The 71,645-nt window shown below is 47.6% G+C and overlaps 1 protein-coding gene across 1 annotated transcript; it reads right to left on the reverse strand.

Annotated features, from left to right (window-relative positions):
- Positions 1-10,347: 10,347 nt before the first annotated feature.
- Positions 10,348-48,439, reverse strand: LOC128948607 (serine/threonine-protein kinase pim-1-like; the record flags this gene model as incomplete). Its single annotated transcript, XM_054293378.1, has 5 exons — positions 48,197-48,439; positions 11,841-11,921; positions 11,667-11,717; positions 11,103-11,469; positions 10,348-10,460 (listed from the first exon to the last, which is right to left on the reverse strand). Coding segments are annotated over exons 1-5 (855 nt in total), but the record flags the coding sequence as incomplete, so codon positions are not given.
- Positions 48,440-71,645: the final 23,206 nt, after the last annotated feature.

A 71,645-nucleotide genomic window follows, 5' to 3' on the forward strand; every position in this document is an offset into this window, starting at 1 on the left:
AAGTGGTTACCTTTAATATAAGTTTTATGTTAAGTTCAATATTGTTAAATGTTATACCTCTGTTAAATTGCGAAGTCATAGGTTTAAGTTAGGTTACATGCTGTTACGCTCTGCTCTTTTGCTAAATTGTGAAGTTGAAAGTTTCAGTTAAGGTTAATGTATAAGTAATGTCCGGTTAAGTTTGAGCTCTGTTAAGCTTTCAGGCCGTGTTCCTTTTATCCTTGCCCTTGCTGTCCTTGTGTCACACACACACACACAGAGGGACAGTTCTCAGTTAATTTCTGATTTGATTGCCTGGGTTCTGTTTGGTTTTGTTGTTGCTTTGTTTCCCTGGTGTGCCTGAAGAGTCCAGTCAGGAGCAGAGTGACTCTTGCCAAGGAACTTTGTGCTGCTGTTGGTTAATATTAAATCTGGTTTTTGCTGCTCCCTTGCTGGGGATTTTTTCAGCGCTCTCAAGCCCTCGTTCGTAACAGGGTGAAGGAGCCCTGGCCCAGGCTCTGGCCCTGGGGGACACGGGGACGCTGCCGTGGGTCCCTGTCCCCCTGTGCCACCCCCAGGGCTCCGACCCCCATCCCCGTGTCAGGCTCTGGGGTCGATCTCGTGGAACATCCTCTGGGGGACGCTGCGGGGCCAGGGGTGGGGGGACCCGGGAGGACAGGGGACCCCGCTGTGCACGAGCAGGGTTGGACTGCTCTGGGGGGAGCTGTGAGGAGAGCCGGGGCAGAGTGACCTTCCCAGTGACCTCACACAGCTCCCGTGATGTCACACAGCCCCCGTGATGTCACACTGCCCCTGTGATGTCACAGAGCCCCTGTTATGTCACACAGCCTTCTCTGTGATGTGACACTGCCCCTTTGATGTCACAGAGCCAACTCGATGTCACCTTGTGATGTCATACAGCAGTGCTGTGATGCCACAGAAGACTGATGTCACAAAGTCACCCTCTGATGTCACAATCTGTTCTGTGATGTCACAGCCTGCTCTATGATGTTCCACAGCCACCAGGTGATGTCACAACCCACTCTCTGATGCCACAGAGCCACCCTCTATGATGGCAGACTGTGTTCTATGGCCTCAGACCCTACTCTGTGATGTCACAGCCAGTTCTGGGATGTCACAGAACCTTCAAGAACCCTCAAGAACTCAGTTCTATTGAAACACTGAAGTTTCTTGTACTTTGAAGAGATCCCTGTAAGGGACACGACAGGGAAAGTGTCCCCAGGCCTCAGGCAGAGCAGAGAACTGCAGGCACTGATGGCAGCTGCGGACAAAGAGAAGCCAAGTCTTGGTGCCCTGGGGCACAGCAGGTTCTGTGCCACCAAGGGCTGTGAGGAGACACCTTGTCCTGAGGCCCTGGGGCCTCCTGGCACAGCCCCAGCCAGGCTGGGCACTGTCACCCCCTTGTCCTGTCCTCAGCATCTCCCCCTAGCCCACATCCCAGTGGCCTCAAGGATCTGCTGGAAGGAGTCCCTGGGGAGCCTTGCTCAGCAATGGCCCTGGGGGCTCCTGAATGCTCCCTGCAGGGACTTCAGGTTTTTCAAAGGACTTGGAGTTTTGCTTTTGCTTTGGAGTCTCTGAGAGCTTTGTGCAGTCATGGCCTCCAATTATGTGTTGTAGTTAGTTCTTAGAGAGGCTTTGTCAGTAACACCACTCAGTGGGGCTCATTAATGCTTCAAGGTACTTCAGTTCTTTTAAGGTACTTGGTGTTTCCCTTTGGATAGATTCTGGGAGATATTTGTCCAATCATGGCCCCAATTATCTGCGTTAATTAGTCCCTGGAGAGCTTTGTACTGACACTCAGTGGGGCTCATTAATGCTTTGAGACACTCAAGGTGCTGAAGGTGCTTTGGATTTTCCTTTCCACACTGAGTGTCTGAGAGGTTTTTGTGCCATCCTGGTCACCAATTCTCTCCTGCAAGGAGTGCATGAGGAGCCTGTGTTGGAGAGGGACCTCAGCGGGAGCCATGAATGCCTGGAGAAACTTGGGGTGTTTCCTCTGCCTTTGACTCCTGGCAAGGTTTGTGCAATCTCCTGCCAGGCCCTGATGTTCAAGGGCTCAGCTCCAAATGCACAGTGAGGCTCATGAGGATCAAGCAAGTCCTGACAAACCCTGGCTCTGCCTTGATTTCCCTCTGCTCCAGTGCAGTTCATTAGGACGGTTTCCTTTGACAGTTATGGAGAAATAGTTCAAAGAGCTTCCAGGAAATATGTAGTCCTATTTTAAAGGGTGTCTTTTATTGCTGTTCCTATTACACAAGAGGTGATTGCAGCATTCAGTGACTGATATTGATCCAGGGACTCTCCTAAGGAGCCCTGGCCTGCTCAGAGAAGCTGTGCCTTGAGCTCTGAGCCAGTGTAGACAACCTTGCTCCACATTCCCCAAGCCCATTGTGTCTCTCCTCACTCACCTGGAACCTGCTTTGCTTGAAGAACTGGCTGCACACAGCCAAAGAGGGATTTTCCTTCTTTGATTTTTGAAGCAATCTAAAACTCCTGAGTTTCCCCATTGCAAACAGACATCCTCCTCAAGTGTGTGCCAAGCCCAAGATGCCACCAGGAGCACTCCAGACCTGCCCTGGGCCAGCTGTGAGGGTGGATCACCATCCCAACATGCAGTGGTGCCATTGCAAGGGACTGTTGCCATGGACACTGCAATGACCCCACTGCTGGGTTTGGGTGCCATGGCAACCCCCATCAGTTCAGGTTTCCTTGGAAACCAGCCCAAGGAGCCATTTCTGCAGCCAGGTTCCATGGCCACTTGCCTGCAGAGCTGTTGCTGTCCTCAGCGGCCATGGCAACCCTGGGACAAAGCAGTGCCAGGGCTGTTCCAGGTACAATTGCAGTGACACTCGTTGGTGCCACCAGATGCCATGGCAATGGCCACTGGGACCCATTCCTTGGTTTGGTGTCATGGCAGCCAATGCCCGGAGCCCTTGTGATGGTTGGTGGCCATGGAAAGCTGCCCTGGGCCCTTGCTCAGGGCTGGTGTCAGTGCCCAGAGCCAGAGGGGATCCCTTGCTGGGGGCTGTGCCATGGCCACCTGTCCTGTGCCGCGCTGGCCGCTCAGGCACCAGGAACCAGCAGCCAACGGCACTGCCAGGGCCAAAGGCCAGGTCAGCCAGACAGAAAGGGGCAGGGCTGGGCACTGTTTCCATGGCAACCGGCACTGCAGGGACACCTGGGTCACCTGGCCTGGCAGTTGCCATGGAAACCCCTGGCAGGGACTGAGGGCACAGCCCCTGGCACTGAGACACTGCTGGGCCGGGTGCTGAGCACAGGGCTGAGCACGCAGAGATGGTTTTGTTCTTGCTGAGCTGCAGCACAGCCAAGGCCTGTCCTGCCCCTTGTCCAGCCACGCTGGGGAGGGGCTGGGGCTGCGGGGGAGCTGGGCAGGGGACACAGCCAGGACAGGGGACCCCAACTGACCCCGGGCATACCCCAGACCAGAGCACATCATGCTCAGGGTATGAAGGGGGGAACAGGGAGGAAGGGGGGAATTTTGGAGGGAGGGCTTTTGCCTTCCCAGGGAACACTTAGGCAAGAGGGGGCCCTGTTTCACCAGTGGGCAGGGTCACTACCAAAGACACAGACACCAACTGAAGGAATTGTGTCATTTATATCATGCACAGCTGCAAAGATTTACAAAAGGATAAGCTCAGCAAAGCACATCATCATTAGCAATGAATTACAAAAGAAGCTCAGCAATCCATCATAACCCATCATTACATTTTGATGACCAATCCCTTGGTGAAACACCAGAGGTGTTTGTGGCAGACAAAGATTCTGGCTGACTATCAAGGTACACCTTACAGACATCAGCAGTACTTTAGTGACACCGTTCTTCATTCTTTTTTCTCAATCTCATTCCAATTAGGAACAAGAATTCTGTTGTGCATGGAGCTGGCACCTTTTTAATTCCAGAATAATGCCCCCAGGCCCTTTGCTGTTCAGCTTTACCATGCTGTCTGTGGCTAACAAGGCTTGGGGGGAGCCCTTTCCCCTCTGGCTGGAAGGGGCCGGGTCCCAGTCCCTGAGGGGCACCCAGGCTCCTGGATGGAATTCCTGTGCAAGTCCCTCAGTGTCACAGCAGCCTTCACATGGAGCCCTGTGGATCAGAGCATTTTCCAAAGGGGCCCTTGGGGCATACAGGGAGATCTGGTCTGGTAGGATGTGTAAAACCATATCCTGTCAGATCTCCTTGTTCTCACACAGAATCCTTGGATGCAGGGACACATTCCCATTGTTCCTGCCCAGGTTTCAGGACTCAGAGTTGTCTTTCCCAGGAGTTGCTCCTTCAGCTGCCTTGGGAGGGCCTTTTGGCCTTGGGACCCACACTCTGGCTCCATTATTAGGACTGCTGCACCCAAACCCTTTATTTGCACAAACAGTGGTGATTGGAGGTGGATCTCCTTTTTTCACAATCATTCCTAAAAATGCAGTCTCAATAATTGTACTACCCTGTCACAGGGTTGACTAATCCAATCCTGGTCACTATTGTTTACAGAATTACTGTAATTTCTCCTTGATATTCTGCATCATTTCCTCCTGCCATGACAGGAACACTTTGCAAGGCCAAGCTCCAAGGGAGCAGTTACCAAAGCAAAGTGTCCTGGAGGAATCTGAATTCCTGTTTCAGAATTGATAGCTGTCATTGGCTTTGAATTTCTCCTAATGAATTCCAGTGCATGAAGGCCCAGCCCTGCAGCCTCTGGGCTGGCCCTGCCAGGGGCCATCACAGCCAGAACAATTTCCCAGGCAGCCCAAGTCTCACTGCCCATGGTTGGATTTGCAAATTGGGGGCAGCCGTGCACAGCCAGGGGGTTCCATTTCCCCAGTGGGCCATTGTGAAGGGCATGGAGCACATCTGGGAGATGGGTTCTCCATGGACAAAGATTCCCATCTCCTTATTTTTCCAACTGCTCTTTTAACAACCCCTTCACCCGCGCACCCAATCCTGCAGCTTGTGCATAATCTGGTACATGAAAAACCCTGCAGGCAAAATCACTGTATTTTTCACAGGAACAGACAAAGCACCCTGCACCACAGTATCAGCAACCCCTGCAAAAATAGCCAATTTTCTCCCTTTCTCCCTTTTTCATTGTATACAATCTCAAAAAGTTGACCACTGACATTAGGGTCCTGGCCAGTCCTGTTCTGTAGGGTATTTAGTGTTACATCCCTGAGCAGCCAAAGCTACCAAATTACTATTGTCAGCACTATTTCACATTATTATATAATTTCATAGATGGATAGTGATATAGAAATATAGATAGATACAGACATAAATAAATTTATCTAAATAGATATATTGAGGTCTTATTATACTATAAATACATATATAATTATTATGTATATAGATATTTCACTTGCACAAATGCATATCAGTTCAAGATTAAAACCTTCTTCTCTTGCTCCATGTGGGAGCATTCCAACAATCATTGTTCCTTCTGAAGGTGCTGTTTCCTATGTACTCTCAACAAATTCATCTTTGTCTGCCCAAACCCACACGGTCTTTTCCTTTTCCATGTGCAATTTTTGGATGCATTTGAAGACATCCAGGGGTGCAGCTTCTTTTACCCAACTGCCCCACTGCACCCACGGGGCTCCAACCTCAGCCCACTCCAGAGCCAGGGAACTCCAGGAAAGGGCTTCCCAGCTGGGAATTTCTGATGGCACTGATTCCTCACATTTACCCTGAACAAGAGACATTTTGTTGGCATCTGGCCAGACTGTGCCAGTTTTGTTTTGCCAGTGGGCAGGGTCAGCACCAAAGCCACAGACTCCAGCTGAAGGAATCAGTGTCATTTCCTGCAGTTCAGAGCAGCAAAGAATCGCAACAGGAGCAGCTCAGCAATGCACCCAACCATCCCCACCAAAGATTGCAGCAGTGATTAAGAAAGATCCAGCAGCATTTACCCTCAGCCTTTACCATCCCCCAGACCCACACAGCAGCTGGGGAAGCTGTCACAGCCAACGGCTGCAGAGCCACTCCTGGGCACTGGGCATTCCTGCAGGTGCCTCCAGCCCCAGGTGAGGCTCCAACTCCGCTGGGAGAGGGCCCAGCTCTGACAGTGCTGAATGAACAAACTGACAGCACTGCTAGTGTGGCAACATCTGCTTTCATCCTCCTCTTGGGTTCCTCCCAAAGCCTGGCCAGGGCTCAAGGAGGAACCAAGGGAGCTGACTTTGACCATACAGCCCCAAACAAGGCCAGATGTCAGATTTCATGGCCTTGTCTGGCTTCTAAATACACAAAGGTCAATCCGTGTTTCCCTAATGAGTGGCTACATCTATCTCAGTGCTAATGACCATGCATATTTCATCAGGGAGCAGATACAAAGATAACCTTTGCTTGGAAGGTTCATCCAGGGGCCATCTTTGGCTCAGGGCCTGCTGTTCAGGCCTCACTCAGGGCTGGTGTCCAGACCTTGGCACTTCAGGGACGTGGTTTAGTGCTGGGCTTGGCACTGCTGGCTGAGTGGCTGCACTGGGTGAGCTCAGAGGGCTTTTCCAACAGAAAGGATTCTGTGGTTCCATGCTAATATCCACTGCATTCAGCTGGGGCTATTTTAGCAGCATTACTTTGCTCAGAAAGTCTCCTCTTGCCCAGCTCTTGTGGCCTGAGGCTTCAGCTCCTTCAGCTCCTGGTGCTGAGGTGCTCATGCTGAACGAGACGAATCGGAGAGAAGAGCACAGTCCATGCAATTCCTTCTGGGACACGGAGAGGGGAGGCTGTGCAAACAGGAGCATTGTTTGCTGTGGCCTCCTCTCTGCCCTTCACGTCTTTCAGCGCTTTGAACCAGCCAAGAGCTTTCTCCAAGAGTGCAATGGAGCAGCTGTTCCTGCTCCCAGGCCTGGCTCTCTCCAGTCTCTGCCCTTGCCTGGTTCTGTCCCTCGTGCTGTGCCCTCTGTTCCCCCAGGGCTTGCTGGCTGCTGCCCAGGACTGTGGCACTGGCACAGATCCAGTGCTCCAGAGCCTCCTTTCTGTGCCCTTGGAGCTGCCTGGGCACAGCCGCCTTTTCCATCTGGAAGCTCCCCATGGACAGGGAGTGCCCAGCTCTGTTCCTTGCACAGCCTCCAGGAGTCCAGGGCTGCCATCTCCAGTCCCTGCTGGCACTGGGGGCTCCCAGGTGCCTCAGGCTGCTGTGACACCGCTGCACACGGGAGGGAAGAGGGGCAGGGGCTGTGCTCAAAGTCAGCTCCATGTGCTGCTGTGGCTGCTGCTGCTGCTGCTACTGCTGCTGCTGCTGCTGCTGCTGCCGTGGGGTCATTTGTGCAGCCCTGGCCCAGAGTCAGGGATCAGATCCTGCCAGTCTCTTCCAGCCCTGGCTGCTCAGAGTTTGGGCCTTGGAGCCTCAGGTGGCCAAAGGCAGCTGCTGCTGGTCCCTCTGTGTGCCCGTGTTCAGCAGTGCTGCTCCATCAGTCTGTGCCCAGCAACGGGGAAAAGCCTCAGCCCTGCAGGGCCAGGAGCTGCCGGGCTCTGCCAGAGCAGCTCAGCCAGCAGAAAGGGAGCTGCTCCACACAGGAACCAGGAGCAAAGGACATTTCTTCTGTAGGACATGTTTTCTATTTAGAAGGAAAAAAAGGAAAAAGGAAAAAACTAGGTAAATTGTAAAAGATAAGAATAAAATCCAAGTGTTAGTGAAAAAACATAACACAATGTTAGTGAAAAAAACAAAACATAAAGGCAAAGACACATTCTTTGCATTAAGAGGTAAATGATCTTTTTCAAAAGAGAACTCAGTTCTTTACATTGTAAATGTGCTGATGGCATGGATCCATCTTACTGACCTCAGCAGCCTCTTAAAAGATTTTGGGCTTTGTTCCCAACACTGGTATTTGAAATTGTGCTCGAAGCAAGAGGAAATTGCTTTGTGCCCTTCCAGCTCCAAGCAGGACTGGGAATGGAAACTCTGTCAAACCCCAAATCCTTTAGAAGATCACCTTCCTTCTCACCCTGCAAATGAGCTGCACATTCCTGTTGTAACTGCCAGGAGTTTCTTAGAGACACGAACTCCCACTGACAGCTTTTTGCTCTGGTTTGGCAGTGCAGAAGGGCAATTCTCCATCCATCAGCTCCAGACTGCAGTACCTCAGGAACACGGCCCACTCGCCAGCTTTGGCCCACTCGTGGCACTTCTAGAGGAGGAAGAAAGTGCAATTGCACAATTCCAGCCAATCAAGAAGGAAGAACGGGACACACAAAACACCCTGTATAGATCCAGGCGTTCAGCTGGGACTGTGGAGAATTTGGGTCCTTGCCAGTTGCATGTGTGTCCCCAGCTGCAATCTCTGGGCCTGCAGCAGAGTCTCACTCACCTGCCAAAGCAGAAAGCTCAGGCACTGTGCTCGCAATGGGCTCGTCTGATGCAGAGCTGTCAGAGCAATGTGAGGGCAGAGCCAGCCCAGCTGGGCCCAGGGCTGAGCCCAGAAGAGCCCTGGCAGAGCCCAGAGCAGCCTCAGCACCCGCAGAGCCCGGCTGCAAGGAGAGAAAGCAGAAAGTGCCCATCAGCTGAGGGCTCCTGTGCCCTTGTGCCAAGGCCTGCGGTGCCCAGGCCATGCTGGCTGCACCCAGAGCTGTGCCCAGAGCTGCCCATCCCTGCTGCCAAAGGCACAGAGCAGGAGGGCAGCACATGTGCCCAGCCTGCAGCCAGCCACGGCACTTCCAGCCCTCAGCAGCTGCCCGGAGCAGGATGCTCCTGTGCTCGCTGCCATCTCCCAAAAGCTCTGATCCCACCCTGCCAAGCACACAGGGAACCCACCTCACACCACCCATGGCTGGAAGAAAAGCTGCTCCCAAACCATGGCCTCAGCCTTCTCCAGGGGCACGGCCCATCCACACCACAGCTGCTCCCAAGCACTTCCCCATCCACACTGGACCACCTGGAACGCTTCCTCTGGAATAACAAACAACACATTATTGAAAAGAGTTTAGAGACAAAATGGGAAAACAAGAAAATTGGTAAAAAGTCTTATCTCTGTCAGGGTCTTGAGGAAGGCCCAACCCCTGCATGCCAGGGAAAAACCCAGCCATGGCTGTGGGAAACCCACACTTTCTCTCTTCCCCTCTGCACTGCCCCCCAAAATCACGGTGACCCCAAAGCAAACAAGGGCAGTGGAGCAGCCCAAGCCCTTCCTTGCCTGCACAGCAAAGCAGCTCTGCACAGGTTCTGGAGTCCCACCTCTGCTCCCACCATGGGGCTTTGTGTCGGGCTGGCTGCCCCAGCCCCAGCCCCAGCCCGGGGCACGGTGGGTGCTGGGGGCTGTTGACAGGGCCAGGAGCCCAATCCCATTTCGTACCCACCCCAGCCCATGCCCCACCCTGCCAAAAGCAGCTGGGCAGCCACTGAAGAATGAGTTGCATCTGCCCCAGCAAAGGGGGAGCCTTTGGTTCCCCGCCACGCTGGGTTATGCCCAGATCTGGCAGAATTTCCCGGGTGGGACTCATCTGCAAATTCCCTGTGGAGTTTGGCTTTGAAGAAGGTGCCAGAATTAAAGTGCACCACCTTCAGCCTCCAGTGGCCAGGCTGAGGAAGAGCTTGTCATCCTTGATGTCACCCTCGCTGTCTCCAGCAGCAGCAGCAGCAGCAGCAGCAGCAGCAGCAGCAGCATCCCCACCCGGTACAGCTTCTCCAGGGGCTCCTTCTCCTTCCCTGGGGGCAGACCAGCCTCTCAGGGCTCTGCCCAGGGCCCCAGCTGTCAGGGAACCAGGACAAGCAAAACCAGCTGGGATGGCGGCCACCAGTGCTGGGCAGAGCAGCTCAGCTCCAGCACAAGGGCTGTGTGTTCCCATCCCATGACCCCGGTGCAGTGACACAGGCAGCACAAAAAGCTCTGGGTTCCTTTGCTTCTCATTGCCAAGGCATATGTGGAGCAGGAACTTACCAGGGCCATGGATCAAAGTGTGCCTGTGGCTCTCTCCCTTCTTTTATGGCAGAGGAATATCCCACATCCAAGGATCACAGAACAGGTCTTCCAGTGTGGGTCTGTCCAAGGAGTTCACGGATAAACACCACCTGATCAGGTCTTTGCACTCTGGGAAGAGAAAGCAGAAACTGCCGGTCAGCCAGAGAAGGCTCCTGTCTGCTTTGCCCCCCTATTCCCACGCCCAGGCCATGCTGGATGTGCTCAGAGCTGGGCCTAAACTTTCCCATCAATTCCCTGTTTTGGAGGAGAGCAGGACATGTGCCACCTCCTCAGCAGCTGCCAGAGCAGGATGCCCACTAGCCCGCTGCTGGCTCCCAGCACTGGGATTCCCCCCATGCCCAGAGAAGAGGATCCACCTTGAGAGAGCCCTTGTGGCAGCGGGAGCTGGCCCCAGCTGAGGTTCTGGCCCCTTCTGAAAGGGTGCTCCCCGCAGACCATCTGGTGCAGTAGGATGCCCAGGGACCAGACTGTTGCTGCCTCGCCATGGTACCAGCCAAAGTCGTTCCATTCCGGGGGGCTGTAGGACAGTGTTCCTATGGAATACAGATGGAGTTCATCAGGGGGATGCTGCTGCTCCCAGAGCCTGGCCCCAGCATCCCTGGGTGTGCGGGGGCTGCATCAGGGGCACACAGCGTGACCACTGCCCTCTCGCCAGCATCTGGGACTTGTGCACAAAGTTAGGGTTGGAAAAGAAGCCTCTGGTGTTGGAAGAGGGCAGCCCTGGCTAGGCCTGACCATGACATGCAAAGGAAAAACCCACTCCATGCTGGGGAAAAAACATGCCCTTATCCTCCCTGCCTGCATTTCCCCAAAAATAATATGAAGCCAAGGGAAACAGGGCGAGTGAAGCAGCCCAAGCCCTTCCTGTCATCTGCATACCAAAGTGGCTGGGGCAAAGGTTCCGCCCTCCCTCTCTGCTACCCCAACCCACGGGGCTTTTGGTTGGGCTGGCTGCCCCGGCCCAGCCCTAGTCCTGGGCAGAGTGGCTGGCAAAGGCTGCCAGCAGGGCTGGAAGATGGCTGCCCACCCAGCCCTGCTCTAAAGCAACCCAGCTGAAGATTCAGTGTCCTGACTGGCAGCAAAAGGGAGAATCCCCACTGCCACAGCCAGCTTGGGCTGGGAGATGTTGGGCCATGAGATGTCAGCAGCGGGAGCACAGCCCTCTGCAGGCTCACCTGCAAAGTGAGTGTAGACTGTGTCCTGCAGGTAGGTGCCACAGCCAAAGTCAATCAGTTTGGCCTGCCCGGTGTCCAGGTCAACCAGGATGTTCTCTGGTTTGATGTCGCGGTGCAGGACCCCGCAGCTGGTGCAGTGCCGCACGGCCTCCAGCACCTGGCGGAACAGCTCCCGTGCCACCTCCTCAGGCAGGAACCGCCGTGCCCGAATGAAATGATGCAGGTCCTGACACTGCTCTGGCCGCTCCAGCACCATCACGATGCAGTTGGGGAGCTCGAGCCACTCCAGCAGCTGGACCACACCGGGGAAGCCAGTGGACACCCTGGCCAGCAGAACAATCTCCAGCGGGGCACTGGTGCCGTCGGGCTGCGGGAGGAGCACGATGCCGTCAGTGGGGCCGATGCCGTGCCAGGCCTGGGGAAGCCCTCAGCCAGCCCGGGATGCTCTGCGCCCTGCGCTGGCCCCACGCCCGCTCTCTCTCGGGGCGTCCTGGTGGCTCCCACCGTGCCGGGCGCCGGCTCATCCCCGGCCGGCAGCCCCGGCTGCTGGCCCCGCTCACTCACCAGCTCGCCCCAGTGCCGGACGCGGTTCCGTGGCACCCTTTTGATGGCCACCTGCAAGCCAAGGGCAGCAGCGGGGTGAGCTCGCCGCCCGCACTGCGAGCCCCATCCTCCGCCCTCCGCCCTCCTCCTCCTCCATCCCCTCCTCCTGCGCCCGCCGCCGGCCCCGCCGCTCACCGGGGCGCCGTCCGAGAGCCGCGTGGCCGCGAAGACTCTGCCGAATCCGCCGCGCCCCAGCAGCGATCCCAGCCTGTACCGCTCCTGCAGGGCCTCCTGCGCCGTCCCTGCGGGCGGGACGCGGCTGTCAGCGCTCGGCCCGGGGCCAGCAACGGCCCCCGAGCGCTCCTCACCCGCCCCGGGCCGGCCATGCCCAGGCGTTCCATCTTCGGAACGCGGCACGGGAGGCTCGGGGCTGGCGGCCGCGCTGCCGAGCGGCGGAGCTCGGGCCGGGGAAGCCGCAGCGGAGGCGGCGGGAGCGGCCGCGCCGCCTGTGTCCTCCGCGGGCCGCGGGAGGAGCCGGGGCCGGGGCCGGGGCCGGGGCCGGGGCCGGGGCCGGGGCCGGGGCCGGGGCCGAGGGCGGGGCCGGGGGCGGGGCCGGGGGCGGGGCTGGGGCTGGGGCCGGGGCCGGGGTCGGGACTTGACCCTGCGTCGGGTCCGGGGCCGGGCTCGGGCCAGGCGGAGGCAAAGGGCGGCGATGCCGCCCCGGCCCCAGGCACTGATGCCCGCCCAGCAGCGCCACCGCCAGTACAGCCTGAGCCGGGCGGAGGCGAGACCGCGGCGGGACGGCCGGGGCCGGGCACGGGGCAGCCCCGCCCGGGGCCGGGGGCGGGCCGGGGCCATGGCCGAGCCCGGCAGGGGAGAGGGAGGCGGGGAGAGGAGAGGGACGCTGGGCAAGGGACCCCGAGAGTAGGGTGCCCAACAGCGGGAAAGGGAGAGAAAGAGAGAGAGAGAGAGAGAGAGAGAGAGAGAAAGACTATTCAAAACTATCTGTTTTGCTGCTGCTGCCGCTACTGCTGCCGCCGCTGCTGCTGCCGCCGCTGCTGCCGCTGCTGCAACTGAAGCACCGGGGCCGTTCGTCCCCGTGTCTGTTCCCCATTCGCCCCACGAGCCCCACGTTCGAGCCCCGCGCGCCCCGGGGACAGCCCCTCCGTCTGTCCAAACACGGGAACTTTGCAGCCTTGAGCCCAGATGCAGAGCCCTGACTCCTGCACACTGGCACAGCGATCCCCTCGCTTGCTGCTGAGCATTGTCCTTGCTGAGGGTCAGACACTGTCGGGGCACCTTCCCTTGGGGTAGGATTCCTACCTGACCCAAACACTGCACTTACACCTCCAGTGTTGCTTTCCTGTGTGGAAAGGAAAACTGTGTGTAGCTCATGGGATTTTAGAGTGTCTAAAACTTGCCAAGTCACAGATTTTAGAGGTGAGGTGCATTTGGAATGAATGGGATGGAGAAGCAGTGCAACATGGAAAAGAGGAGCATAGAATAAATAGAGGAAAACATCTTGGATTGTTTCTTTCATTTTCATTTCCCTTCTGGAAAGCTGTTTCAGTTTTCCAGGAATCATCTTCTGTCTGCTCTTCTCTAGAATCTCTCATGGAGAACAAGGTTGAGCCTCTGTCACAAGATTTGCCACCAGCTGCAGCTTCTCTTAGCTTTCCACAGTGCACAGTGTGTGCAGCAGGACTTTTGCAGCAAAGCAGAACAAATGTTAGGAGAACTTTACATGTCCGTTCTTTTCCTGCTGGGCTGGGGAGTTGTGCCACTGGTGAAGTTTTCATTGTGACTGTTTGTGCTGGTTTCAGGCAAATTTTGGAAGGAAACCTCCAAAAGGGGTCAGTCTAGAAAGCAAGTTCCAGCGGCCCCTCCCCCTACTAGCTGAGGAAAAGACTTCCCTCCAGAGCGGGTTTAAACAATTCCAAGAAAAAGGAAAGTCACAGTCCGAGGAACTTCTCTGCCCCAGCTAGCTAAAACCAAATTGCTAGACCTGGGCTGTGAAGGCATCAGGAAATTTCCAAGTCTGGGCACTGGCGGTCCCAGCAAACACCAGATCTGGATGATGCTGGTGCCAGAACCTGGAAATACCCAAAGTTTGGCTTTCTGTGCCAGCAAATCCCTGGACTTGGGCTGTGCCAGCACCAGGAAGTTTTCAGATCTGGGTGCTGGCGCTGCCAGCAAACACTAGATCTGGGTGGTGTCATTGCCAGTGACAGAAATCTGCCAGATTTGGGCTCTGCTGGCACCGGGAAATTTCCAAATCTGGGCACTGGTGCAGCAAACACAAGATGTGGGTGGTGCCAGACCCAGTAGCAGGAAGCTGCCACAGGTTTTAGCTTTCTGTGCCAGCAAATTGCTGGACATGGGTGGTGCTGGAACAGGGAAATTTCCAGATCGGGGCACTGGCAGTGCCAGCAAACACCAGCGAAACCTTCTGGTCCTCGTCCGGACCGTTGGCCAGTGGTTTCCCTGAGAACCAGCTCTGGCCACTTTACAGACAGAGACTGCTTTCACCTGGTTGTGTGGAAACAGAACTTTACTGAAGGCAAACACAACAAACAGGATGGCGTGCACAGTACAGAGAGCGAAGCAGAAAAAAGCCTGGGTCCAGGATCTAGCAGGGATATTTATACATTTATTTATGGGGAGGGGTTAAGGTGGGATCTGAGGGAAGGATCCAAGAGGAAGGAATGATTAAGAATATTACAATTTTGGGGCAAAAAGTAACCAATGGTAGCAAAGAGAACTCAGAACTTTCTAGTAACAATCTGCATAACTGAACAAGAGGATTATGGGCGGGAGCTCCTGCTCACCCTAAAGAGGGTTTTCCCAAAGCCTTAAGCCGAGGTCTCCTTCTTTTAAACCAACCCAAACACAGCAGATCTGGGTGCTGCCAAGTTTGGGCTTTCTTTGCCAGAAAATTGCTGCCTTTGGGTTTTGCTGGCATCAGGAAATTGCCAGATGTGGGCACTGGCAGTGCCAGTGCACACCAGATCTGGGTGGGGAATGTGCTGGCACCGGGAAATTGCCAAATGCGAACCTTCTCTGCCAGCAAATTGCTGGAATTATGCTGTGCAGGCATCTGAAAAATTCCGGATCTGGGCACTGGCGGTGTCAGCAAACATGAGATTGGGTTGCTTTAAATCCCTTTTAAATCCAGGTATTTGCTTGATTTAGGCTTTCTTTGCCAGCAATTTGCTGGAATTGGGCTGTGCCAGCACCAGGAAATTGCCATGTTTGGACACTGGCAGTGCTGGAAAACACCAGATCTGGGTGGTGCCGGCCCCAGGTATTTGCCAGCTTTTGTATTTCTGTGCCAGCAAATTGCTGCACTTGGGCTTTGCAAGCACTGGGAAATTTCTGCATCTGGGCAATGGCAGTTCCGGGCAACACCAGTTTGTGAGAGCTGAAATGAGGGATGTGGGACTCCAGGCGGCTCTTCAAAGTGCAGTTTATTGTATCCAAGGTGATACAGCAGTCCAGAGTCATGGGTGACAGAGCTGTGCTACAGCTGTCAGCTCCAGCTGCAGGCCTGGAGACCCTTAGTTTAGGTTACAAATGCATTATATACTTTTCTTTGCTGAGCATCTTCACACAATAGAACCAATCTATACATTAATTTTTACCTATAGCCAATCATAACTACTATCATTACCATATTCATGTTACTATTCTCCAATCACTAAAAGTTAGTACATTACAGTTTAAGCTAAAAGTTGTTTTCCAGTTTTCTTGCAGTGGAAAATTCTGAGACCTTTTTTCTACTTGCAAAATTTGCTGACTTGTTTGCCTGTGCTATCTTTCTGCTTGGTAAAATCTTCTTGTTTGAGGTGGGCTTATCCTTTGCTCTAAGTCAGAAAAACCCCTTCTAACTAACACTTTACCTTCTTAGCTATCCAAAAAGACTGGCTCATCAATTCTTTTCTTTTATATCAAAACTTGCTTTCATTTATATTCGTCTTCAGACATTACATTCAAAAATCTTTCAGCCAAGCATACACATCTGTGAGACTTTCTTGTCAAACTGCATCCCTGTATAGTGGTCAAGTGCTTGAGGCCAGGAGCACCTGGACAATGGGGACAGTTCTTTCCTATAGGAAGGAAATCACAGAACTCCAGGGTTTTGAAAGCACATGAGAAGCAGTCCCCAGAGGCCAAGGCAAGCCAGACCTGTCTGTCCTTGCAGCTTTTGTCTGAAAGCAACCCTTGGATATATGGGGAGTTTTGGGGTGGAATTCCATTTCAGCCATGGGTTCCTGGACAGGAATGACAGGTCTCCATAGAGGGGCAAGGGCCCCTCACAGCTGCTCATGGTCCCTCACAGCCCCACATGGCCCCTCACAGCCCCTCACGGCCCCTCACAACCCCTTGTGAGATGCAAAGCTGTGTTTCGTGTCAGGTACAAACAGGCAATGTGTGTACTTGTGAATGAGAAATGTGTGGATACCGACAATGGGATAGTTGTGAATTCTAGTAATAACTGAGGAAAATAAAGCATGGAAAAAGACTTTTGAACCTATCTTTTGTTTGCAAATTAACCCTAGTTGATTTAGGTGCATTTGAATTAAAGTGTTATAGATGTTGCTTTTTGCGTGCATTTAATCCATAAAGAGTTCTGCAATAATAACCTTTTGAAGTATAATTTTAGAATATTACTTGTATTATTGAAACTGTAGCTTTGGAATATATATAAAGGAAATATGCTTATCTCACGCCTTATTGAAGCAGAGAAAAACAGCTTGAAAAAGGAAGATGAACATCACCTCAAGGGTTTATGGTTTCGACCAAAGGGACGCTGGACATCACTGTTATGAGATTTAGAGTCTCTGCAATTAAAAGGTGGACACACATCTGGGGAGCTGGACTCCACCAGATGGAATTAGTCTTTCTTCTTTTGGAAACTGGACCGTCACCATCTGGGAATTCTCCTTTGAGATACATCCTGAGAAATTAAAATCACAATAGTTTTTAGAATTGTGATGTAATAATTTGGAATAAAAATTGCTGATGAGTAAAAGATTGGAAATAGAAACTGCTGAAAAAAACTGATGGGTACCCCTGTAAATACCTGTAACCATCAATTATCGGTGTGCAGTTGGAGGGAAAACTTCCCCCACTGTACCTGGCACTGTATTGCTCATACTTTACCATATTAAATAATAAATTGATTGCTGCTTGAATATTGGACTAGTCAAGCTTCTGATTCATAACACCCTCACGGCCCCTCACAGCCCCTCGCGGCCCCTTACAGGCCCAGTCCTGGGGCTCCTCCCAGAGGAGGGGTCGGGCCCTGCTTGTTCGCCTTTCATTTCAGTCCCTTCATTACAGCAACAAGCAAAGAAAGCTGAAATGGAGCGTTTCCCCAGCATTTCCCTCGGGGTTAACTGCGGGCTGAAGCTCTGTGCTGGCGCTGGCCCCAGCGCCACCATCCCTGCAGCCGCCAGGCCTTTGCTGTCCCCCCGTGTCCGTTCCCTGTCCCCGAGTCCCGCCTGGCTCTGGCAGCAGCAGCAGCCGCAGCGCAGGGGGCGCCGGCCCGGCCCAGCCGGGGCTCCCGGCCAGGAGCAGCAGCAGCGCCGGCCCCTTCCCGCCTGCTCCTGCCTCGGCTCCCAAGGGCTTTTAACAGCTCAATTCTGGAGCAGAGCAGCCAGCACCCACACACAGCCCTGACTGCTCAGGGCCCACCTGTGCTGCCCTGAGCCAGCCCTCAGAGGAAGAAAGGATCGGGCTCCAGCGCTGTTTTCAAGGCTCTTTTACTCACCCTGAGCTGACAGCAGGAGGCTGCTGGTGCCTTTGCCTTGGGAATTCCAGATCACGGTTGCTCTTGGCCCTCTTCTGCTTGCCACCTGAATTTTATCAGTACATCTGCACTTGCCTCTTTCAATCACTGCTGCCCACTGTGCTTTTGTGATGGTGAACTCAGGGTTTTTGTCACAGGCATCATGATTAGCAGAGACTGAAATGCTCACAAGTCCTTGAGCACCAAGTCGAGGGGAATGAAAGCATCACAGACCACTTTTGCAGCACTCAAACACAGCCCTGCTGCTGGTGCTGTTGAAATAGAATCAACCTACAGAGACCATCACAGAAATTGCCTCTGGAGTGGCAAATCAAATGAAAAAATCCACCAGGAGAACGAAAATACTGAAGTTGGCTGGCTTCATTGCTTCCTCGGAGCAGCAGAAAATGGAGATGCCCAGAGGTATCTTGCACTGCTGCTGATCCCAGTTGGAGCCCTGCCCTCTGCAGAGTCCCAGCGGGAACCTGAGCCCAGCCCAGGGAGCTCCCAGAGTGTCCTGGAGATTCTTTCTGCATTCGATCAGGCTTGCATTCCCAGCAAGTCCCCAACAAAACCTCCTGTTTTCTTGGGTTAGAACAGGCACAATGAAAAACTCAGCAATGGCACAACTGTCCAGCCCACAAGGAAAAGAAAGGACAAGTTGTCAAGGAATCCAAACATTTGTCTTGCTTTGCTGCAGAAGTCGTGCTGCTCACGGTGTGGAAAGCCAAGAGAAGCTGCAGTTGGGGGCACATCTTGTGACAGAAGCTGCACCTCGTTCTCCAGGAAAGGTTCTTGAAAAGGGCAGACAGGAGTGTGGAGAAGATTCCTGGGGAAGTGAAACAGCTTTCCACAGGTGAAATGAAAATGGAAAGTGTTATGTTTGTCCAATTATCTCATCATAAAAAAACCCAATAATATTAAAAGTAATAGCAATTTTAATTGAATAGTTAAAATAAAAAAAAAATAAAATTTGATACAATATAATTTGATAAAAATAAGAGATAATTTGGTTCCAATAATAGCGCATAAGCAAACGATAACCGCGGGGTACGGAGGGCAGAGTTCTGGGACTCTTGCTACCTCACGTACAAGCTTGCCAAGTGAAAATCACCCCTTATATGTCCTGTGTCAGTACCATCTCTTCTCATTTTCGGTTCATCATATCTCTATCTCCGCCCTCATTACCACCCTTATCACGCATGCGCCACCACTCGATTTGGTGTTCACACAAGTCTTTGGGGGTCGTTTTGAATGAAGACCTCTCCTCTTCCTCTTTGTCTTTTAATTCACCTTTGGGTTACACATGCGCATCAAGCCAGTACAATGTAAGCCAAGACTAACGTATCACTGCATCTACATATCAAGGCAATAAATCCCTTCTAATTAGCATTTTCTGGTACCCAACCAGGTTCTTGGTAATTTTTAGCAACTGTATCTTCAGCTCATTTCCTGTGGTCCTTGAGAACATCTGCTGGGGGGGAGGGGGAATGGAGCCCCTCCTCTCCCTCTCTTCTTTGGCATTTAACTATTTTATTATTCTCAAATAATAATTACTGTATCATTATTGATTACTGTTTCAATCTTTATCAGCACAAATCATACCTATTTATCACAAATCTCTCATTTCTCTTTTTGATCATTATGATTCGTGCTGCATTTAAAAAGCTGTGCCCTGATGTCTTTTATATTTTTCAGAATTTTGGTTTTCTTGTTGTCTCTTTTCAGCTTCAAACTTTTCTAGCATTTCTATTACTGCTTCTAGTCTTTCACACTTTCAAGTTTAGTTAGCATGTCCTGGTCTATTTCAATCTTTTTAAGTCCTTTTTGTCTTTAACAGGGGTCGATTTAGCTTTTAATACCATTATAGATCTTGGTTTTACTTTTTCTGCTGATTCTGAATCTAAAGACATTGTTGAAATTTGCATCTTTTGAATCACTGAGTGAATTAGCCTAATAAAATACAAAATCATACAAGGCAGAAACATAAGTCCTAGAATTGAGCATAACAACATGAATTCTAACATTTTCCTCCAAACACTTCTAAAGAGGTTACCCCACCAATCTGTTTTCAAGATTGAATTCCACTTTTGTACCGGCACATGAGCTACTCTTTTAATCTTTTTTGCAAGTTCTGTGATAGCTTCTCCATAATTATTAATTTCTACATAGCACTCAGATTCATTAAATCTCCTACAAACTCCTCCTTCTTTTGCTAACAGATAGTCTGGGGTGATCCTGTTTTGGTACACAAACACCCACATTCATGTATATTGCCTGGCCAACATTTTTAAAGCATCAGAGGTGCGATTTGACACCACCTCTACTACTGCTTGGAGCCTTATTAATCGATTCAACAGATAAACTGGGGTCCTATATCTCCATGACCCATCCTGAGCTCATGTTGCTGGGTCATAATATGCTATAATTCGTTCTGCAGGCTATTTGTCCTCCCCCCAGTTTTGATTCCCTCCTGCTGTTGGAAAATTTAAATTCAAATCTCCTTTATTCCACTGCAGGGTTTCATACAGTGGAGTTCCTAGCACATTGCTCCTAGACCTCAGTAAAACAAAGAAGGAGGGTTGTATTACTCCCAAAGTACAAGTTCCTCCCCATTTTTGAGATAACTCACTGTATGCTCGTTGCCCACAAATTTAATATATCCCATCTGGGGCTTTCCATTTCTTATCAGTTTTCTCAGGTTGTTCCCAATAAGACCTCAGGCCGTTGATGGACTGGTAGGGGTTAGCTCCAGGACTTCTGTACCAGCATACATTAATCTGTTCATCTTATTCACAATTTATTTCTTTTATTGGTCCCCAATATCCAATGGGGTTTTCAGGTCGCCAAATTTTTGAATGATTATCCATATTAACCACCAACGTGGATTGACAAGGAGTATGCCCTACTATTTTATTAAATTTCCTTCCTTCTCAAGTTATACAAATGGTTCCAATTACTTGATGGCTTAAAATCCATCCTTCAGGTCTCTTCAATGTTCCAGAAATTTGGGTGTGGTTCTACTTTAAAAATTGCTCTGGAACTAAGCTCTCACTTTTCTACGGCCATCTTTTAGCCATTTTTTAGACCTCTACAAATCTCACATTTGGATAATTCCAATTCTGTAGCAATCCTTTGCATCAATCCTACAAACCGATTCTTATTCAAGGCTGGCAAATTCCAATCTTTGTAGTACTGTTTTAGCTGTTTATATAATTTAGCTAATTCTGTTGACTCTTTTCTCTTGTTCTTTCTTCTATTCCCCTTTGTTTCTTTTTTTTTCTTTTATTTTCTTTTTCAATTTTTCTTTTAGTGCCCGGCCTCCTATTCTTATACTTGGATCATCTTTATTATGATTTCTTTCAAAACAAAAAAACCTTTCATATTGAGGGCCAATCTGATTACTAGGGGTATAAGGAGCTCGTCCATTATATCCCAATTTTTTTTCTACTCAATACATCTTTCCTTCCTTAATACAAACATCTATAACACTGCTGCGATTGTAGCAGGCAGAACTAGCATATGGGTGTGTTACAAACACAGATTCCACCTTGTCCTTAATCCACACAGGTTGATTACAATAGTCACAAATGTTGCAATTGCTGGGACTTGGTTTTTGCCTTGTTTGCTTTTTCATTGCTGAAACTCTGTCCAGTGTGGCTTTCTGGCTTTGGCCAACTGCCCAGGGTACCAGAATGATCACAGTGAAAATAATCCTCAGGAAATCTACCATTTTACCTTTCTCAAGGCCCCTTGGGTTGCAGCCAAGGGCCGAGATGCCAGTCTTCTCAGTAGCAAAGGTAATATCCCGGCATCTAGTCACCGGTGCTTTTAGTATTTTTGGTACCCATAGCCCCACAGAGTTTGCTTGTCTCTTTTTAAATGCCGTTTCCCAGTTCTAGCTGGTTAAGAAGCAATAATTAAAACAAAAAGAACAGGGAAAAGATTAGGCCGGAATACCATAAACCTGTATTTTCCAAAATTTCAGGGATGTGCCAACTACAAGAAGATTTTTATAATTATTTTGTGCTTCAGGGGCGGGGAATGCATTAAGTCACCATCTCCAATAGGCACACTTGTGGCGCCAATGTGCCCCTGGAATGCGCCTATGATGTGGTGTATAGACTTCTTCTCCACCACAACTATCAATTTTGAGACACTGGTCTATAATATTATGAGTTGCTCGTTCTCTTATTTGTGCTATAGCAAATATAGCAAGAACCAATTGATCTAAGTTTTCTATTAATCTAATTGCTGCTGGAAGGGTCTCATCTCCCAGTCTCAAAGGTATCTCAAAAAAAATTATTAACAATACGTTCTATAGTTAGCGGGCTAAATACATAACCATAGCAAAGCAAGCAAATAAATTGTCTCTTCTTTTCTTCTCTCTTACTTTCCACCATGAGTTAAAGCAAAGTGTGCAAACAATACATATTCAGGGATGACACTTTAAACCATGTTTACTGCATTCCCAATGTTTTACTTGTCTCTGCTCTCTTTCAACAACAGCTGTTATCAATCGCAGTTTCTGGAATTGCAGTTCTGTAATCAATTCTAATAATGTTGCTGGTGCATGACCCTGAAGGAGATCTTCAATCTTTTTAGGCCGTTCCCACTGATTCAGAAAGTCTTTTATTCTTTTTCCACCGGCGTTCTTCTGCCTCTGAGCTCAAGGGAATTGCGGTTAGCAGCCATCCAGGATGCCTAGTTCATTCTTAATAAATCAGGGTTAATATAAATCAACTTAAATCCCACCATATTATCACATTCTTGGAATTTCATGTTCCAACAATATTTTAGCTACAGTTTGAACTGTAGCCCGAGCTGCTGGAAATGCTTTAACCCACTGAGTTAATTCATCTGTTATAACTAACAAATATTTCCACCGACCCACTTTAGGCAATTCTATAAAATCAACCTAGATCTTTTCAAATAGCTTGTAGGCTCTTTTGCATCCTCCAGAGGGAGGGGTTTTTAACACTTTCTTTTTTACTTTTTGACAGGTGAGACACCTCTGGGTAATTTGCTTTCCAATTTCAAATATCCTTATACACCCATAAAATTTTAAAAAGTGATCACAAAAGGCTCTTGTTCCCCAGTGTGTCCGTCTATGCAAGTTATCTAAGATCTAATGTGCCACTGGTTTTGGCATCATAATCCTGCCATCAGGAAAAACTCACTTTCCCTCCTTAAATGTTGCTCCTAATTTCTTTATAGTTGCCAGTTCTGCTAGTGGAAGGGAAAGTGTCTCCTGCTGAATTTCTAGTTTTTGTAAGATCATTATTTCAGTATCTCTTTTTCTTAAGGTCACTCTTTTTGCTTCTTCATCAGCCAAATTATTTCTCTGACCCTAATATCCCTCCCTCTCTGGTGTTCCTTTACATGAACTACTGCTATTTTCTTTGAGCCTTTTAAAGCTTCAAGTATCTGAATTATCAATTCCCCGTGTACTAACCCTTTCCCTTGAGTGTTTATAAGTCCCCTTTCTTTCCAAATTTTTCTAAAAGTATGTACTACACTAAAAGCATATTTGGAGTCTGTAAAAATAGTCCCTTCTTGCCCTTTTAGTATTAATAATGCACAGAGTAATGCATACAATTCACAGGCTTGTGCTGACCAGGAGGGACTAAGGGGACCAGACTCCTTTACCCTCAACTTTTTCCCACTACACCTGAATGCCAACCCGTGTCATTAATTTCTAGATTATCTTCTTCAGTTAAAGAATAAATTTTAAGTTTTCCTTCACAGGGTTTTATCTGTAAATTTAAGGCTATTATTAGATCTCTGCCTAACAAATTATTCTCGGCCTCTGATATCAACAATAAATCATTTACTCCAAATTTATCATCTGTTTTAATTTGCACTCCTTTTATTACAGGAACAGGGAAAGCTTCTCTCGTAATTCCGATTACTGAAACTCGCTCACGACTTATCTCACATCCCTGGGGTAAATTTGTCACTGTCGACTGAGAAACTCCTATATTTACTGAAAATATAACTTATCAAGGGCTCTTCTGGTGGCGTTTCTGTCGCCTTCATTAAACAGAGCCCCTGACCTCATGAAAAGTTTCCGCATCATGCTGTTTCTTCCCGCAACTTTTTTTGTAGGTGCTCCTTTTTATAATAGTAAAACAGGTGGGTCCTACACCCCTCAAGGCAGTGCAAGAATTTCGTAAGTGCCCTTTCTTGTGGCGGGAAAAAACACACAGGTCCTGTGTTCTTAAAAATAGATCCTGACATCTGCAGTTTGTTTTTCCCTGCAGATTTTTTTTCTTTTTTTTCTTTTTTTCTGTATTCAAAGCTGCCTGCATTTCTCTAACTGCCACCACCAAAATTCTGGCATCTGCTTTCTGCTTTTCCTCATCTCTGTTCACACACACCCTTTGTGCTTCTCTCAGTAACTCCTGAAGTCCCCTGTCCTGCCAGTGTTCTAATTTTTCCAGCTTCTTCCTGATGCCGCCCCTCAGGACTCCAAAAGGCAGCATACTTACTCTCTTCCTGATTAACAAGGTCTTTTCAACTCACATACATATTTAGAGCCTGGCAAATCCAATCCTCAAATGATCTGAACTTGGGCCAATATAAATTATCTTTCCAGATCATTTCTTTTGTCCATTTAAACATGTAATACTTAACTATTTTCTGTTTACTTTTTCTTCTTTGGGATTCTCATTCATCCCAAAACCGTATCATCATCCCCAGTGGGCTGTCCTGAGGAATGCTCCCCCCCGAGAACCCCCCTCACGGTTCCCAGATACCTCAAACCACTGTGAATTTTTCCTACAATTCGCAGCCCCTGGGTCAAGGAACTTTTTCCCTGACCCATTTCTGGCAGCAACAAACTAAGAAATTCCCGGTACCAGGAGAGTCTTAGTTTCCCACACTCACCTCATGACTCAACTTCCTCACTTACTACTCTGCCACACTGACTTTTTAATCTACCTGTTCCACTCCTATCTCTCCCTCTGCAATCTACTTGTTCCACTCCTATCTCTTCCTCTTTCTCAATCTATTAGCCCCGTCCTCTCACCATCTAATCACATACTAAATTGCCTGCTACCAACCCATCCAAAGAAATTGAACCTCTTCATTCACTCTCTCAGTCTCCCCACTGAGTCAATCCCTCCTGCCCAAGGACCTTCCCACAGGTGCCTGGACCAGGGATCCCCTCCTTCCCCCTGGGTCAAACCCTCCCGGGGTCCCCACTCATTCACTTTTCTTTCATTTCCCTCCTTTCCCGGCCGGCCTCCTCTCGGACAGCACGAAAACGCGGTACTGGGAGGTCCCACTCGCTTCAGGGGTCCGGGACTGCCCAGCCCCCATCTCAGACACTCCACACACACTCACACATGCATACAGCCGCCCCCCGACCCAAAACCTCATGATATTCACAGCCTCCTTTTCTCACAAGGGTCTTCGTGCACAAAGCAGTTTTCTATGGGTACTCTCTCTCCTACAAGCCAGCACTCTGATGGGAGCCTTTCTTGCGCACTCTGAAGAACTAATTTGCTTATGCATTATTGTAAAAAAGACCCTCTTTTCCCAAGGGAGAGTGGTCTAGCCTTGGGACCACTTAAAAGTCTGGTGGGGAGCTCCTTCCCAGAAGCTATCCACCTCCCTGGATTTAAAAGAGTCCCGGGTATCGGCACCAAAATTGTTACGTTTGCTCAATTATCCCATCATAAAAAAGCCAAACAGTATTAAAAGTAGTAACAATTTTGATTGAATAGTTAAAATAAAAAAATTAAAATTTGATACAATATAATTTGATAAAAATAAGAGATAATTTGGTTCCAATAATAGCGCATAAGCAAACGATAACCGCGGGGTACGGAGGGCAGAGTTCTGGGACTCTTGCCACCTCACGTACAAGCTTGCCAAATGAAAATCACCCCTTATACGTCATGTGTCAATACCATCTCTTCTCATTTTCGGTTCATCATATCTCTATCTCCGCCCTCATTACCACCCTTATCACACATGCGCCACCACTCGGTTTGGTGTTCACACAAGTCTTTGGGGGTCCTTTTGGATGAAGACCTCTCCTCTTCCTCTTTGTCTTTTAATTCACCTTTGGGTTACACATGCGCATCAAGCCAGTACAATGTAAGCCAAGACTAACGTATCACTGCATCTACATATCAAGGCAATAAATCCCTTATAATTAGCATTTTCTGGTACCCAACCAGGTTCTTCGTCATTTTTAGCAACTGTATCTTCAGCTTCTTTCCTGTGGTCCTTGAGAACATCTGCTGGGAAGGGGGCGGGGGGGAGGTGTAGTAAACCCCTCAGCTTTAGCCAGGGCCCCTTGGAGAATAGAATGCTGACACAGCAGCAAAGAAGTTTCCTGTCTCCAGGGACATCCGCCTTGTACCTTATCCCTATAGCCATGTAAGGCAATATGTTGTTAACCCTACTATTGGTCACTTATGGTCACTCTAACACCTTTGCCATTGGTCAGGATTGGATCCGGGCCAAGGGTATAAAAGTAGCATACTGTACCCCTACTAACTCGGAAGAAGAAGAGCTGAGACCCTTCACGAACCCCTCCAATAAAGCCATACTTGTGGAACAGCCGGCATCTTCTTCTCTCTCTACTGTCTGCTGGAGCCTTAGGCCAAGGGAAAAGCTACCTAGCAAGCAATGCTGAAATCACAAGAGCTGCCTAATCACTAAGAGCTGAATATTCCCTGCTTGCTAGGGCTGTCCTGCGGCCTTGGTCTGAGAGCGAGCTGGCTTCTGGCACCCAGTCCCCTTGGAGACTGAGCTCTGGAGCTGTAATAGCTTGCCTAGGATAAGACCAAGCAAGGCTCATTTTGGGGGGGGTGGAACCCCTCCTCTCCCTCTCCTCCTTGGCATCACAACTTTTAACTATTTTATTATTTTCAAATATTAATTACTGTATCATTATTGATTACTGTTTCAATCTTTATCAGCACAAATCATACCTATTTATCACAGTAATATATCTTGCTAATTCTGCACTTGGAGGAATTACTCAGGTCTGCAGTCTTTATTACACACCCTGTTCTAAAAGACTTTTATACTATTTTCCCTCTCTCTGTGTTTTCACACTTGTTCAACAAGGTTTTCTTTCTAAGAATATTAATCACAATATCCCAAAGGATTAAAAAATGCTTAGGTATTTTTTCCCTAAGTATTTACTAAAGAAAATTAATAATAAAAACCCTGTATGCATGCTGGATGTAAAATACAAAAAGAAATAAACTTGAAAGTTCTCCCAAAAACCTTAGGAAAAAAAACCCCATGTATTCTATAAAACCCAGAGCATTCATCTACAGTATACAAAAATGGGCATGTTCTAGAAGAGAAAATTTGTGCAACGGTTCTGCACAGAATTCTATGCTTTCAAGCTTTTTGCCCTTCAGGGGCAGTGCCATTCTCTGAACTGTAATGCTTTGAGCATGTTCTGCTCACCATGGCAGCTTTCTGCTCTCCCCTGATACAGATCATCCTCCCAGCAAAGGGGGAGTGCAGCCACCACTACTCGCAGCACCTTCCCACACAGCAAGAACCTGAAGGAGAGAGATGGCTTTCACCAGCTGCTGCGGGTTCTAACAGTGCCATCTCTTAGCTGCCGAAAGCCTGAATTTCTGTGTTGCAGTGAGTTAGTTTATTGAGTCAAATGTTCTGTTATATAGTGGTATGCTCAAGTGCTCCCCGAGTTATTACAGTTAGCTTCTCCCCTATCTTATGCCCTCCTACCCAAGTGTCCCTCGAGGAATCCCCTCCCTCCTCACCAGATTTTTCCCTGTCTGTCAAGACAACCCAGCCCCTTTGCCCTATCCATCAGCCCAAACCCTACCCTTTGTTCCAGAAAGTTCCCTGTCCCTCACCCTAAGATCCAATCCCTATGCCAACGCTCTCTCCTCCCCTTGTTCTGATTTGTTGTAGCCCTCAAAACCACACCCCAAGAGTCACTTATTGGTTACTGTATGGTGTCCACTCCCTGTTTTGAAAGATTTTAAAAATCTGGTCACAGAGATGTTGGGGTTTTTTTCAACATCTGTTCCCTTTGGGAATTCTTGCCTGCACGACCTTCCCCCCGCCTCTCCTGATGAATTTGCTGCACTTTACACAGCAGAAGAGCCTCCTCTGCTTCCTTCATTCGGTCCTCCAGGGTCTCTACTGCTGGGCATTTGGCCTAGAGGTTCTGGCTCAGGCAAAACCCTATCCTAGCCAATTCCCCCCTCTTGCCATTGTCTCTGGAGCATCACAGAGCTAGCCAGGGCTGCGGAGGGCAGTGATAGTGACCCATGCCCTGGCATGTCACAGCCCCCAGAGCCACACCTGCCAGGCCACAAGCCCCAGCCCTGGTGCCCACTGCCGGCCTCAGGGGCTCCTGGGCATCCTCACCCTGAGTGCAAAGGCAGCCTCAGGAGCCTCCAGGGCGCTCTGGATCCAGGCTGCAGACACCCTAAAGCCAGCACTGAAAGGGACATGGATGGGGACTGCAGCTGGATCTTGCAGTGCTCACTGCTCCTGACTACTCTCTAAGTGAACCCAAACCTCACTGGCAGCACCTTGAGCACATTGACCCTGCTCGCCCATCCTGGAACGTGGTGTTCCCACATCCTGCACCAGCCCTTTGCATGGAGTGACCAGCTCCCAGCTGCTCTGCTACCCTGGCCTTACTTTCTGTTTGCCGGCAATGAACTTAACAGATACACTCCTGAGAAACCTAGCACAACATTTGCTTCTCAGGAGCTCTTTGGCAAAAAGACTCCACTAATCCCTAGTTTTTGCACAGAGAAGGAGGTCCTGACAAAGCATGAGGCAGAGGCAGGGCTCTGGCATACGAATTCCTGAGCCGCAGGATTCCACCCATTGTCGTTCTAGCTACTTTGCTGATATTTTAGAGCCAGTTCTGGACAAGGGCTGCTGCTGACAGGATAGGAAAACGTGGAGAAAAAAAGGTGCAGGAGACAACAAAAAAAAACCAAGGGGGAAAACCCTTAGAAATACAGAGCACAACAGAAGTCCTTGGAGATGGTTCAATAGAAAATGCCAGCAGCAGTGAGCAGAGCCCGAGGTTGCTCACTGCTACCCCAGGGGCTCCTCAGTCCCCTGCTGGTTTGTGTCTGATGCAGCCCTGCCTGGAAAGGGCTCCAGGCTCTGGTGTTCCCAGCTTGCTCCAGGCTACATTCTTAGCAGCACTGAAAGAAGAGGTGAAACAAAGAGCCATTTTCTGTCCTGCCTGCAAACTCTTCTCCTTCAGTTCCACTGCCAGAGATCATCCCTCTGTCAGCTTGGCACTGTGCCTGCTGCATCCTCGTCCCTGTCCCTTGCATCAGCTGCTGCACATCATCAGCACTCGCTGTCCCACATCATGAACAGAGAGAGCTGTGTCAGAAGAGCAAGGAGTGCATTTTCTTGGCCTTTCTAACAGACACAAGAAGCATGAGTCCAAATAACTTTGTTGTTTGTTCCTGCCCTCCTTTTCGATAACTCTTTTCTGCTTTAATGCAAAAGCCTCTTTTCCTACATGGATGGAATGATCTGGAATTGGCAGTTGCCTCAGGCTGTCAGGCACCATGGGAGTTTTGTCTTGTCTCTGATGAGGATTTGGTGAATTTTCCATTGGTCACTTGGTGGTGTCACCATGGGCTGAGCTCAGTGGCCGACTCTGCTGCCCCCAGGGGATGCATTGGGACGCAAAGCCCCTCAGGGCTGGAATTCGGGGTTGGGTGGGCTCGGAGCGCCCAGGGCCTGGGCCCGTGAGGAGCTGCTGCTGGCGCTGGCTGTGCTCAGCCCGCTGTGCCGAGCAGCCACGGCCATGGAGACACAGGCGGGAGCTGTGGCCGAGGCTGGCAGGCGGCCCGGGCCGGCTCGCAGCTGCGAGGACGCCGGCAGCCTGTGCCCTGAGGCCGAGGCCATGGCGGGCGGTTTGCGGGCAGGGCTTTTCCGAGCCAGCCGTAATGTGCTGCCTCCCGTGTGAGCCCGGCTGCGGCAGAGGCAGGCGGGAGCGCACCGGGGCCGGCAGCGGCGGGCAGAGGCCGCAGAGAGCAGCAGCCCGGCCGGGCCCGCTGCGGAGCGGGATGGAGCTGCCGGGCCGCCCTCGGCCGTGTCTGTGCGCACAGGGCAGGAGCAGAGCCCGCAGCAGAGGCAGGAGCCGCGGCAGGAGCCGGCCATCGCAGCAGCTCGCCGTGCCCGGGGCCGCAGCCGCAGCTCTCCCCTGCCGGCCACAGCAGCGGCCGCTCACCTCCGAGGCTCCGGCGCTTCCCGAAGACGAGGGGCCCGGCCCCCAGCACGCCCTGGAGCCCCGCAGCCAGAGGAGCCGCCGGCGCCGCAAAGGGCAGCGCAGAGGGCGCAGGTTGAGGAGGAGGACATGAGGCTCGCTCTGCGCCGCGCTGGGGCAGCTCTGCCCTGTCAGCCTTTGCCTTGAGCCCTTTGCTTCTTTTCCATGAGCCCTGATCCCCGTCCTTGGCCAAGGGCCCCCGCAGCCCTTTCCAGGGCTGCAGGAAAAGCTGCCTCAGTCACAGACTCACAGAATCACTGGCTTGGAAGACAGACACTTTCAAGATGATCCAGTCCAATCTGTGGCGTAATACCTCAACTAAAGCACGGCACCGAGTGCCACTTCCAGTCTTCTTTCAAAGGCTTGCAGGGATGGTGAGTCCACCAGCTCCCTGCAGGGGTCTGTCCCAGGAAGAACCAAGATAACACTGGGGCCTTCTACCCCCTGGCCCTTGGAGCTCTGGAAGTTTGTCTTTCTGCTTAGGCAAAGGCCATGGAAAAGGACTGGGAAAAGTAGTCACTAATCGAGTAGCCTACAGAGCTCTAAATTGATGGGCAAGGAATACAGAAAAGACAGAAAAGAAAAAAGGCAAAACTCAAATGCCATCAGCAAAGTCTTGGGCATGAGCACATAGCTGCAAAGAGTCTTCTCAGCCCTATTTCTTTTTATTTCTGGGAACCAGAGGAATCCTGCTTGAGCCTCTGGGGAGATGGGTTTGGGAGGTTAAAGTTCATGTCTTTTTTCTCCTTGGGGCAGCTCCTGTTGCTAGCATCAGCTGAGCCTCTCTCCAGCCTGATGCCTGTTCTGATTGTTGCAGCAAAAAAACTCAAGGCAGACAGAAGACACTGACACTTGCAGAGATGTGGCTTTTCCAGTGCCAGCTGTGAGTGCGAGTCAGAAGAAAAACTCCCGAAAGCACAACTCCATTGGAAGATTGCCTTCCTTTTCACTGCGTAAAGAAGCTCTAGATCCACTTGTGAATTGTCAGTTGTTTGTTAAGGATGGGAAGTTTTCTTTCATGATTTTTTTCATGTGGTTTGGAAGTGGATGAGGCTCTTGTTCATTCACAAACTCCAGACCAAAGTGCCTTTGGAAGATGGCCCACGTGGCAGTTTTTGCCCAGCCATGGTACTTGTGGATATAGAAAAGCAAGGGCAATGGTATTTGCAGCCAAAACCCAGCAAAGCTTGGCTCAGCCAAAACATCCTGGGGAGATAGAGGCCTCCAGCTTTTCCTAGAAATCAGCAGAGTTCCAGCCAAATGGTTGTGTAGCACTAAGTGCAATCTCTTTGCCTGCATCAGAGCCTTGCTCAGCTGAAGAAGCAGAAGGATCAGCAAGGAGATCCCAAAGGCCCATCACATCATTTTGATTTTGCTCATCTTGTGTAAGTTTGCAACTAAACGTGTTTGCAGTTGAGCTAATGAGAGAAAAAAAAAGTAAATAGAGGCTTTACGGTGGGGCCATGATATTCCACGAGAGGAATCACCGGTGTGCATTTCATTGGAGCTCTCTCAATCCTATAAAAGTATTGTAGCCCTGATTTAAAATAGGCCGATATGAACCAATTTGGAGAGACAGAGACTAAAATGGCTTATGGGTTTTTTTTTTAAGAGTGAGAAAAACTACCCAAAAGGTGTTGTTTTGTGACATTTTAAAATATACTACCTGAAAATTACCAACTGCAATAAATCAAGAGTTTAAAATGCAGTGTTTAGGTATATGAATAATTAAAACCACAAAAATGTGAAGATATGAATGCATGTTTTCATAAAAATCATGAAATTATAGACCAAAAAATACATCCCCTGAACTACAATGCAAAGGCAGGTAGAACTGTACTTGAATGATCGCTTTTTAGATTGCTGGAGTTTTTTCCTTGTGAGGAGGAGCTAGGGTATTGCTGAAGAAAAGTGGCACCAGCAGGACGGGGCAGCTCCGTGCCGTGCTCCGTGCAGAGGCTGCCAGGGGCTGCCCGAAGAGCGCCCTGCTGCAGCCAGAGCCCTCCTGGCCTGGGGCCCGGGAGCAAAGGGCCAGGGCAGCCACCTCCTCCTCGTCCTGACCCTGCCACCGCTCCCTGCTGCTGCTGCTGCTGCTGCTGCTGCTGCTGCTGCTGCTCTTGAGGGAAAGAGACTCTCCTAAGGCCCCATGAACAAATGCACTTACACAGCCCTGGGAATGCCAGTGAAGGAAACCATGTGTCACATAATGCATGTGTGACCAGAGTCACCCAACACCACCTAAACATGGAATATTTGCACCTCTCTAGGACAGGCAGAAATTGAAAGAATTAACTGGGGACTTGAGGGCAGAAGAGGCCGGAGGAGGAAAACAACTCTGAGGGGAAAAAAACCCACCAGATCTGGAGGGGAAAACATCTCCGCCTGCTCAGAATTGGTCGAGGGAGCATGTCTCTAATCCTCTCCTGAAAGGGATGCTTTAGGTGAGCTTTGCACCTCCAACTGCCTTGGACCAGAGCCAGGAAGATTCAATTATGTAAATGTTACGTAGATAGATAGATAGATAGATAGATAGATAGATAGATAGATAGATCTCATTACTGAAATCTCTCTTTACTGTCCTCTCTGTTGCTACACACATCAGAACTTGGTAGCCAGTGCCCCACTCAACTCCAATCCTGAGATTGCTCTCCTGTTGCTTCAAAAAAGCACACTGTTGGGGAATCTGGAGCATGTAGGTCCTTATGGAATGCAACCAGACCCAGAGCATTGCTTGCAACTGCACTCTTTGTGCATCTGTGGTCGGGAAAGTTCTTCTCTTGGACTCGACCACACTGATGGTGCTGAAGTGGCTGGAATCAGAAATTCAGCCCAGCCCCTCCCAGCTCCTGTGATCTCTGAGCACCAGCTGGAATGCAGGGGCATTGATTTCCTGCTCAATTCCCAAACACAACACACACTGATTGCCTGGGCTGCAGAAACTCACTGGCATTGTTAAGCTCTAGATGATCTGTAAGGCCATAGGGGCTGGCCTAGAACCACAAAAGCTCCTTCCGCATCAATGTCCCTGCACCAAATGATGAGTTCTCATGCAAAAATACTGCATTCCCCAGAAGTGACACCTTGGAATAGAAAATTGGAGCAGAACCAGTCCCAGTGCTGTATAAGGGCAGGAAATAATTGCGAAAAGAACCTTAGCTGGGAGAAAAAGAAAATGAATAAGCTTCCTCCTCCAAGTAAAGCAAAAATAACAATAAAAAAAGGAGAGGGAAAGTCAAGTCCAAAAGTGGCTAAATATTTGAATGCACTGAGGAGATTCTCAGGAGACTCCCATTGTGCAGGCTAAAGCTCCCTCAGCACCTCCTCCCTGGCCTTGTGCTGCACCCCCTTGCCCAGCTCCCCTGTCCTTCTGTGCACACGCTGCAGCCCCTCCATGACTTTCTGCTTCCCAGGGCCCACAGCTGCACACAGCACTCCAGCTGTGGCCGCAGCGCTGCCCAGCACAGGGCCACGCTCACTGCCCTGCTCCTGCTGCCCCACTGCTGCTGGCACAGCCACCGTGTCCTTGGCCTTCTTGGCCCCCTGGCCACACGCTGCCTCATCTTCAGCTGCTCACGGCCGCCAGCCCTGCGTCCTTTTGGCCCACGCAGCTCCCCAGCCACAAAGGTGCCCATTTCCCTTCAGATACTGCAGGCACCATGGTATTGAAGTGAAGGGGAGAACGACCATCCTGGTAATGCATCGAACTCCAACTTTATTGATCAATCAATCACCTTAAATAACAGTGCTAATGAACGCCATGAATATTCTGTAATCCAATGTCATGATAGGCTAACAGAGAAATTTCTAACCACTCCCTTTGTTTTAGAATACCTACAATTGTTTATTAAAGACAGAAACCAAAACAGAAACCAGAAACTAAAACAGAAACTAGTGTTCCCAAAACCTCTACATCTGTTCTCAGGATAACAGGCCTTCCCAAGGACGGTGTTCTGCTTGCCATGGGAAGACAAGCTGAGAACTTTATTGTTTATAGAATGATGCCTGAGAGAGTCTAATTGTTTATACAAGTCAGAAGGCTGAGAACTGTTAGAAATGGCCTTACTTTTCCCTTATACTTTTCTCTCAATTTTATGTCTCATGGCCTTTTCTTTAAGTCATTCTCCGACATTTCCCCCGTTTTTTCTTTTTAAGAAAGGAGGTTAGTTTGCAGGTTTTTTCTATTATCTTACTATTTTTTGAATGCAACAAGGTAAGATAATGGTGAAGTTTTTCCTCATAGAAACTCTTGTGGAGGAGACATTACCAGATGTCAAGAGAAGTGCAGACCCCGCTCTGCCAGGGCTCAGCTGCACCAAAGGCCTGAGGATAAACAGGACACTTAGTGTCAGAAATGTGATCCTGCGGAGAAGGATCAGAACCAGTGCTCAGAGGTGGAATAATGATAACTTGCTTAAATAACAAGATCCACCCTGCGCCTGGGCTGGTATTCCATTCCAGGCTCTATCTCCGCAAATTAAAAATATCCCTGTGGGTAATTTCCTAGGTGTCATAATAGTAGAGCCTTTACTCTGGTTATAAAGCTATTTAGACACTATTTCCAGGTTTAGAGATGAATCCAGAGTAGCCCATGTCTGTTTATGCTGACTCATCCTTTGGAAATTAGAGTAATCAAAGCTGAACTGCAATTATTTAATGCTTGATTGGGATCTCTTCTTATAGGGCCTACAACAGAATGTTGTGTTAAAGGCACCAGTTTTCTACATCTTATTGAGGCTATATATGATGTACTTTGAGCTTTAACCCCTTTTCAAAATACACTGTACCTCCCACTGATAATAAGCTAAGATTTTTGCTCATGAGATTTATAAAGGTCTGAAGCTGAAGCAGTGTTTAGCCCTGTCTCATTCCGTAGTGCCTGCTCCCAATTATGTTCCCAGATGTGCCTATAATTACAGGTGTGGCACCATAAATGAAAAAGTAACAACTGATCACAACCCCCACAACACAGTGCAACCCAAGCAGCACAATTTGGGCTGTGACATTCAAGACAGTCCTCTTTTGCCAGTCCTCGTATATGTAAAGATGATAATGATTCAATAATGTCAATCAGTTCTCTGGTCGTCCGGCAACGGCGTGTTAAGGCCTTATCAGGCATTGCACAACAGGTGGTAATTGGACTAAGAAAAGAAAGCTGTTAACTGTTTTCATTCATGCAACCTGGAGAGACGTAAACAAGCCTGAAAATGATTCTTTCTGTCCTTGAAGTTATCACATCCACCTTTTTTCATGAGCTTCCCAGAAATGTTCAAAGTCAGTTTTCAGTTTGTAATCCTTTAGTCATTTGGCTCAAATGGCATCAACTGGGTGATTTTCAGTCCTTTGTTAATTTGGAGTGGTGAAAAGTAGTATGCATTTAAAGCACTTAAAATATTTAACTTAACAGACTTATTTGCAAATCATGTAAAATCACTTAAATCTAATTCAAACTTAACAGAATCTAACTTAACTTACTTAATAATACTTAACAAAAATTAATTTTCTTTAAATCCCACACAACTCAAACCTATATATAATTTAAACTTAAAAGACCTCGAACCCAACCGAAAACAAGCTTAACAAATTTAACCTTAACATTTAATGGCACTTAATTGATAACTTAACTTAAACTACTTAATAACAAATAAAACCTACTATAGAAATAAAATATAGCATTTACTATAACTTACTTACAGGCCTGATTCTAAAATACTCAACCAAAACAACCTTTCTCACGTCTTTGCTGCAGCATTTATACCAAAAACACACTCACAACATCTCACTCATACAATCAATCCAACACATCTCAACATTTTTAAGCTTTTCAAAACACAGCTTTAAAGTCTAATGTTCCACCGGCCCAGCCATCCGGGCTTCTGATGTTCAAAGTCTCTGGTAATACAGGTGTTTCCAAGACAGCATAACCAATGCCGAGCCAAATCGGCCGAAACCCGACTCTTGCATTCATTCACGCCGACTTCTGCTTTACAGTCTGTGCTGGGGAGAACAAAAGATCTCTCTAACTTAGGTGAAAAACATCCTGACAGCAATAGTCCTTGGTGTCGCTTGTTTAGTTTCACTAATCTTTTAATTGCAATAGGAATCTTTTCTTTTGTTGACAAGAGTCACAGTTATTACGGCTGTTAGATCTTAAACTGTAGCTTTTGCCGGCTACGGGGCAGAGGGAGAAACGCTCCCGCTCGAAAAAGCACTCTGAAGTCAGAATCCGCTAAGGAGTGTGTAACTAGCCCTGAAAATGGACGGCGCTGGACACTCACCAGAGCCCAGAAAAGATGTTGGTCAATCTAAACAGCAGGACGAAAACTATCAATGCACAGCATGATTGCTCCTCCATCACCTGCTCTCTGATGTCCAGTCACTGTTCCCAAGCAGCAACTGGCCGCCCGTGGACATCTGGCCCCCAGTTCACACATGAGGGCGATGCGGCTCCGGTCGCTCCCCCCGCGGCGCTCTTTGTTCACTTTCGGCGCGGCTCTCGGGGTGGCACGGCTTGGTTTCTGCGGCGGCGGCTCCGCTCTTGGGGCGGCGCGGCTGCTCCCGCGCAGTGGCTCCGCTCTCGGGGGCGGCGCGGCTCGGCTCCTGCGGCGGCGGCTTTTGATCTTCCCGCCGCTGCCTCCGCTGCGCCCATGCCGAGTTCGGAGTAGCACAGCACTGCAATTCTACCATAAATCACCGAATTCACACATTTCCATTAATCCGTAAACCATATGGAAAATCCCTTTACCGTAACTATAAGTCCAAAGTCCTGTTGAATCCTTCTGCTAATTCATCTCTGCTTTGCGCTGCGGGTCACTCCCTTCGCAGCGGTTCAGCTTCGCCCGCGGTGGCTTCCTGTGGTGTCGGGTTGAAGGCTTCCTGTTGCGGGGGATTAGGGGCAGGAAAAGGTACCGATGATGCAGCGATGACTTCTGTTGGTGCTTGGCATTCCCGGCGCAAGCAGCCCGTGCCTTCGCAGCATTTCGTGCGGCCCTCTTTATTTGATGCTGCAAACGCAGCGGACGTTTGAAGAGGTGCAAAAGCGGCTAACACCTGACTCTGAGAGGACCTTGCCTGTTCTTGCAAACCTATTCCTATCTGTTTAAGTGCATCTACCACAAAAGCCTGCTGGCCAGTAGGAATGAGCGCCATTCTTTCTAATGCTTCCTCGATAGTCCAATTTGCACCTAGAGTGTTAAGTATGTTTCTAGTAGCAGAGTTTCAATTTTGAATACAACACTGTTTAAGGAGAGCCTTGCGCATAAATTCTGCTACTCCGGCTCTCTCAATTGCAGCCGCAGCTCTATCAACAAAAGCGCCAAAGGTCTCATCTTTGCCTTGCTTAATTCCCATATACACTGGTACCCCTCCTGGTTCCTTTACCTTATCTATCGCGAGTCTGACTAACCGCATTGCCTCCCGGCACTTTTCCGGACCTATTAAAACTTGTGCATCAGTACGAAGAAAAGGTCCCAGCCCCATAAGCTCATTAATAGTGATACCATGCAAGGGATCCCCCGGCTGTCTTTGAACTGCCACACACTCATTAGCTAAAGCTTGCCAGTGGGCGTTAAACAGCAATTGTTGATGTTGAGTAAAAATTAATTTAACTATCCCACGACAATCATTAACAAGAAGGATACTGGTGTCAAAAATATAATCGAGCATTTGCTTAGCTGGTTCACTCTTAAAGCCAAACTGACTAACAGTAGCTCGCAACTGAGATAACAGCTTCCAGTCAAGAGCGCTAATTGTGGCTTGAAAACCTCTTCCAGGCTGGGGGTTAAAGACAACCGGACAAGCCAGTTCTCGAGCCGAACTTATCAGCTCTTGATCTCCCTTGTCAATTGCATCTTTGGCCAGGGCAGCCCACGCGTCCCGTCTTTCCCTCGCAATCGCCGCCGCCAAGCCGATTTCCGACCCAGGGACCGGCTGATTGCTTGTCGGGAACGGAGTACACGTATCTGGCCCCAGCTGCTGAGACGCAGCAGGTACGGGAGAGTCAGAGGTGCTCTGTGTAGCCTGCGGCAAAGCAGACAACAGGGCACCCCGCGGAGCTTGGCTCGTTAGGGGGGGCTGCGACGCGGGTACTAAAGCCGTCTGCGTAGCCTGGTTTGTAGGCTGGCTCGTAGCCGGGCTTGTAGGCTGGCCCGTTAAGGGGGGCTGCGCGGCGGGCAGCGAGGCGGACTGCGCCTGGCTCATAGTATGACTCATAGCCTGGCTTTCCGAAGGAGGTGGTGAGGCAGGTAATAAAACTGTCCGCGTCGCGGGGCCAAGAGGAATTCCCGCGTTCTTATCAAATTCCCTATCTTGATCACATTCTTTGTTACGATCGTAAGCGGCAGTAGCCTGGTGAGCAGCCCTTTTTTCAGCTTGAATCCGCAACAGTTCGGTGTTAACGACCCGCCATAATTTACCCCACTTCTTAGCAGTTTTATCATCATCTAACGTAGCCTGCCACAATAAATCACCAAATCTACGCCACTCCAACAATTCGTGAACTGTGTGAGGATTTATAAAGATCCCCCTTTCTAGGCCATAAACTAAAAGACCCGGTAAATCTTTCTGTAAATCTAGTCCATTAATTTGCCGTTTTTGCAAAAGGGTAATAAAAAGTTCGTATGCGGCTTGCCTTTCCATACCTATGTGCGCACGTTGCAGCTCTTCAAATCAAGGTCGCGGCCGCATGTCTCGGACGAGCCTATCTGTATAGTCGCTCGCAGCGCGGCGCGGGCCGGCGGGTTACCCTCCGCTTTGTCTTCCGCGCTTTTTCGCCGTTCCGGCTGCAGTTTCGATCTTACGGAACCCGAACCTGGCTTCACTTCACGTGGCGTTCGCTTCCCCGTGGTGTTCGCTATCACGGTCGGAGGTCACCATATATTGAAGTGAAGGGGAGAACGACCATCCTGGTAATGCATCGAACTCCAACTTTATTGATCAATCAATCACCTTAAATAACAGTGCTAACGAACGCCATGAATATTCTGTAATCCAATGTCATGATAGGCTAACAGAGAAATTTCTAACCACTCCCTTTGTTTTAGAATACCTACAATTGTTTATTAAAGACAGAAACCAAAACAGAAACCAGAAACTAAAACAGAAACTAGTGTTCCCAAAACCTCTACATCTGTTCTCAGGATAACAGGCCTTCCCAAGGACGGTGTTCTGCTTGCCATGGGAAGACAAGCTGAGAACTTTATTGTTTATAGAATGATGCCTGAGAGAGTCTAATTGTTTATACAAGTCAGAAGGCTGAGAACTGTTAGAAATGGCCTTACTTTTCCCTTATACTTTTCTCTCAATTTTATGTCTCATGGCCTTTTCTTTAAGTCATTCTCCGACACCATGGCAAGATGGCCTTCCTGTTCTATAATCACATCTTCTAAGTAGACATCATAAAGTTTGATAGGAACAGAATTCTAAGGGACTCTGTTTAAATTAAAATGGCCTAATTCAACTGTACAGGAAGTCCCTCCTATGTATATATTCCACCCTATCTGCCATCAGCAAGCAAGGTTCTCTCTGCAAAATTAGGTTTGTAGTTCTTCAAAGCTCTGATATAGAAATCAAAAAATATCCATTTCTGCCTTTGTTATTTTTCTTGCAGGCATGAAAATGGATTTTCTTTTGCCCTTCCTAGCTGGCCCTCTACAGTCTGCTGCTAGTGGCCAAGCTCACATCTTCCTCTACAATTCTTAAGCACCAGGAACATGAAATGTCCCTTTCTCACTCACCTCACGGTTCTTCAGCACTGCTGAATACACGCTTCAGGTGTCCTGTAGTGGGAAGGGAAAATGAACCAGATGCTCTCATAAAACTGCCTGGGCTGCTGAATCCCACAGAACAAGTCATCCCAAACAGGGATGATTTCCCGTTTCACAACATGCCTCCAGGAGACACATTTCATTCACACAGCCAGCAAGGGATCAGGACAATATTCTTGCTTGTGCCTACACTTTGGCCTGTTTTGCCAGTAAATGAATACAAATATGACCAAGAAAATGCAAATTCTTCTTTAACACTCAATGCTCCTGTTCTACCAAAGACATAAAACAGCTTCTGAAATCCTCTCCTTCAGGTCCTTTTTTGTTTTTTTCAGTTACATGCACTAATTCTCATTAACTTGCAGGAAACAGTTGCCCAGAAAAGCTTTCCAAAATTCCCCTGAGCAGCGGCAGTTCGATTTTGGAAGAGCACAGCAGCACCTCTAGGGTTCAGGAGCAGACACTCACTGCTTTAGAGTTTGCACTTCCTTTCAAAGGGAATAACTATTTTAGCACTCAGTAAAAGGTTATTAAGTTAGACAGTCAAATTCTTTCATGACAAAATTTAAAAAGAAAGAAGCTTTCTCTGAATTCTGGGAACAACTGCAGAGTTTTTAGAAGGCCTTCCAAGAAGCTCTGCCAGTCTACATTTTCAAAGGTGTCCTGCTTGACCCAGCAACCTGAGGAAATGACAGACTCTGCTGCCACAGACTCTCCCGTGGAGGGAACGGAGCCCTGCAGGTTCCCCTGCAAATGCTGCCCCTGTGGCTACAGACACCCCCTTTTTAGCTGAACCTCTTGACAGGAGCTTTACCAAACCACTGGCATCCTAATGCTCTTTCTCTTTCAAAATCAGAAACTCAGCCATCAAGAAAGAGCAGGAAGACATACAAAAGTCAGGTTAGGATACACCCTAGCCTAAGTAGAATTGAAACCTGTACTTATGAAAGAAGTGTGTCACATAATACGTGGAAAAACAAACACCATAAGCAGCAAAAGCTGCCGTGGCCAGATGGTGAAACATGGTAGCAGTGTTGTGGGAGTTCGCCACAACAAAGGAAAACACAAGACTCCTGTCAGTGGGCAGCTACCCATTTACAAAGGCGCCAACCAGGAAAGTTCTCCTGATGTGAGCAAGCACTAGGGCTGCTCTGACACTCAGGCCTTCCGTGCACCAAGGCAACCTTCTGATGTCACTACGACAAGGTGGCAACCGTGCCCTGACATCACAAAGGGACAGCTCTCTGTTGGTCTGTGAGGTTATGCAAAGCAATAACCAACATTTCCTACAGCAAACACAAAAGAGCCTGGGAAATTCTTCTCTGTCACAAAGCAGCAAAAATTCCCCTCATGGGCCAAACCCTGTTGTTCAGGGGATCCAAGAGGAACTCCAAAAGTGCCCCAAGCACCTACAGCCTGTACCCCAGCTGAGCACTCAGATGGGACACAAGCAAAGGAAACCAGACCAAGACAATGGCCCACAGCATTGCACATGTGAGAAATGACTCTCACTTTTAAAATTTTAAAGATTTAGTAAACCTCAACAAAGGACTGACTAAGGAAAAATTGCAGCATTGGGAGTCTCTGTGACTAGCAGCCATGTGCTCATCTACAAAAAGGATGCTCTGCCTTTTATACCCTTAGCCCCTCCAAAAGTTTTGTCAATCAACTCTCTCTCTGCTGTCCATTGGCGGAGATTACTTTCTTGCATCCTGACTGGAGGTCAGGTGTTGTTACACCCTGCCTGCTGGTCACAAGCCAGCCCTCCCCAAATGCCCTGACTACCAAGGCTATTACAAGGGGGACGAGAAAGAGGACTATGTGAGGATATATTACAATACCATCACTACACATTTGAACATCCACATAACATCTGCTTCTTTAATTGTCAGAACCAACCATTGCATTACTTGTCTAGAACACACAGAACCAGGAGAGAAGCCACTGTTGGCATCACAGCTGAAATGCTTCCTAACAAATCTCCCCACATGTTTGCACCTTTATTGGACACACCAAGGGCTCCGCTGCGGGTACATCTCTGCCTTTCTTCCCCTTTGGCAGCAGTCGAACTGGCAGCATCTGCCCACCAGCAGCAGCTGCTCCAAGCTGGGAATGCCACTGGCGGTGCTGATTTCCAGAGGCTTCTGTGTGCCAGGGGAAGCCAAGGCATGAGCGGGTTCAACGGCGCTGGCGCTGCTGCTGCTCTGTGCCAGAGACCCCGGCTGGGCAGGGCACGGTGCCCACTGTGCTGCGGGCTCCTTCTGCTGCCACAGCTGGGCATACCTGGCAACAAGGCATGACGACTTGTGGGCAAGCCAAGGAGTTTCTGGGGCTGCACTGCTCTGCACACACCCAGGACACCTGCAGCACAGAATTTTAACCCTCAAACAGGTAAATCAAAGGGAAACAGCTGGAAAAGATTTCATTTTGACCATTCTTACCTGCTCAACATAGGTCTTCAAAATGAATGTTACCAAGCAGGGCCCGATCCCTGCTGCCAGCTCAGGGTTAGAAGAGAGGCAATCCTTGATCTCAGCATTGGGTGTGTGGGGAATCACATCCCTAACACATGCACCCCCAGCAATCTCACTTACTGCTTTGTATCCTTGGATCTAAGACATATTCACTACTTTGCTGAAACTCACAGGCTAAATATTCCCCCAAATTATTTGATTTACTCATTGATACTTATTGACTTATTGATACTTAAATCACTTCTCCAAATTTACTGTCATGAAAATAGGAGCGTCCTGTAGATCCCTGCCGGTCTTTGACAGGGGTTCAGGAGGAGACCCATGCACAAAATAACCCAGGACAAAACTGGGATTGGAAAGCAAATTCATTCTATTTGTTGCAGTAGCAAATAATACATACCAAGCCCTGGATTCCTAAAAATTTGCTGAGCAGGAGAAGGAGATGGAGCGTGGTGCTCAGCAGCAGGGGCAGGTAGGCAGTGCACTTTCAGGACATCCCCTGGATCAAAACGCTGTGCATCTCATCCTTCTCACCCTTCCAGCTCAGAACCAGGCCTTACATCTCCTGCTCAAGAGTGGAATTTCCCAGTTATGGCATCGGCTCACACATGGCTGACATGTGAGATGAGGCCAATGAATCAAAGATTTAAAAGAACTGGAAGAGTTAACATTTTAGTAAGATTTAGTTTGGGGGAAAGAGTATAGCAAGAAGAGTAGAAATAATAAGGGATGGTTAATTTTTAGCAGATAAGGTAGTTAAGGCTAGGCTAATATATCACTTGCCTGTCTTTACTATGTTTAAAGAAGCAGGATGGGATGCAGATTTCTTTGTGACAAAGAAGAGGACTGTAGCCTGCACCTGGGCCCCAAAACTTCAGCTATAGCCAAGGGGTGCGAAAGCCTGCCAACAGGTCATAAGGAAAGAGGTCAAATTGAGGAAGACATCTTGGCCTTCATCAGAAGGAGACCATTTGCCACTTTAAAAGCCACCAACCCATTTGAAGTGAAAGAATCCGCAAATGTGAAGGAACTTTGGACTCAGTTATAATACATTTGAATACAAAGGGAGCAGGTGGGGTTACCTAATGAATATGTATTAATAATTTTGGGAATTATATTAATATGTAAGACTTTTTTAGATAGTAGAGAGGCAGTGATTCTTCACACATGTCTTTAGGAGACAACTCCTCGTGTGCCTGGCTGTAATAAACATACCACCTTCTACCTTTAACTGTGGTGAGTTCTATTCCACACCTCATTTGGTGACCGCAGCAGGAACGCCTCTCTGCTCCAGCGAGAACAACCGAGCTCTGGATGTCTCTGGGTGCTGCCAGGACATTCCTTTCCTGGAGGCACCTCCGCTCTCGGCTGTTCCTCGTGGGCGACAGACAAGACTGCTGGGACTGAGGAGAAAGGGAACGTTTAACTCTGTATAAAGTAACCTGTAAGGCATACACAGGGGAAGGGCTGTTCACAAGTCACACAGAGATGTCCTGTGCACAACGTACACCTGTACCGTTTGGGTTTGGGTCTGGCTGCTGGCAGAAAGCATTTGCTGTGTCAATAAGGACCTGCTAGCAATTCTGGGGGTGAATTGAGCAAATCCTGTTTTATTGCTGCAATTTTTCCTGTGTGTTGTAATTGTGGTTGTGTTTTAAGTGTGTGAATGTTTGAGGAAGGTGATGTGGATGGATCTGTTGTGATTTATGGTGTGTGTTGTGTTGAGAAAAGTGAGCACTCTGTCCCCTCGTAAAGAGATACTCCTTTTCCCGTGAGCCTGTGTGTGTGGACTTTCTAATTGCAGGGGTTGGTGCTCCCTGTTGACACCTGGTGCTTGGGTATGCAGCGGGGTTGAGTGGTTTTTCTCCCACACTGTGGTCATTTGGGACTGCACGGTTGTGTTTGGGGAGATTTTAGGATTTTGTTTGCAACAAGTGCAGCAATTTATGCAGAAAACTACAGTGTGGTGATTTATCATGTTGAACTATGGCAGTTCCTTTCTACCACCCCCTTCCCCAAGGGTTTAAAGTCTTCTGCCACGAGGTGGACGCTCTCTTTCCTCCCCTGGACATCCTCTTTCCTCCCTTGGACACTCCTTTTCTCTCCTGGAGCTGTTCTCCATTAAAGCTGTGGGATTTTGGTCCCGGGAAGAGAGAGCGCCTCTCGTCTTTTGCTTTTGTCCTTGTCAGTGTCACTGGGTCCACAGCTCGCCAAACTGATCCCCCACGAGATGAAAACTGACAAATGGTCCCACATACACAGCTCAAAAATTGGCCACATTTTTGATGGACTGGGGTGTTCGCCACACTTTTGGAATTCCCTATTCCCATACAGGTCAGGAAATTGTTGAAAGGATGCACCACTCTAAAACCCATTCTGGATCAACAAAAGGGGGAATGGCCGAAGCAATACCCCAGATGAGGTTGAGCAAAGCTTTAGACGTCTTTATGTTTCGAATAGCTCATTTGCAGGACCTAATCCTCCAATTTTTAGGCACTTTTCAAACAGCACACAGGCAAAATTGAAAGAAAATCCTTCAGTTTTGATCAGAAACCTTCAGTTAGGACAAATTGAAGGACCATTTGCACTAATCGCTTGGGGCAAAGGGTATGCTTGTATTTGCACAGGTGCTGGACCTAAGTGGGTCCCCACGAAGGATGTGAAAGAGCACAGCGACAATTCCACCAGCAGGGAAATGAGCACGCAGACGTGAGCTGCACGGAGAAGCTACGTTTCATGCCAGACATTCCCTGTTCAACCTGTGAAAGCTACAAATCTTGAGTTTGATGTTGATTTTTGGACTGTGGAAATGGTTTGTATCATAGAGCTCTTTCAGCAAAAGCGTGGTGTCCATTGTGTTCCGAAGAATTCTAAGATATCCAAATTTGTAAAAATTGAAGGTTAGTGCCCTATAGTTGGCCAGTCCCTGAACAAGTGCTAAAAGATTTGCTTGAGAACTGAAATAGATGGGGAAGCTTTTGCCAAAAAACAGCTGAACAGGAACACCGAGTTTGATCAAATGATATACTGGCGCTTGTTGGTTTTGCTTGCTTGCTTTTGCTGTGCATACATGCCTGTAGATCAACCAAAAATGAATGTTTGCCTTGCTTTAGCCAAGTCAGCAGGCTCAGACACCATGTGTTTGACCAATTTGAGCCCAGACAAACCCTTTGCAACCTGTTTGGTCGGTGTGCCTGTGCCAGGCAAGGAGTAGCCAATACCCAATGGTGACAAATATTGGTGTGAGGCTGCCAACGAGACCAATCCCATAACCAGCTGGCATCACTGGGCCCCTGATCCTCTTAAAGCACCTTCTGAACTCAAGAATTGGAATTCCTGGTTCATTGGTGATGGAATTTTGTGCTGAGTTTCAGTACCAGGGAGATCCACAGTTAAATGTTACTCCCCATCATCCTGAGGACAGATACTCAAGTTTGTCATGCAATTGTACTACCCCAGTGCCCCCTAAGGGTGAAACTGCTGACGAGTAGATGACCTAGATGAGTCCCCATGACAATAAGCAACAGAATATTGGCTCATTTGTGGAGATAGAGCCTGGCAGGACATTCCCTCAGAAATTAAATGTGGCCCATGTAGCATCAGACAACTCACTGTGATAGCACCTAGTGTTAAGTAAGCCATCAAGAGAAAACACAGAGAAAAAAGATGTGCCCATCATTAAAAAGAAAACTGTAATAGCAATTTCAGACCCTAGGGCCCTGCAAAATGAGGTACATCAACTTGATTTCTCCGTCAACTTGCCTCGGGCGAGGCATGAAACCACTATACCGATTGGGGTGTTGTCTGAAGAAAGAAGACAGTGCTACTTCCATTGCAATTAGTGACATGATGACTGATGTTAGTGCTGTCAGACATGCAACTTTACAGAACAGAGCAGCAATTGATTTTCTTTTACAGGCACATGGACATGGTTGTGAGGAATTTGAAGGATTGTGTTGCATGAACCTTTCTGATCAATCTGAATCCATCCACAAAAGCATACAAAAGATGAAAGATTTGACAGCTCCAATTAAGGAAGATGGTGGGTCATGGTTAGATGATTTGTTCCAAGGACAGAGCTTTGCACCTTGGCTAAGGGAACTTTGTAGAATAGGTCTCTGTAGCAGAATGAGGCCTCTGTCGGGGATGAGGCATTTGTCGGTAAGGGAAAACTCGGACACTCAATATGAGTGATAAGCAAGTTCCGTTTATTGAAGAGAGCATCAGACACCTATACAGCAAGTAATAAGCTTATGAATATTCTGTAAGCCAAGCAAACTATTGGTTAAACTATACCATCAACTCTTCCTCATTCCTTTGGGCCTACATTCCCTATTTCCCACGTCTCTCTGTCTACTTGTTATCATACCCAGCTAGGCCCAAGGACACGCTATCTTGCAGGTGCAAAACTCAAACTAGCTGTGTTCGGTACTTTCTCAGCTCCTGGTTGGCTAACAAGCAAATGTCTACGTGACCTCTGTCATGTAGCCATTTCTCCAAAATTCCCCTGTTTTCTTGTTGCACAGGCAAGGTTTGATGGGTTAACTGCGTCATACTCTTTGCAATACAAGAATAGGCAATTCTAACAACTATTACATTACAAGCAGTGTTCTCCACTAGCAAGGTTTCTCTCTTACAAGGGATCTAAGCCAGGGAGACAAACCGAAAAGGCTATCACTATTTATAGGATATGCCATAAGACAGATACAAAAAGGATTCTATGCTGCTACAAGGCTCAAACAAAACTCAGGTGTGCCAATACAACCTACAAAAATAAGCTACAGGAGCAACATGTGCGCAGGTTTCATCTGCGTCGATTGTCTGGTAAGTTTGCTTTCCATTCTCAAACAGCAGATATACTTCAAACAGGAGTGGCTCTACTCACAAATGCTTCTGATTGTCTTTTCTAACTAGAGTTTCTCTGATGTTCACGACAACACCTTGCACAAAAGTCATAAAATAAATGCCTAGCATAAAAGCATAAATCTGTATAACATCACTTAAACTTAATAGCACTTAGACTTAAAATACTTAACCCTAAAATATTTAAACTTAACAGAACTTAACATCACTTAAACTTATCTTTACTTAAACTTAACAGAAATTAATCTCAACGAACTTTAACTTACCATGACTAAAGTTTAACAGACCTTAACCTTAACAAAACTTAGCCTTAACAGAACTTAAACTTAACAGATTTTCAAATCAACAGAACTTACATGTAAAATCACTTAAATTTAACAGAACTTAATTTTAACAGAAATCAACTGACTTTAAATTCTACATAACTTAATATAATTTAAATGTAACAGAATCTAACTTCACTTAAACCTAATAACACCTAAATTTAACAGAAACTAAACTGAACAGCACTTAAACCTAACAGGACATAAACTTAACAAAACAACCTTAACAGTATTTAACATTTATTGGCACTAAATAGATAATTTAACTTAAACTATTAGCAACAGATAGAACCTACTACAGAAATAGAATAGAATGTAGAATTTACTATAACTTACTTACAGGCCTGACTCTAAAATACTAAGCTAAAACAACTTCTTTCATGTGTTTGCTACAGCATTTTTACACTTGAATGCACCTAAACATAAGGAGTTTGTCCAAGGTATAGCTGTGGAAAAATTCTTTTGAATTCAGTGCTTGCTTTTACATCTACTACATCCAAGCAAAGCTCAAAGAATACAAAAAGTACACTTATTACATCTTGCTTATACAATCGCTTTAACATGTCTTTAACATTTTTAAATTTTTCAAAATACAATTTCAGAGTTTGATATTCCACCGACTGAGTTATCTGGGCTTCTGATGTTAAAGTCTATGTTAATACAGGTGATTTTAAGGCAGCAATAATGGATGCTAAGCCAAATCGGCCGAAATTTGGCCCACGCATTCACTACTCATTCTATTTCACAGTCTCTGACAGGAAGAACAAAACTTAGGTGAGGAACGTCTTGATAGTAATGCTCCTTGGTGTCGCTTATTTATTATCACTGGTTTCTTAATTGCAGTAGGGATCTTTTCTTTTTTTGACAAGAGTCACATTTATTACGGCTGTTAGGTCTAAAACTGAAGCTTTTGCCGGCCGCGGGGCGGAGGTGGGAAAGTAGTCACGCTTGGAAGGCCCTGGGATTGGGCCGCTGCTGCTCGTGTCGCTGTGGTGCAGTGGGTTAACGGAGTTGCTGCTGGACGCAACGCAGCATTTCGGCGGCGCGAGTCGCAGCCCCACGGCAGTGGGCCCCCCCCACCGTGCTGCGCCGTCTTTGCGCCGTCGCCGCCGTCGCTTCAGGCTGCCAGCAGGGCACGGCGGCCCCCACCACGGGCTGTCCGCCTGCCGCTGAGTTCCGCACACCCAGCCTTTCTGGTGCGTACCGCACCGCACCGCGGGCACGGCACCACCCGCCTCGCTCGGGCTCTGTGGCTGTTCGTATTGCTGCTCGCTGAGCGCCGGCTGGCCGCACCAAGTTTTGCGCCCTGGAGACACTGTCCATGGCAGCGCCGGCTGAGCTGCGCAGCTATACTTGGAGTCTGTTAAGGTACAGTTTGTTTAGGTTGCCAAGTCGAAACTAAGGCCCCTGCTGGCTGCGGGGCGGAGGGAGAAGCGCTCGCACTGGAAAAGCGCTCTGGTCTTGCGCCGCTTGTGTCGGAGCGGGTGAACCCCCTGCGCTGGGCTCCTTGTTTCGCGAGACTCGCCGGCAGGCTGACTCACTGCGTGCACCGCACCCAGCACTGCACCCATGGCGGCGCGGGTCGCTCCCCCAGTGGCGGCTCTGCTTCCCCTGCGGCTGCCGCCGCTACCGCCGCTGCAGCGCAGCATCTCAGGTGAGCTGCCCGCCGTGGCTGCTCCCCACGGCACAGCGCCCATGCTGAGTTCGGAGTGGCACAGCTCCACAGGTGCCCCGAGCCGTGGCTGCTGCCGCCATCACAGCAGGGTCGCTGACCCACTGTGCATATACTTGCAGTGCCAGCGCCATAACGCACGTTTTTGCAAGTGTATATGCAGCAATCTCTGGAATTCTCTTCCCAAGTCAACAGTCTATAGTCCCCGCTTTTCTAAAAAGCAAATCTATACCCTGTAATCCTCGTTTCTCTAAAAAGCATCTAAAAAGGTGATTAGCCTCTTGCCTTTCCATTACCTTCTAACCTGATAGTCAGCGCTGCTGCAACCCTTTGCAAAACGTTGACGGCATTCAATCAGCTGGACTTTCCTGTGAGGTCGCCAGGCATTCAGTCAGCTGGACTCTCCTGTGAGGTTGCCAGGGCACTGAAGCCCACCCTTTCGCCTTTTTCCAAGACTCCTCTGTATGGTCGCCTAAGGCAGGGCCCGCTTTTTGTGCCTCCCGGGCTGCGTCGGGACTGACACCCAAATACTGTACCGACCATGGCTCGCAGGCCCAAATCTTCTGTAAAGTCCGTAGGGTCTGTAGGGTCTGTAGGGTCCATAGGGTCGCTGTTCAGGCACCATTTGTTGCAGAATGAGGCCTTTGTCGGGGATGGGCCATTTGTTAGTGAGGGGAGACTCGGACACTCAAATATGAGTGATAAGCAAGTTCCGTTTATTGAAGAGAGCATCAGACACTTATACAGCAAGTAATAAGCTTATGAATATTCTGTAAGCCAAGCGATCAATTGGTTAAACTATACCATCAACTCTTCCTCATTCGTTTGGGCCTACATTCCCTATTTCCCATGTCTCTCTGTCTACTTGTTATCATACCCAGCTAGGCCCAAGGACACGCTATCTTGCAGGTGCAAAACTCAAACTAGCTGTGTTTGGTACTTTCCCAGCCCCTGGTCAGCTAACAAGCGAATGTCTACATGACCTCTGTCATGTAGCCATTTCTCCACACTTATCAGTGAGCATTTTCAGTTCTGTCACTCATGTTTAGAGCAAGTTTTCTGTGACTCACTGCACCAGGTCGGTCCAAAGAAGAGCATTAGGAAGCATCCAGCTGTATCATTTCTCTTCTTCCTTCTGTGTACATGCTGCTTTTTTGAGCACTCTGGCTTTCTGAGCTCCCTCACATGTCTTGATCCTTTTCTGGATAACCAGAGGGATATCAGGATTAAATCCTGTCTCAGCTCTGAGGTCTGGCTTTTGAAGAGCCCCAGTCATCCTCTCCTACTCATCTCATCCTGGTCTTGGTGGAAATATTATGCCTTCATGGGATTGTTATTCAGCTTTGGGGCATTCTGGCACTGCTGTTCAGTGGAAGATTTTGAGACTTTGAAAGGTTTCCTGGTGTGGCAATGACAATCCTCAATCCTAATGCTTGATGGCGGTTGCAGTTGCCTCAGTTGTGAAACCTCCTGAAAAACATTGTTCTTTCTTTTCTCCTTGACTTTTCCTTGACTTTTTCCATCAACAGATTAGGAGGTTTGGGGATATCTTTTCAAAGGGAATTTCAATTAATCTCCTATCTGACATTTCAAAGGGGAACAGTGGTTTGGTTTTTTTTAACCAGCATCTGCTTACCATCCAATTAGCTAACTGCCTTTAATTAACCATAATACATTCCAGGAGAGCAAAATAACAAGGGAACAAAATCAAGTGGTGACGACTCTGTGACTGAACCTCGGCTTCCCCTTTCTCAGGTGCAGGATTCTGGGTAACCCTTTGCTGGCCACTTTGAGCTCTGCCATGCAGTGCCTTGGGTTTCTGGGGAGGGAAAAGCATCCAGTCCCTCACCTCCAGGTTCACATCTGCAAATCCAGAGGCCAGTGGATATTTCTGTCCATGGGATTTGCACACTGGATGCCCCACAGGATTCTGGTTGTGAGCTTTCCTCAAAAACATGGTGAGATGAAGTGTGCAGGACTCATTTCTTCAGAAGGGCAGGAGAGACCTCTGAAGGCCTCCTCTAAAGGGCCTCCTTACCCAGCAGTCTGACACAGATTTGCTTCTGAAGAGCTTTGTAATTTGTCCTTACTATGTTCTATGTGTGATTTAATGAAAGCCTTTTTCTCTACTGTAATTGAGCTCTTAATCTCATCTGAAAAGCAGAGCACAACCTCTTCAGAGATGGCGTTTGAGTAACAGCCTCTTTGTGTTTCCTCTGCTGTGGTGCTGCTCATGGAGCTGCTCACTCCTGATTTAAGAACAGAAAATAAACAAATTTCTTTGAGTCAAAAATACATCAGTGATGGCACATAGAGTAGGTTTGAATAAAAAACTCTTTTTTTCTATTGGGCAAGAGATCTTCCAAGCAGGATCTTCCCTGGTTCTGCAAAGAATATGAAGGAGTGAGTTTTCCTTAGTGAGCCCCTGAGGCTTCATGCAGGTGATGCTCAGAAAATGGCACATGGGCATGGCAGCTGTCAGCAAAACAATTGGCTCTGGGCAGGTAAAAGTTGGCAGGAGATAAGAGTGGAAAGTCAAAACAACAGGATGCTGAAAAACTTGTAAGAGGAATAACAACTTCAGTGAAAATCCGTCATCTTAAAGCTTCAAAACACATTTTTACAAAAATCCACAAAGGTGTCCTGATTTTGATCAGTCTGATCTTCCTAAATAGCATTTTACAATCAGAATTAGGAGTTGAGAGACACTAAAGAAGGCTAAGCAGAGGATTTTTCATTGTGACCTTCGTATATCTTTTTTACTGTGCTGTAGTTTGGAAGGAGGCCCCAAGCTCCAGCTGCAGCCTGGGGAGATCCTGTTGACCTAAACACTCCCCAAAGCTGCTGTGGGGCTGACCCAGAACCAGAATCTGTATGGAACTGGGTAAAATACTTCCCACTAGAAAACACTTGCAGCTTGATGGTGATCCACCATTCCCAGTTCAGACCACAGGCAGTGCCAGTAGTCACCAGTTTGCTGCCTGCTCTGTGCAGAGCTGGTGGCTGTGAGTGGCAAAGCTGTGGGGTGAACAGGCTGGTGGCTTTTTGGGGCACACAGAGCCTTCCATATCTACTGCTTTGTCCCCATTAGAGAGTGGATTTTCCTAGAGAAATACCTGGAGAGTGGGAAGGATGAAGAGCAAATCATTCCCTGCCAGTGGATGCTGTGCTTGTTGCAAATACAAGTTACATCTGGTAGGAGTCCTTGCTGTCAACCCTCAGGGATTCCAGGCTGAGATCAGCTCAGCTCTGTCATTTGCCAGGGGAGTGAGCATCAGACTCCACCACACCTCCAGAGCTGGGGATGACTGGGTTGAACCACATCCAGAGCCAGGATGAGGAATGGGCTGTGTTTTGTCTTGCCATGCACAGCAGATATCCTAATTTAAAGCTGTGCTGCCTTCCCAGATGCTGCTTCTTCCTCTGAGAAGACCCATCCATTTTGATCCTGTTCCTTTCCACCCGTCCCTCTAAAGATCCCCATTACTGGAGTAATTGGCACCATTGGATCAACTTTTGATGTGATGAGCAGTGGATTTTTGTAGTCAACATGCCAATTTAAAGTGCCACAAATAAAAGATCAATTACTTCTTTCCTGGAGAAGAAATTAAGATAAAATCTTTCAATGTAATGGGCTGAGTGTACAAAGCTAAAGAGGTAGAAGATTTAAATGAGACTGTCTCCTGAGAGGATGTGTTTTTAATGTAAAAGTAACAAAGACAACCCAAACAGTGAGAGAGCATCACTTGAGCTGCACCTCTGTCAGTAAGGGATGGATCCCTCCTGCTCTTTCTCCTGCCTGGGGCACCTGTGTGGGGTTGGTTGTCCCTGTCATTTACCTTTTGATTGCACAACCATTTCTTAGAAAACAGTTGGCTCTTCAGACTCTCCTGGGCATTCAAGTGAGTCCAGGAGATGTGGGGGTGAGCTGATAAGTGGGTTTGGATGGTCCTGGCTGTTAGGTGTTGCTGTGTTTCCTGATGCTGGTCTCCAAAGCAATCCCTGGCACGCTGCTTTTGTGGAAGGCAGAACAGCTCTGTGCTTGAAATTACCTGTTCTGGGGAAATGCAATGAATTTTCTGCTAGGAACTGCATGTAAGCAGAGATGGAGCCTGAATTAGGGATCTGCCCTTGTGGGGATCCCTTACACTGACACAAAGCTCTCTGTGCCTCTCCAGAGGGCTGTCACCCTACAGAAACATGTCACTTCAGGGCAGGGAGGGGGATTTGACATCACAAAACATCGAGGGAAAAACATCGAGGCAAATTCTACTTTTCTGGTCAGGAAAACCAGGGTGTGTGCCTGCTGTGTTCCACGAGCAGCAAATCAATTGCTGAGGTATTTCTGCTGGGAGATTTGTGCTTTATGAAATTCCTGCCAGTGGCAGAGGGCTGGGGAGCTGGAAACGATAGCGCTGTCTTCCTCCCCTCTGCTGCTTTAATTGTTTGTAATGATTTAATAAGCAGCACTATTCTTCCATGCAGCAAACACAGGTGGCATTTTATTACCTTTATTAGGGCCCCTGTTTGGAATTTCTTTGCTGTATTTCCTTCTTTGCAAGCTTGGTCCAAAACTTGGAGAGGTCAGTGTAAGAACTGGACTTTGTGCTGTCAATATTCTGAGTGTTGAGCCAGCACCGAATCCATGCAATTTTATGGGAAAGAAATAATAAGGACAAATGACATGATTTAAACAAGGAAATGCTCTTGGCTTTGGCATTTTATGTGCACACCAGGAGTGAAAGAGCAAAGCAGGTACAAGCTCCCAGTACTTGCAGAAGAATAAATGGAAATAACTTCCTCTTTAGGCTGGGAATCAGGAGAAAATTTATACTCATCAGAAGGGTGTGTAAGTGGAGCAGCTGCCTAGTGACAGCAGACAGATGGAGAAGGGAAACCCCAAATTAAAGACTTTTAATGTGGAGTTTTTTGGATGTTGGGGTCTTTAGAAGCAGATTTTGTGAGTCCCATGGGCAATGGAGGTGACTTCCCAGGGGAGCATCCCTGTCCCATGCCTGGGATCTGCTGCCCTGGTCCCACAGAGTGATTTGGGTTGTACCTGATGGCTCAGCAGAGCTTGGGGAAATGCCTCAGTGTTGGTTGGATTTGAATGGCATTTGGGTCAAATCGAGTTTCTCCTCTGAGGGATGGAGTCTTGAACTCTCACAGGTTTTGCTTGAGTATTTTTTAATCTGTCCCCCACTCCAAAACCCCCTAGCAGATCCCCTGCTCCTGCCACTCTGTGTCTCCCACAGCTGAGATCCTCAGAGCTTTTCCCTTACACTAAAAGAACTGGAAATCGGCTGGGTTTTGTTGCCTCTTGGCAACAAAATTGTCTCCTATTGTGCAGCTCAGGGAGAAAAAAACCTCTTCCTCCCTTCAGTCTGCTGCAACAGTGTTTTGTTCCTCTTTGTGAAGAACCAGGAAGAAACACTTCTTTTTAAGATGAGGGAGCCCAGTTCAATTCCCTTATCATTTTGAGCAAAATAACCCAGTTATTTATGTTGAAAGTCACTCCAAAATTTTGAAGAGATCTTTTTAGAAAATATTTCTCTGGGTGACTGATTATGAGTGGGTATGGGAAGAATCTCTTTGCATTGAACCACTCAAAGCAGTAATTTCTTCCCAAAGAGTAGATGTAATTACATTTTTTGGGTGCAAAAATAAGTAGTAGTGGACCAAAGGAGCTTCAAGCTGATCTCTGTTTGCTGCCAATGACTGAATTAAATGCACAGATTTCCTATCAGCTCTGCCAGACAAAACGTTGTATTTGGGTTATTGGGGGTTTTGTCAGAAATCTTTGTAGCATGAATAGTTCATGGACTTATCTCTGCTGGCTTCAGCCATTCCTGCTGTCCATCATATCTTGCTATTATAAGGCAGCTCTTTTCATTATGTTGTCTTAATTCATATATCTGAGCCTTTTTCTACTTCTAGTCCCACTTTTCAGTAGGACAAACATTTTCACATTATCTGTGAGTGTATTCAGTGGTGGCCACACAAGTGAAGGCAAGGAGCTGGCAGGTGATAATTTATGAAACTTTCTATAATGGGAAAAAACTCAGCATTCAATTTCCATCTCCTTAGAAATCTCTATTTCTTTTCTTGTCTCTTGTGCTCTTTGTGGCTGGTCTGAGTTTAGTGCTTGGAAATGCAATTATATGGATTCCAATTCTTTTGAGAGAGACTAATCTTGTACACAAAGCCAAATAAATTTAACTTTTCAGTATTAAAGCAGTTTGACATCCAGGTTGGGGACCTAGCAGTGGTTAGTGCCTGGCCAGCCTCAGAACACAGAGTTTGTCTGATTTAGGTGAAATTTCATTCATTGGAGACAAAGTAAAATTGCCTCTTATTTGCTCAGCACTAAAAATCCATCTGAAGCTGATTGCCAAGTGATGGGATTAACTCCTGCAATGGCACCGTGAAATGAGAGATGGAGAGAAGAATATTAAAAAATGGCATTTCCAACCATGTGCAGGCCCTGATGTCCTGCTGTTGGCTTGGTGCTGTCAAAGGGGCTGATTTTGATGGTTTTAGAGGCACTAACCTGGGCAGTGAAATGCACCTCAGGCAGCAATTGCTTCTCTGGTGTCTGCAAGTGCCTTTATCTCCCTTCGTGCTCCTCAGAACTGAAATCCTGCACAGACCGAGTGAATCTGAGGCTTTGGGAAGGCCCAGTGGTGACAGATTTTGGTGAGATTTGAGTCAGGAGGTGGAAGCAGCAGCTGAAGGGGCTGTAATCTTCATCCTTGGGCTCTCCTGCAGGCTGATGCGGTGTGAAGGAGGCAGGGATTCTGTAAAGCAGCTTCTGTAGCTCCTGGGGGAAAAAAACCCAAGTGGTAAGTTCTTTAATTTGTTAGAGTTTCAGGCTGTGCTGCACCTCAGGGCCAGGCTCTGCTTCTCTCTGCTCCAGGTGGTGCTTCCCAGCTGTCCTCTGTGGTTTTTATTTATTTGCAAACCACTTCCCTGACCAGCTTCCACTTTGCTTTAAAAAATTCAGCACCACGTTTGTGGCTGAAGAGGTCCCAGAGTTGGGGAGAATGGTTTGAGATGCAATTTGCATCACAGAGTTGTTACAGCAGGGAAATTGTCCCATCCCTCCTGTGCCTGGAGCTGCTAATCTTGTTCTGAACATTGAAAACCTCTTCAGCTTCTCTCATTATACCTAAATTTGATTACTGCTTTGATTTCACACCTCTTTCATGCAGGCTTTTCCTCTCTCCTTGGCTGGAATTCTCTGAAAAGATAAATTTTATCATGCCTTGGGACAGTTCCCGTCATCTATCTCTGCTCCTAATGCTGCTTTTAATTATCTTGGGAACCTGAGCATGAGGGAAACTGGGAGGAGTTTAGTGAGAAGAAAAGGAAGGCACAGAGGCCAAAGTGTAAATGCAGAGTCTAGGTCACCAGAGTCTGCAGTGTTGTGGGGATCTGGGCCATGCAAAGTGATGTTTTTCTCTGTGAATGGCTGATTCCTTCTGTATCTCCTCCTGAAATTCCTGTGCACCAGGGCTGGTGCTGGAAATGCAGCCACACAAACTCCCCATGGAGCCGTGTGGGACACAGTGGGAATCATTTATTTGCTGTTTTTGGTGAAAAGTTGTGACATGAACCTCAGTGTCAGGGAGGAGACACGTTAATGCTGCTGCTGTCAGACAGTGCCCACACACTGTGTCTGGAGACAGCTCAGGAGAAGATGAAGAAAAACCAGGATTAAATCCCATGTGCCACTGAATTCTATCAGAGATAAACTGCTTGGAGCGAAGTCTGTGAAGTGACTGGAGAGAGCTGGATGAAAGGGACAGCTCTGAGAAGTGTGTGGTACTTCAGTGATGTCCTAACACTCATCTTTGCACAGAGATGAAATAGTATCAGTTTGCATGGCGTGAATGTCTGGTGTGGAAATTGTGTGTTGCACAAGCTGTGCTGAGCTTATCTGGCTCTGAAATATCATCTCTGCACCTTAGCCAGGAACAGCAGCAGAGTTCTGAACAGATTAATAAAAATCAGTCATAACCCAGAAGCAAACCTTGGCAATACACATCTGTGGCAGGTGAGGAGACCAAAAGCTTTCATTATTGTTCAATAAAAAAATCCTCTCTCTTGGCATTAAAATGCTTTAGTTTCAGCTCTGCCCCGGACTATCAATGTCAAGTGTTTCTCTGGCTGTTGGGGGTAGGTTCTCCCCCATAGCTCTCTGCAGGTTGGTGCTAATTAAAGATGTTCTGTCAGGTTCAGATGTTTTGGTGCCTGACCAGGGAGTGCAGAACAGGGATTACAAGTGCTGACATTTACTGTACTAGAAAGTCCAAGGGATAAATTTGTGCCAATTAACACCTTTAACTAGGAAGATCAATTCCTGTTGTGCTTGTACCAGAGTCTGGGCACAGACGGGGTTTCCAAGGGAAATCTTGGTCCATGTAGGGCTGGGGCTCCCTCCAGGCTGGTCCAGCCCATCAGGGTGCTCAGGAACAGGGGTTCCCACAGCCCAGCGCATCCTCCTTAGCCCTGGGGCTCCCAAGGGCAGAGCCATGGCTGAGGCTCTGCAGGAGCAGGCAGGCTCAGCCCTGCTCCAACATGGGATCCCATGGGACAGGGCACGCTGGGATTTGCCCCTGCAGCTACCAGGTGTGTCCAGAGAAACTGCAGGGAGGGGGTGACCTCTGTCAGTGGGACCCCTCTGTGCACAGGTGCCCCCACTCCTGGGGTGGCTGTGCCAGCTCCCCCAGGGACCTCCAGCCCTGAGAACCTGGAGCAAGTGGAAACCACAACTTTGCAAATGCTGCCTGTGCCCAATGCAAATGGTAAGAGAACGGGGTGTGAAAAAAAAATTATTACAGAAGAACATCAACAACAATACAGAACACTTGAACAATGTAAGAACACTTGTAACAACAACAATCCGTAGAACGTATATACATAAGAACCTATCTAGCTAAAATATATGAAATTCATTTGTAGAAGATAAAAAAATTCTAAAAGTCTTAAGTCCTAAATCCTATGCCTAAAGACAAAATACTGTAGAACATATGTACAAAAGGGTGGCATCTCTGTCCGGAATGTTCATCAGTGCTGGAAGAAAAGCAGGTGCCATGGTCACTGCAGTCAGGCACAGAGGGCTCTTCCATGTGTCCCCAGGTAGGCACATGTGGGCAAAGCAGGACTCTGCTACCAGAGCTGAGCCTGGCTGGCTGTGGGATGGAGCTTGAGTGGCCCAAAGTGAGCACAGGACAGGCGGTGTGTGGCCACCAGACTCCAGTTCGCAAGGTGCCCTGTCTCTGCACAGGGACCAGCCTAGCTCCAGTCGGGCAGCAGGGGACCCACTCTGCCTGTGGGGATCACGTGCCTGTCCTGCTGCTGGCATTGGTCTTCATCCCAAAATCATATCCTCTTCCTCATCTTTTATATCAATGTCCATGTCCTCAATGTATTCTTCCATTTCCACTTCCATCTCCTCCTCTTCCTCATAAACATCCACTTCCATTTCCTCTTCCACATCCACCTCCATCTCTTCTTCCATATCCATATCCACCTCCATCTCTTCCTCTTCAGTCTCTTCTTCCTCCATTTCCACGTCCTCCACTGTAGGAGTCTGGATGTCCACCTCCATCTCTTCCTCTCTGTCCATGACAGCCTGCAGAGGTGGCAAAACCTCAGAGTGGGGTCCCTGTCCCACACCATCCCCACAGAGCTGCAGCCCACTCGGGCAGCTGGAGGTGTCCACCTCCATGGAATGGCACCGTACCTCCCTCAGTTGACAAATGAGACAAAGGATAAACGTGAGCATCCTGAAGTGATGGATGACAAAATCCAGGCACTAGGGAGCTCTCAGCACTGATGGGAGTAGCAGCGGGCAGGTGACAAGAAGGGCGGCAAGAACGGTGACGAGGGTGAGCAGGAGCGGACCGAACAGTTGGCTGACACAAGGGCCAGTGGTTGAGTTGTTCTCTGTGCTGGGTGGTGGCACTTCCAGTTGGAACATGGGATGTGACATCACACAGATCCCAAGATTCCAGGGTCAACAGAAGTGGTCACTGGGGATCCCTGAATGGTTGGGCTTGAAACAGACCCTGAAGATCATCTTGTTCCAAGCTGAGCAATCTCCTCCCAGACCTTGGGGGAGCCCTGTTCCCAAGGATGGGGCATGCACAGCCTCTGTGCCCAGCCTGGGCCAGTGCCTCACTGTCCTCAGTGTAAAACAGCAGCTTCCTTAGATCCAGCTTCAATCAATCGGCAGTTGAAAGCCATCCCCCTTGCCCCGTCACCACAGGCCCTGTTGAACTCTCTGTCCCCTTCTTTCCTGTGGGACCCTCCCAGTCCTGCACAGCCACAGTGGGGCCTCCCAGTGTCTCCTCTTTTCAGGCTGAGCATCCCCAGTCCCACTTGGACAGCAGTCAGTCAGATCAGGGGACGTCAAGGCTGAAGGGTAGCAAATAGCATCAGGAACTGAGAGATGGAAGTTTTAGACCCAGATTTGCCTCTAAATGTACAAAATTAATAACAGTGGAGGGAAAGATGGTGGGACACTTGGTCTAACTGGTGAATTTTATTTTTTTCTTCTTTTCTGTCATGCTGATGGTTTTTCTGTTTGAAAGGAAGCTTGGCATAATGTCCACTGTCTTCTCCATTTGTGAAACACCAAGCAGAGTCTGGGCAGGCTGATGATGCAGAGCAAAACCTGCAAATATACTGGTGATCCTGAGTCTAGGGATGCAGCTAAACCCAGCCAAAAGTAATTTCTGGAAAGTCAAGCCTGGTTTACATTTTCTTGAGTTTGGCTATGCCAACTTAACCAGTCATTTATAAAAAAGCAAATAAAAAGCTCAAACCAAAACAGACAAAAACCCAAATAAACAAACCCATGCAAACCAATCAAACAAATAAAAAACTCCAAATAAAACCAAAGGTAATGAGGAGTTAGTGTTAGTTGTGAGGATATCACATCAGGCAAATGGCTGCTTCCCACAGGATCACCATAAAAAGCCACATAAAACAGCTGCTCCAAAATATACCCAACAGGAGAAAAATAAAAAGTGATACATGGCAACTTTGGGGGCAGCTCCACATTAAGGTGAAGGATGAGCAGTGGTTCAGACCCAGCATTCCCCACCCTCCAGGCTGCTGTTTGCTCCTGATAAAAGACCCTTGCAGGACTGTGGCTCCTCTCAGTGCAGTGTAAATCATCCCCACAGCTCTCAGCTGAGCCACTGGCATTTCCAGAGCAAGATCCAGGCACAATCCTGAGCATCTGTGGAAGATCCTGAGCATCTTCATGCGTAGAACCACAAAACAGCTCAGGCTCTCCCTGGACTGGGTTTTCAGGGGAGGTTTCCATTTGCCTGTGAGATCTGTTCATCCCTCAACACATCTGACTTTATGTACAATGATGCATTTTTGTTCCTTCCTTGTTCCTGTGTGCCAGTGAGGAAGCATCCATGTGAATGGAGGATGTTGTGCACAGGAACATTTATTCCTGGATTGCCATTCTGCTTCACTGTCACTCAGCTGAACATGGTCCTTTTCTAAGAGGGACTTACAAGAAATGTGTAGGAATTTTGGCTCTGAGAGGAGCAGAAAGCACATTTTCTACACCCCATTCCCAGCAGATGCAGTTTCCCTGGCAGAACAGTGATTGCCATTCATCTTCCTGGGAAGATTGTGAAGACATTCAGAGATCACAGGTTCAGCTGGCCTTTGGCTTTGTGTCCCTCATTTCAGATAGCCAGTTTCAAGGGCCATTGAAAGAGGCTCATGTTTGCCTTGCTACCCAGAAGTGCTGTAGTTATTTCCAGGAGAAAACAAAAAATTGATTGTCCTCTGGTGTGGTAGAAATCCCACCACAATTGTGAGTCTGTGAGCAAAGACAGCCTGTGCTTTTTGGGGCTGTAACAGCTGAGAGTGTGGCACAGCAGTTTTTATATTATTTTTAGAGTGCTGAAAACATTGTTCGCAAAACAATCTTTCTCTCCTGTCTTCTGTCATAAACTGTGGAACAGAGAAAATGGAAAGGAGCAGAGGTTTGTTTAAATTGACTGGGGTTTTAAAGTCTTAAAACAGTGTCAGCTTGATGCATGATACTTTAGAAATTGGATTAGTAGCACCTATTTCATCCCACCAGAGAAGTGGGATTGAAGACTTCCAACAACAGAGACACTAGATGTGCAAGAGCTCAGTTTTCCACCCCTCACACAAGTGTTTTGCTGTACTATTTTAAGCAGCTCAGCCAGATATATTAAAATATTGCTCCAAACAACAGGAGAATGAAAATGTTCCACCAAATGGGGAAAAATAAGAAAAGTGGGCGGCAGCCCTTTCTGAAGAGCTTGTGTTGATTTTGCAAAGTTGGATGCAAACAAGGTTTGCCATATTTCTTTCCTAGAAAAATGTAGATATTTAATAGAAATCTGTGTCTGAGGCTGCTAAATTGGGTATGATTTTAGATCTGGGTGGAGCAGAACAGGTTCCAGAGAAGCTGTGGTTGTGTCACCCTTGGAAGTGTTCAAGGCCATGTTGGATGGGGCTTGGAGCAACCTGGTCTAGGGGAAGTGTCCTGAGTATGGTGAGTCCATGGAAAGAAACTTTTGGTTTTCCTGAGATGCTGCCCTTGCAAGGGGAGCTCACAAATACCCCATAGTTTGAAATGCTCTGAGCAGAACCCAGCTGTGCTTTCTCACAGGTGATGAGGGATTTTCACTTGTATTTTATGGGGGATTTTCAGAGGGCAGTGCAAGAGTATCTGAGTGTATTTGACAGGCAGAGAGGGCCAGTGTGGCAGCAGCTTAATGCAATGGAGCTTTTCCTTCTGTGACCCTGTATAACCTGAGGCACTCTGGGGCTCTTGGACCCGGCAGCTGGACAAGTTAATCATTGTAACAAGTGATAAATTAACCTGCTCCACTCTCCTTAGCATGGCTGTGATGAGCATTAAGTAAACCAGTGAGCCCTTGCCAAGGTGGGAGCTTGTTCTTAGCCAGGGAGCAGGGAGAAAATATTGCTTGGAGTCAATAAAGCAACTCTGCTTCCCCAGGAAGAGGAAAAGAAGTAATTAAATATGTGAGTGCTGCATGGAATGATTTGCACAAGGATATATCTTGTCTGCTATGCAGGAATGTTCCCAATCAACTATGCTTCTCCTGACCTTTATTTTTCTGTATTTCTAAAAAATCATAAAAGAGACTCTTGATTTAAAAAAAAACCAAAGCACCTTGTATGGAGGCATTTTTTCCTTTCTTCAGAGTGCCTCTTTCTTTTGGTCCCTCCAGAGCTCTCACTTCATTTCTGCTGTTCCTCGGAGCACAGGCTTACCTCTTTCCTGATCCCCTGGGCTTGTTTTGCCTCTGGGTGTCATGAACACTATTAATTGTGGGTTTTTTCTCTCCATCTTAAATCTGTCTCTTCAAGTGGTTTACCTTCATTTACCTGTTCGAGTGATGGATTTTTCTCACCTTTTATTACTTAGTGCTTTTTCTTCATTCTCTAAACCCAACTTCTCCCTTGCCCTGTGGCTGTTAGATGCCATTACAGGAGCATTCATTCTTTCTCTGCTGCTTGTCTGAGCTTTCACAGGGAGCTGAGAGCTCTTTGGGGTTAAACTTGACTCACTTCAGTGCCTTCCTTGATGCTGCCTGTGTACTTGGACACTTTAAGGGAATAAAGTCTCAGTGTGGAGATTACAGCTGTGAAATAATGGCTCTTTTGAAGAAGACAAGAATGCTGTTGTCAATCTTTTCAAGGATAAACTGAGCACCTTCTTTTTGGGGAGAACCAGGCTCAGCTCAGCACAGAGGTGGCTGATGCAGGTACCCAGGTTTGGAGGCAAGGGTGCAGCTCCTGGGGGTGTGTTTGTGGGAGGCTGTAAGGTTTGTGTGGGGTCCTTGGAGCAGTGGGAACACCCCACTGGGAGATGCACAGCAGGAAATGGGTGCACAAAGGGCCTGAAGTGTGACCAGCTTTGGTGAAGCTTTCCATAGGAAAAAATATTTTTACTGGGATTTTGGACAATTTGAGGCTCCTTCTCATATCCTTTGCCTGAGGAAAATTCCCCCTTTGCAAGAGTGTGGGAAATCCTGAGTTCACACTATGAAAAGCCCTGATCATTATATTTTTTTTTATTTTTCAATGTTGTCATCCCAGCAGGAGTCAGAGAAAGAGAATACGTGTGACCTGCCTGTCTTTGACTTCGTGACAGGAACAATGCCAAGGGGAAGCTGGTCAGAGGAGCATCACTGCTCTGTCCTTAATTTTCCTGCACAACTGAGGATGATTTAAGAACTAAGGCACAGCCAAGACCTTTCCTCCTCCTGTGCTCATCAAGCAATCAGTGCCTCATCACACCTCAGTTTCAAACACCTCGTTTGCATCTGGCTGACCTTGACTGCCCTCCCTGGATGGGAAGATGAAGAGGTGGAAGTGTGAAAGATTGGGATTTTATGGGTGAGTTGTGAAACAGTGTCTGGTGCAGGCTGGTTCTGTGGAAACATCGTGTGCTGTGCCATGGAGGATGAGAGTAAATGGATTAAACAGGAGATAAAAAGGGCAAGGCACCTGGTTAGCTGCTGTTGAAGAAAATGGTGGGAAAAAAAATACATGTAAGAAATATGTCAGAGATGGTCATTAACTGCACTGCAGGGTCAGAGCTCCTTTAGTAATTGGCCATGTAGTGAATACTAGAAATTATTTAAAAAGTTCCTAAGTGACTGAGGGCTTTTAGTGAATGGTTGGGGGAAACAAAGGAATACTGTTTCTGGCAGAACTTTTATTATAATTTAAGCATCATCCTCTTTTTGAGATAACAGCTGCTTTGAATAAACTGAAATATCTTCTCCATTAGCTCTGGCAGGAACTGGATAAAGCTCTCATTCAGGTAAACTTTAACATATGTCTGTAGAATAATAAATTTAATGAGAGTCATAAAATGTATTGTATGAGTAAGGATTGTGCTTAGGGCAAGAAGAAAGAGTAATTAGGAGTGGACAAAACATGTATTATAGTGGGGAAATTATAATTTATGGTGGTTTAACTAAGCTTAACTAAGCTAAACTCAGCTTAACTAAGCTGAGATAAAAGTCTACCTTTGTTGCAGGCTAAGCTCTAAAACAGAATTCTACTAGAGCAAATCTGGTCTACAGACAGACCTTTGGATACAAGTTTACCTCTGGTTCGAGAAAGCTCTGGGCTTGAGCAGCATTTTATGGCTTTGCTCTTGACCCTTGGGCTATAAATGCTCCTGTAAAATTAATGCCTAAGTTATAGTTTCTACAAATTTCTAAGAGTTCCAATGGAGAAAGGTCCACCTGGACTTTGGGGACAGTTTCTCAGAGCAGAACATTTCAAGGTGCCATTAAACTGCATTCAAACTCTCTTTTATTGGGGCATAAATTTCACAGCCTGGTCTATCAGCCTGACACGTTCTTTGAGAAGAGACAAACTTTACAAGCCACTTTAAAAATAATTTCACTGCCAGGTTTGCAGCTCTGAGAACATTAATAAACTGCAATGGCTTTTCACCCTGCAGTAGCCACTAAGTAATTATGATTGTCTGTAGGCAGACTAATGAAACCAGCTGTTAACAACCTAATGAGAATTTTTACCAGCCCTCTGCTCCACAGGCACATCCCTTTTCTGTCCCTGATTTTCCTGCACCCAGTGCTTCCCAGAGAAGTTTGATGTTGCTTGATAGTCAGGTAAAAACTGCTTTATTCTGTAGGAGTGGTGATGCTTCACCTGGGCTGCTGCCATGCTGGGGTCACATCACAAAGTCCAGTTTCTGCAGGAGCTGGGGAGCATGGAGAGCTCTGATAGCACAGCATGGCAAAGCTGGAGTGGAGGATTCTGGTTTAGTGTGCCCCTGGTTTAGTGGCAGACAGCATTAGTGATTGATAAATCTTTAGTTCAAAGATAAGGTGTTGCTGTTTTGGCTCTAATCTTAGGTTGCTTTCAACACAGTTTTCCCTGGCACTTAAGATACTTTTCTCTTGCTGTCAGTACTCTGTCATTCCAGATGACCTTTAAAGGTCCCTTCCAACCCAAACCATTCCATAATTCTTTGGATACATGATGAATAGCAACATATATTTTACCCTTATTATGGGTGATATTACATCATGTCTGGCCTTTTGGGGCTCTTTCTTCTCCAGGTCCTTGTGACTACACTCACTCCTATATGCTCTTAATTTTTTCTGTTGCTTACCTATTGCAGAATGAGGCCTTTGTCGGGGATGAGCCATTTGTTGGTGAGGGGAGACTCGGACACTCAATATGAGTGATAAGCAAGTTCCATTTATTGAAGAGAGCATCAGACACTTATACAGCAAGTACTAAGCTTATGAATATTCTGTAAGCCAAGCGATCTATTGGTTAAACTATACCATCAACTCTTCCTCATTCGTTTGGGCCTACATTCCCTATTTCCCATGTCTCTCTGTCTACTTGTTATCATACCCAGCTAGGCCCAAGGACACGCTATCTTGCAGGTGCAAAAACTCAAACTAGCTGTGTTTGGTACTTTCCCAGCTCCTGATCGGCTAACATGCGAATGTCTACATGACCTCTGTCATGTAGCCATTTTTCCACAGAAGCCTGCCTTTATGCAGGCACAGGGAGAGTGAGTGTTGAACCAAATCAACTTCCAACACACTGGGCCAACCTCCAAAGAGTCCAGTTTGTTCTGCTGCTTCCTTCACGAACACTCGTTGCCTGCCAGTTTGCATTTTTCCCATTTCTGCTCAAGACTAGGGAATTTGGGATTTTAGACTGCTGTCAGTCTGGTAGCACCCATAACCTGTATTGGGCTATTGAAAACAAAGAGTTGGCATCACTGAATCTCTGGTCTGTTTCATCTCTAAGTTAGGAAATGTTTCCCTAAGCCTTGGTAGCAGTGATCTTGGTTCTAACTTGTGTTTTCAACAGGGAATTTCCTGTTTTATATTCCAAAGATTGATGGGGTTTCTCTGTGTCTTTGTAGGGGATGGAAAACCAGAAGGCTGAAGGCCCATCTGTCAAGGAGACGGTGAAGGAGAGGAACGATGGCTCAGAAGAGCCCCAGGCCACATTGTCTGCTAGCAAACGATACTGAGCACTTTTGTCAGATGTGACAAAGCACATGACAAGCTTTACATGCCTCTTCCTCAGGAAAAACTTTCTGGCAGAGATGACCAATGCCACAGATTATTTCCTTTCCCTACAAATGCTCTAGGATAAAAAATGTCTACTTGTGCATTGTGCTGAACACAACTTCTCTGGAGGGATTTCCACAAAAATGGAGAGACAAACAGACACCCATTGGTTGCAGCTCAGACGATCCAGTGCAGTGGCAAGGGCAGTGTTGTGGAGGCTGGGAGAGGGCCAAGTTTCTGCTGCCTGATTTGGGACAAGTAAATTCAAACAGGATTTTTTTTCATCTGAGTGGAGTCTTTTTCAGATGGGTGTTTTCATGAGAAATCTCAGTCTGGAAGCAAGATGCCATTCTACAAAGATGCAGTTCTCATCCATGTGGTTTGGCCTGGCTGAATCATGGTTTTCTTATCTTCAAACAGCACCAAGTTTGAGTAGTAAGGAGCAAGGCAATTCCTGAACCACTTCAGTCAACAGGTGTCTGAATGTGGACTTTTTGTCTTGATATTCCTGTCCTTCATGTAATTTGCTTGATGGACAGCATGTTTGGTTTATTTCCCCCTGTGCTGCAATCAGCATTTAAGACAGGAATTTGCTCCTTGCTGTCTCTTCATGGCAGTTGCAGAGCTGCTTTTACCTGTTCTCCTCTGATAGCAGAGGGGATTTATTTAGCTCTGTCCTGCTCAGCAGTGGCAGGAAAGTGACCACATGCCTCAGTAGCACAGCTAGCATCTTCCTGTGCTCATGGAAGAGACAGGTTGATCCAGGAGAATTGTTCCCAGTGGGGTTGTTAAGCTGTGCATCTGGTCTCTAGGGAAGCAAATGAAAGGTAAGTGTAGTTCTGGGATGTCTGGCTTCTGTTTTTATCTCCCTTACTGATTTTCTGAATCCTTCAAATATGGCCCTGTTCATCTGTTCAGATGCATCTGAGCCACTTTTCCAGATTGTCATGCCTGGTTGTAGAGACACTTCTCCAGAGTGATGAGTTTCCTTATTCTAAGACACACACGTCCCTTATGAGGAGGCATTTAAACTTGGAAGTAGTGTCTCTCTTTCTGCACAAAGTAATGTTACCTGTGTGCCCTGGCAGCCATCTGAAGATAGATCAGATGCATCTCAACCTTGGTTTTCCTGAGTGAGCAGTGGTGAGAATGTCACTGGCAGATTGTCTCCCATAATGATTGTCATGAGGTCCACATTGTTCTTCAGAGCCTCATGATTTTCCAGCTTGAAATCACAAAATTGGGAAAGCTGCTCAAGATGTTTTGCTCACAATTAACTGAAGGTATTGTGTGTGGCTGCAGCTCTCTCCACAGAGAACAGCAGGCACAACTTTGCCAGGCATTGTCTTGGGGAAGGCTGTGAGAAGATCAGAGAAAAGAATGAGAAACAATTCTTATCTTCACTTGCTGCACCTGTTGTTGTGAACACGTGGAATGTGTTATGGAGATTTGTTTACCAAAGGGTGATTTCCTAATTGGCCACTGGTGATGGTGTTTTGGATTCAATTGGCCAATCTGGTCTGTCTGTATCAGTGTGTTTGTAAGGGCGATGAGTTTCTGTATAGTACAGTTAAGTATAGCATAGCATAGTATAGTATAGTATGGTATAGTATAGTATAGTATAGTATAGTATAGTATAGTATAGTATAGTAAAGTGATTGATCAGCCTTCTGGAATCATGGAGTCAATGCTAATTATTTCCACTATGGGGATGCCATGCTACGATAATTATCACCACCAGGTCCTCATTTGGTTTTATTTTCCAGGGCGAAATCTCCCTCTGATGGACACCTCCTACCCCGTGCACAAGCCCAGGTCACGTCACCTCCAGCTGTGGAAGAAACGGAGCTGCTCCAGAAGCTTTACCATCTCCTGGAAGCCAAGGGGTTTCAGACAAGGATGGAAAGAGTGGAACTCCTCCGAGACCTGTGCAAAACCAGCCCCCAGCTCATCTCCACTAACATTGCCCAAGTATGTAGGGTATCTTCACTGCTCCTTTCCTTTAGCTCCTTTCCTAAGCCTGTAGCAGCAAAGTTAATTCAGTGTGTCTTGGCACTCCATCCTGTCTGTTTGGGACCCGCTGGTCCCTCTTACCCAGACAAATGTAATTCAGGTCCAGGCTTCAGGACAAGTTATTTCAGTCCAGCTGTATTTGTCTGGCAGGTGCATATTGATGCTGTTCATCAGATGATGGCAGAATTTTCTGCTGGTGTAACTGCTGCTCTCTCCTACTTCCAGTTGGGTTAAGTGAAGGGAATCCAGCCCCTGAAAGCATGGCAATTGTTCTCTAAACCAAAAATAGGTTTGCATAGGGAAGAGAAGTATCAGGCTGGGTTGGTTTAAACCCAGATGTTTTTTTAAAGAATACTTCTATATACTCCATCTTGTCTTACACAGGCACAGCTCTGGCTACTCATTTCCATCCTTGTTCCTTTTCCTCTTGGTAAAGACAGTGCTCACCCTTCTTGGAGGTCTTTTTTTCTCTTTGGAAAAGGAGGAAAACAGCTAAGGACTCATCTCTGCCTTCTCCTCCCAGTAGCTGCTTTTTCCCTTTTTCCAGGAAAAGGTGCCTGATAATGAGGCTGTCAAGGGACTGAACCTGCTCTAATGAGAGCTGTACAGCACCTTACATTTCAGAAGTCCACCTGTTACTTAGAGAAATGGTCTGGATCCTGGAAGAGTTGATCAGAGCCCTGCAATTCTCCAGACACTGGTTCTGAGACAAACAAAAGGAAACTTAGATCTCTTCCAGCCATACTTTTGGCAAAATCATAATTGCCCTCAGTACTTGAGGCAACTGTATAGAAAACTGGGCATTGTAAACATCTGCTTGCATTCAAAGCAAAGGTAGTCTTTAGCATTAATAAATGGAATTGATTTAATGATTTATAGATGGAGAGAAATACCATAGGAACTATCCTGTCCCCAGCCAAACCTCTTAAAAACAGAAGAAAATCTTTCAACCAGCATGAGGCTGTGCCACCATTCCAGTGAGTGGCCCACAGGAAAACAGTGAAATTGTGCAAGCGAGTGCTGACCTGACAGAAAGGATCACTTTCATCTGTGACATTTCTGACTGCTACATCCACTCTTCAAACAAGGACATTTGAATCCAGCTTTCATGTGGCTTGTTCTCTTCACAGATTTTTGATTATTTTGTCCTGAGAATATCTGACAGCCACAAGAAAGTGAAGCAGAGGGCGCTGGACGTGCTGGCTGAAATCACAGGAGCCCTGAAAGATGCCCTGAACCCGGTGATCATTGGTTTGGTGGAAGGAATAACAAAGAACATGAACTCAAAGGATCCCAGGGTTCGTGGAGCAGCTGTGAAAGCACTGGAAGAATCCATTGCTCATTTGGGTAAGGCTGAGCCCTGGCAGGGACTCTCCTCAGCTTTGTCTCTGTCTCTCCTGCACATGAGAGCGCTGAGTGCCTTGACAGCTGCTCTTGTCTGTGGAACACTCCAGCTGACACCCACCAGAGGCTGTGCCGGTGCAGTCCTTATGCACCATCCCCAACAGGCTGGAATGGGATCAGCATTTCCCAACAGTCCCAGGAGCCCTTGGCTCTCTGCTGCTTGTCTGAAGAGCAAGTCCTGGGCTACAGCTCTGCTACAGTTCAGAGGCAAAGGGGGTTTGGAGTTTGCTTGGGCCCCATCTGACTTCCCAAATGAACAGCTTTGCTGTTGGCATGAAGGGACAGTGACCCATCAGAGCTTCTGCAGAGCAGCCACCTGGAAGGCTCTACATCAGAGGCATTAGCTGCCTATTTTCCACTTTTCTTCTTTGTCTTCTCTGTTCAAAGGGGAACTGATAATTCACCAAGTTCATTTGTTTAGAACAAACAGGTATAAACCCAGCTGTCAGTGATGCCTTGTTCCACATGTTGTTTTGCGTGGGGCAAGATGGCCACAGCAATTAACTACATAGGCAAGGGCTGCTGTAAATTCCTTTGCCACACAGATTTATGTCAGCTCTGAAAATTCCGTACTGGGGGAATATGCCTGAAAAAAGGAGTGTTGAAGAGGCAGGTCTTCAAGGGGAGTTTCCACTTTCTCCTCCCCAGCTGCTCTGTGAGCTCAGGAACTGTCTGACTCAGTGCCTTTCTGTGTCCCAAGTATGGGGCTCTTCCTTTTTGCTCTGGGATGCAAAACCTTTCACTGCTTCCATGTGACTGAACTCTTGAGGTCCTTGATGTGAAATGTTTTAACACAGCTCCTGCTACAGCAGACAAGTTTGGATTTACAAATGTGAAAGGAGAACTTTTCTTTTGGAATTTAAAACCCTGCCAAGCAGGCTGGAAGGAAAGAAGAAAAGGATTCAAAAATCCGCAGAAATGTACTTTATTTTATGAAATGGGGTTGGCCCTGCCCTTTCTCCTATGACCTGAGAAAAGTGAGCAGAAACGTGTGTTTCCCTTGTAGATAAAGTGTCACTGCTGAAAGAGCTCAGCTACCAATGGAATCACCTGAGTGGCCAAGCCCTCCTGGATGTGACCGAGCGCATCACAGGTATGGCCTCCCCTTCTGAGCCAAGAGCTCTTCCCAGGGAGCATTTACAGGGAATGCCTGTGAGCAGACAGCAGAGCAGCTCCTCCAAACCAGGAGGTGCTGAGCTTGTCCCTGCTGCCCCAGAGCCAAGGCAGGTGGGTTTGGCAGGTTTTCCCTGGCTGCTGCAGAGCTGGGCAGCACCTGAGATGGGGGCAGCGCTCGGCCTGGGGCTGAGCTCTCACTGGGGCATCTCAGAAACACCTCCAGCAAAGGGAGGGCTAAAAATGCCCCAGCTGGCTCCTCTCTGGGGAGCACAGGGACAGCTGTGATCTTTGAGGGGAAATGGTGGCCAATGCTGTTTCAGGGCATCGGTTTGTTTTGTCCTCACAGAATTCTTGTTTTTCTCTTGGAAAGTTTTGAGGCTGAACCGTGCAGAGCCTGGGGGTCACAGCTTAGGCCAGAACTCAACAGAGGTATCAGAGGCACGGGTTTAGTGCAAGGCTGCCTCTGGGGCACAGGGACAGAAGCAGAGTGCTGAGGCTCCCTGCCTGTGCTGTCAGAGTGGCCTTGGACTGAGCCTTTCAGGGTGTGCAAACAGTGTCTGCCTGTGTCAGCGCTGTCCAAAATGCTACAAATGCAGCTGATAATTGATTCCTCGGAAGAGCTTGCTGTGTGAGCAATAGCCAAGGAATGGAAAAAGGATAATCTCAATATATAGCAGAGAAGATGATTGATAGCCTTCCTTTAACTGAGGCTAAATCCACTGCTAATTATGCCAACATCTTTGAATGCAAGGTTTAATACACTTTGTGTCTTCATTAGGAATCTCAAAAGGGCATGTTCAGCAATTGGGAATGTCAAAGGCCCTTAAAGAGCATTTGAATAAAGTAGATCGCCAGCAATAGGGAATTTAGTTTAGCAGTTCTTTTGATCTCTTTTTCAAATAAAGGAATTAACCATAAATTAGGACTACTTTAGAAAAAACAGCTGTTCCCTCTGAGATTTAGTAGGAACAGACAGCTGTTCCTCACGTTCAGTAGTCACCGATGTCTTTAATTACATTTAAACTCAAATGAATTCCCATTTTAAAATGGGTACCATAACCCTTTCCTGTTAGCAGATTAGGTTTTGGGTACTTGCAGGAGCTCTTTCAATGTTGATGACTGCTGATGAATTAACAGCATAGAGAAAATGAAGTCTCTTCCACCACAGAATATTAAATGCCTACTAGATAACATTTTGTCTGATCAG

This window comes from Melozone crissalis, unplaced genomic scaffold (genome assembly GCF_028551555.1).
Source record: "Melozone crissalis strain CALT ecotype California unplaced genomic scaffold, PUWL_Pcris_2 ptg000139l_1, whole genome shotgun sequence".
In the NCBI taxonomy this organism is placed as follows: Eukaryota; Metazoa; Chordata; class Aves; order Passeriformes; family Passerellidae; genus Melozone; species Melozone crissalis.